This window comes from Salmo trutta, chromosome 21 (genome assembly GCF_901001165.1).
Source record: "Salmo trutta chromosome 21, fSalTru1.1, whole genome shotgun sequence".
NCBI lineage: Eukaryota > Metazoa > Chordata > Actinopteri > Salmoniformes > Salmonidae > Salmo > Salmo trutta.
The window spans coordinates 42,034,332-42,106,420 of record NC_042977.1 but is presented as its reverse complement, the minus strand read 5'-3'; the positions used below and the strand labels follow the sequence as shown (position 1 = coordinate 42,106,420).

The 72,089-nt window shown below is 43.9% G+C and overlaps 2 protein-coding genes across 7 annotated transcripts in view; both read right to left on the bottom strand.

Moving 5' to 3' along the window:
• The window catches only part of LOC115157477 (rho GTPase-activating protein 12), a 156,419-nt gene extending 145,850 nt beyond the window's left edge, over positions 1–10,569 (bottom strand). For all 5 annotated transcript variants that reach the window (XM_029705750.1, XM_029705752.1, XM_029705751.1 and 2 more), the window contains exon 1: positions 10,329–10,569. The gene's annotated coding sequence lies outside the window, so the exon portion shown is untranslated. The remainder of the gene's footprint in view (positions 1–10,328) is intronic.
• An 868-nt stretch (positions 10,570–11,437) lies between these two features.
• Positions 11,438–64,638, bottom strand: LOC115157476 (kinesin-1 heavy chain). Of its 2 annotated transcripts, none has more exons than XM_029705747.1 (25): positions 64,260–64,638; positions 51,104–51,191; positions 49,252–49,430; positions 47,957–48,005; positions 47,138–47,193; positions 46,795–46,882; positions 46,487–46,611; positions 39,126–39,230; positions 38,687–38,832; positions 38,366–38,514; positions 37,817–38,004; positions 33,772–33,840; positions 33,518–33,604; positions 30,650–30,769; positions 30,349–30,492; positions 29,978–30,166; positions 26,201–26,318; positions 25,751–25,806; positions 25,432–25,541; positions 24,937–25,038; positions 19,923–19,983; positions 19,467–19,643; positions 16,132–16,348; positions 15,879–16,011; positions 11,438–15,133 (listed from the first exon to the last, which is right to left on the bottom strand). In XM_029705747.1, exons 1-25 carry the CDS (start codon positions 64,386–64,388, stop codon positions 15,127–15,129), a joined length of 2,892 nt encoding a protein of 963 aa, XP_029561607.1. In that variant the 5' UTR covers positions 64,389–64,638; the 3' UTR covers positions 11,438–15,126. The 2 variants fall into 2 exon arrangements, with proteins under 2 accessions (XP_029561607.1, XP_029561609.1); XM_029705749.1 differs by having other exon boundaries at positions 11,438–15,130.
• Positions 64,639–72,089: the final 7,451 nt, after the last annotated feature.

The window sequence follows — 72,089 nt, the reverse complement described above, 5'->3', positions numbered from 1 at the left end:
TACACTGCTCGCGAGCGTCTGCGTTGCCAAGGGCTAAAATAGAAGTCAGTTCTATTTGTGACGCAGATCACGTTGCAATTCCTGCCTCTCCCATCTCCTCATTGGTTATACCCACGTGGGTGATTGAAAGACGAACTGTGTTGTCGGTCGTCGTGGTAATACTATGAAAGATTAGATGCCAATCACCAAGTTCAAAGAAGAAAAAGCCAGGAAAGAGGAGAGATGACTAGAAACGATTCGGTTGGCCGTTTTATGTGTGGATTAATTGTCGGAGTAGAGGACCTTGTGCATTTCAGGTAAAATAACAATTCAATGTTTATATCCCAGGACAAATTAGCTAGCAACAGCAAGCTAGCTAAATAGGACAAATTAGCTAGCAAGTGCAAGCTAGCTAGCTAAATTGGCATAAATGTTTAATGCTTTTCGACCTTTCCCCAAATTAATGTAATTGGTTCAGAGTTTGCTTTGATATTTTAACCTGCGTGTCGTGATTGCGTTTGGTGTGGGGGGAAAACATAAATGTATGCACGATGGCGCACGCGCGCAGCCAGTTTAGGTTCCGTGTAAGTATTCAACCCCTTTGTTATGGCAAGCCTAAATAAGTTCAGGAGTAAACATTTGCTTAACAACTCACAAAATAAGTTGCATCGACTCACACTGTGTGCAATAATAGTCTTTAACATGATTTTTGAATGACTATCTCACCTCTGTACCTCACACATACAATTATCTGTCAGGTCCCTCATTCTACCACAGACCAGGGAGTTTTACCAACGCCTCACAAAGGGCACCTATTGGTAGATGGGTTTTTAAAAAAGCAGACATTGAGTATCCCTTTGAGCATGGTAAAGTTATTCATTACACTTCAGATGGTGTATCAATACACCCAGTCACTACAAACATACAGGCGTCCTGCCTAACTCAGTTGCCGGAGAGGAAGGAAACCACTCAGGGATTTCACCATGAAGCCAATGGTGATTTTAAAACTGTTACAGAGTTTAATGGCTGTTATAGGAGAAAACTGAGGATGGATCAACAACACTGTAGGTTCTCCACAATACTAACCTAAATGACAGAGTGAAAAGAAGGAAGCCTGTACACAGGGATGCAAACTGCTGAGGGCCCAAAAAGGTGGTACTTTGTTTAGTGTTGCACTGAAACATGCAAAAAAAATCCCTGCTAGGGGAAATGCAGGTTTTAACTAATTAAATAACAACATGATCTACATGATCAGTCTCTGTGTGTAAAATTAAAAGTGGTTAATGTGAACCGAACTCACAGCTAAAAAATGTAAAGAAAGCAATCCAATGTTATTTGTTGCCTAGACTTTACTGCAAAATGACAAGTCTTGAGAAAAAACAATATTGCAGTTAGCCACGACAGCCTTTATAATAGAACGCTTGTTACCACGACAGCCTTTATAATAGAACGCTTGTGACCACGACAGCCTTTATAATAGAACGCTTGTTACCACGACAGCCTTTATAATAGAACGCTTGTTACCACGACAGCCTTTATAATAGAACGCTTGTTACCACGACAGCCTTTATAATAGAACGCTTGTTACCACGACAGCCTTTATAATAGAACGCTTGTGACCACGACAGCCTTTATAATAGAACGCTTGTTACCACGACAGCCTTTATAATAGAACGCTTGTTACCACGACAGCCTTTATAATAGAACGCTTGTTACCACGACAGCCTTTATAATAGAACGCTTGTGACCACGACAGCCTTTATAATAGAACGCTTGTTACCACGACAGCCTTTATAATAGAACGCTTGTGACCACGACAGCCTTTATAATAGAACGCTTGTTACCACGACAGCCTTTATAATAGAACGCTTGTTACCACGACAGCCTTTATAATAGAACGCTTGTTACCACGACAGCCTTTATAATAGAACGCTTGTTACCACGACAGCCTTTATAATAGAACGCTTGTTACCACGACAGCCTTTATAATAGAACGCTTGTGACCACGACAGCCTTTATAATAGAACGCTTGTGACCACGACAGCCTTTATAATAGAACGCTTGTTACCACGACAGCCTTTATAATAGAACGCTTGTTACCACGAAAGCCTTCATAATAGAACGCTTGTTACCACGACAGCCTTCATAATAGAACGCTTGTTACCACGACAGCCTTTATAATAGAACGCTTGTTACCACGACAGCCTTTATAATAGAACGCTTGTTACCCCGACAGCCTTTATAATAGAATGCTTGTTACCACGACAGCCTTCATAATAGAACGCTTGTTACCACGACAGCCTTTATAATAGAACGCTTGTGACCACGACAGCCTTTATAATAGAACGCTTGTTACCACGACAGCCTTCATAATAGAACGCTTGTTACCACGACAGCCTTCATAATAGAACGCTTGTTACCACGACAGCCTTCATAATAGAACGCTTGTTACCACGACAGTCTTCATAATAGAACGCTTGTTACCACGACAGCCTTTATAATAGAACGCTTGTTACCACGACAGCCTTTATAATAGAACGCTTGTTACCACGACAGCCTTTATAATAGAACGCTTGTTACCACGACAGCCTTTATAATAGAACGCTTGTTACCACGACAGCCTTTATAATAGAACGCTTGTGACCACGACAGCCTTTATAATAGAACGCTTGTGACCACCACAGCCTTTATAATAGAACGCTTGTTACCACGACAGCCTTTATAATAGAACGCTTGTTACCACGACAGCCTTTATAATAGAACGCTTGTTACCACGACAGCCTTATAATAGAACGCTTGTTACCACGACAGCCTTTATAATAGAACGCTTGTTACCACGACAGCCTTTATAATAGAACGCTTGTTACCACGACAGCCTTTATAATAGAACGCTTGTTACCACGACAGCCTTTATAATAGAACGCTTGTTACCACGACAGCCTTTATAATAGAACGCTTGTTACCACGACAGCCTTATAATAGAACGCTTGTTACCACGACAGCCTTCATAATAGAACGCTTGTTACCACGACAGCCTTTATAATAGAACGCTTGTTACCACGACAGCCTTTATAATAGAACGCTTGTGACCACGACAGCCTTTATAATAGAACGCTTGTTACCACGACAGCCTTTATAATAGAAAGCTTGTGACCACGACAGCCTTTATAATAGAACGCTTGTTACCACGACAGCCTTTATAATAGAACGCTTGTTACCACGACAGCCTTCATAATAGAACGCTTGTTACCACGACAGCCTTTATAATAGAACGCTTGTTACCACGACAGCCTTTATAATAGAACGCTTGTGACCACGACAGCCTTTATAATAGAACACTTGTTACCACGACAGCCTTTATAATAGAACGCTTGTGACCACGACAGCCTTTATAATAGAACGCTTGTGACCACGACAGCCTTTATAATAGAACGCTTGTGACCACGACAGCCTTTATAATAGAACGCTCGTTACCACGACAGCCTTTATAATAGAACGCTCGTTACCACGACAGCCTTTATAATAGAACGCTTGTTACCACGACAGCCTTTATAATAGAACGCTTGTGACCACGACAGCCTTTATAATAGAACGCTTGTTACCACGACAGCCTTTATAATAGAACGCTTGTTACCACGACAGCCTTTATAATAGAACGCTTGTGACCATGACAGCCTTTATAATAGAACGCTTGTTACCACGACAGCCTTTATAATAGAACGCTTGTTACCACGACAGCCTTTATAATAGAACGCTTATGACCACCACAGCCTTTATAATAGAACGCTTGTGACCACGACAGCCTTTATAATAGAACGCTTGTGACCACGACAGCCTTCATAATAGAACGCTTGTGACCACGACAGCCTTCATAATAGAACGCTTGTTACCACGACAGCCTTCATAATAGAACGCTTGTTACCACGACAGCCTTCATAATAGAACGCTTGTTACCACGACAGCCTTTATAATAGAACGCTTGTGACCACACATCTAAATATTGCACTTGGGGGAAAAAAACCATCTTAAAGTAGAAATAGAATGAGACAAACAGGCATTCTATTTTTGATGTATTATAGTGGCCACTATAGACATCGATCAAGTGGTCGAGCAAGGCTACATGTGTGCAAAAATAACGTACACTGAGTATAAAAAATTATAATCCTCACTCACACACACACACGTTACTGTCAAGACAACAAAAACTATATCTTTGGCACATTGTTACATTGTACACTTTCTGCCTCTGGACATGTGTTCTACAATGTGCCAGCAAAAGTGAGAAAGAGGGGAAGTGTTTTGTGGTCCTTTCACCTCTATAGTGGCATCCAGTTTAAACCAGGTCCAGCTACACCTGTTTAACCAGCAACGCCTCATTTTCACCTTATTCTCTCATTCTGAAAATTAACCACATCCTGTAGAGGGAAAACATTAGTGGCTAGTTCGTTAGCTAGTTAACGTTTCTCACAGATTGCCGAGGTCCAGTAAGCAACTAACGCGTTATAACTTGAAGAACGGCAAGGAGTTGTATAGTGGTTAGGTTACTAATGTTAGCTCATCTGATGTTGTAACGTTAGCTAGCTAACATTAGCTGTTTGACTTTATTAGCCAGCTAATTCTCACACCATAAACTCAATTATTTGATCAGGTGAGTTGGCTAATGTTGCTCAACATTTCTCTGGCTAGCTAACGGACAATTCGATACAGTTAGCAAGATACTTAACAATGCTAATACTTGTTCCACCAGTTTCTCCCTCACCTCAAACTTTCCAAGTGTTTTTTGGTTACAGTGATTAGTTTGGTGGCTAGTTTGTGTACAGAATAAGAAATATTCCAAAACATGCATCCTGTTTGCAACAAGGAACTAAAGTAATACTGCAACAACAATATGGCAAAGAAATTCACTTTTGTCCAGAATACAAAGTGTTACATTTGGGGCAAATCCAATAAAACACATTACTGAGTACCACTGTTCATATTTTCTAGAATAGTGGTGGCTGCATCATGTTATTTGTATTTATTATAGATCCCCATTAGTTCCTACCAAGGCAGCAGCTACTCTTCCTGGGGTTCATTATGGATCCCCATTAGTTCCTACCAAGGCAGCAGCTACTCTTCCTGGGGTTCATTATGGATCCCCATTAGTTCCTACCAAGGCAGCAGCTACTCTTCCTGGGGTTTATTATAGATCCCCATTAGTTCCTACCAAGGCAGCAGCTACTCTTCCTGGGGTTTATTATGGATCCCAATTAGTTCCTGCCAAGGCAGCAGCTACTCTTCCTGGGGTTTATTATGGATCCCAATTAGTTCCTGTCAAGGCAGCAGCTACTCTTCCTGGGGTTTATTATGGATCCCCATTAGTTCCTACCAAGGCAGCAGCTACTCTTCCTGGGGTTTATTATAGATCCCCCATTAGTTCCTACCAAGGCAGCAGCTACTCTTCCTGGGGTTTATTATGGATCCCCATTAGTTCCTGCCAAGGCAGCAGCTACTCTTCCTGGGGTTTATTATAGATCCCCCATTAGTTCCTACCAAGGCAGCAGCTACTCTTCCTGGGGTTTATTATAGATCCCCATTAGTTCCTGCCAAGGCAGCAGCTACTCTTCCTGGGGTTTATTATAGATCCCCCATTAGTTCCTACCAAGGCAGCAGCTACTCTTCCTGGGGTTTATTATAGATCCCCATTAGTTCCTGCCAAGGCAGCAGCTACTCTTCCTGGGGTTTATTATAGATCCCCATTAGTTCCTGCCAAGGCAGCAGCTACTCTTCCTGGGGTTTATTATGGATCCCCATTAGTTCCTGCCAAGGCAGCAGCTACTCTTCCAGGGGTTTATTATGGATCCCCATTAGTTCCTGCCAAGGCAGCAGCTACTCTTCCTGGGGTTTATTATAGATCCCCATTAGTTCCTGCCAAGGCAGCAGCTACTCTTCCTGGGGTTTATTATGGATCCCCATTAGTTCCTGCCAAGGCAGCAGCTACTCTTCCTGGGGTTTATTATAGATCCCCCATTAGTTCCTACCAAGGCAGCAGCTACTCTTCCTGGGGTTTATTATAGATCCCCATTAGTTCCTGCCAAGGCAGCAGCTACTCTTCCTGGGGTTTATTATAGATCCCCATTAGTTCCTGCCAAGGCAGCAGCTACTCTTCCTGGGGTTTATTATAGATCCCCATTAGTTCCTGCCAAGGCAGCAGCTACTCTTCCTGGGGTTTATTATAGATCCCCATTAGTTCCTACCAAGGCAGCAGCTACTCTTCCTGGGGTTTATTATAGATCCCCCATTAGTTCCTACCAAGGCAGCAGCTACTCTTCCTGGGGTTTATTATAGATCCCCATTAGTTCCTGCCAAGGCAGCAGCTACTCTTCCTGGGGTTTATTATAGATCCCCCATTAGTTCCTACCAAGGCAGCAGCTACTCTTCCTGGGGTTTATTATGATCCCCATTAGTTCCTGCCAAGGCAGCAGCTACTCTTCCTGGGGTTTATTATAGATCCCCATTAGTTCCTGCCAAGGCAGCAGCTACTCTTCCTGGGGTTTATTATAGATCCCCATTAGTTCCTGCCAAGGCAGCAGCTACTCTTCCTGGGGTTTATTATAGATCCCCATTAGTTCCTGCCAAGGCAGCAGCTACTCTTCCTGGGGTTTATTATAGATCCCCATTAGTTCCTGCCAAGGCAGCAGCTACTCTTCCTGGGGTTTATTATAGATCCCCATTAGTTCCTGCCAAGGCAGCAGCTACTCTTCCTGGGGTTTATTATAGATCCCCATTAGTTCCTGCCAAGGCAGCAGCTACTCTTCCTGGGGTTTATTATAGATCCCCATTAGTTCCTGCCAAGGCAGCAGCTACTCTTCCTGGGGTTTATTATAGATCCCCATTAGTTCCTGCCAAGGCAGCAGCTACTCTTCCTGGGGTTTATTATGGATCCCCATTAGTTCCTGCCAAGGCAGCAGCTACTCTTCCTGGGGTTTATTATAGATCCCCATTAGTTCCTGCCAAGGCAGCAGCTACTCTTCCTGGGGTTTATTATAGATCCCCATTAGTTCCTGCCAAGGCAGCAGCTACTCTTCCTGGGGTTTATTATAGATCCCCATTAGTTCCTACCAAGGCAGCAGCTACTCTTCCTGGGGTTTATTATGGATCCCCATTAGTTCCTGCCAAGGCAGCAGCTACTCTTCCTGGGGTTTATTATAGATCCCCATTAGTTCCTGCCAAGGCAGCAGCTACTCTTCCTGGGGTTTATTATAGATCCCCATTAGTTCCTACCAAGGCAGCAGCTACTCTTCCTGGGGTTTATTATAGATCCCCATTAGTTCCTACCAAGGCAGCAGCTACTCTTCCTGGGGTTTATTATAGATCCCCATTAGTTCCTGCCAAGGCAGCAGCTACTCTTCCTGGGGTTTATTATAGATCCCCCATTAGTTCCTGCCAAGGCAGCAGCTACTCTTCCTGGGGTCCAAACACACCAAAGCGTCCACATTACATATAAAACAACAGATAAAACAGTGAACTGTGTTTGTGTAACAGTGTAGGTTCCGTCCCTCTCTTCGCCCCAACCCGGGCTCGAACCAGGGACCCTCTGCACACATCAACAACTGACACCCACGAAGCATCGTTACCCATCGCGCCACAAAACCCGCGGCCCTTGCAACGCAAGGGGAAACCCTACTTCAAGTCTCAGAGCGAGTGACGTCACTGATTGAAATGCTATTAGCGCGCACCACCGCTAACTAACTAGCCATTTCACATCGGTTACATTTGTACTGAATGTGCTGAAGATAAAACAGTACATCATATAACATCCCTACACCACCACATGTTCAATACCACCATACAACAATATCACAATGTGTGTGTATGCATGTGTCTGTACCTTTGTGTGTCTCTTCACAGTCCCCGTTGTTCCATAAGGTGTATTTTTACCTGCTTTTTAAATCTGATTCTAATGCTTGAATCAGTTACCTGATGTGGAATAGAGTTCCATGTAGTCATGGCTCTATGTAGTACTGTGCACCTCCCATAGTCTGCCTCCCTCCCTCCCTGTCTGACTAGTGTGGGGTGTCCGAGCTGTCTGTCTGTCTGTCTGTCTGTCTGTCCGAGCTGTCTGTCCGAGCTGTCTGTTTAAACTACTAGCACACAGCTCGGGACATTCAGCTTGTCAACACATCTTACAAAAACAAGTAATGATGAAGTCAATCTCTCTTCCTCTTTGAGCCATGAGAGATTGACATGCATGTCATTAACGTTAGCTCTCCGTGTACTTTTAAGGGCCAGCCGTGCTGCCCTGTTCTGAGCCAACTGCAATTTTCCCAAATCCTTCTTTGTTGTACCTGACCACATGACTGAACAGTAGTCCAGGTGCACCAAAACTAGAGCCTGTAGGACCTGCCTTGTTGATAGTGTTAGGAAGGCAGAGCAGTGCTTTATTATGGACAGACTTCTCCCCATCCTACCTACTGTTGTATCAATATGTTTTGACCATGACAGTTTACAATCCAGGGTTACTCCAAGCAGTTTAGTCACATCATCTTGCTCAATTTCTACGTTATTCATTACAAGATTTAGTTGAGGTTTAATGTTCAGTGAATGATTTGTCCCAAATACAATGCTTTCAGTTTTAGAAGTATTTAGGACTAACTCATTGGTATGCTTGTAATTGGACTAGGTGTTTTTCAGGACAAAACAAGAAACGGAATAGAGCTAAGCAATCCTAGAGGAAAACCTGGTTCAGTCTGCTTTTCACCAGACACTGGGATATGAATTCCCCTTTCAGTTGAACAATAACCTAGAACACAATGTCAAATCTACACTGGAGTTGCTTACCAAGAAGACAGTGAATGTTCTGAGTGGCCGAGTTACAGTTTTGACTTAAATCTAATAGAAAATCTATGGCAAGACTTTTAAAATGGTTGTCTAGCAATGATCAACAACCAATTTGACAGAGCTTGAAGAATTTAGAAAATAATAAATGGGCAAATATTGTACAATCCAGGTGTGCAAAGCTCTTAGAGACTTACCCAGAAAGACTCCCAGCTGTAATCGCTGCCAAAAGTGATTCTAACATGTATTAACACAGGGCCAGGGGTGTGAATACTTACAGAAATTAGATGCTTTTAATTTTCAATAATAAAAAAATTACATAAAAAAAACATGTTTCCAGTTTGTCATTATGGGGTATTTTGTGTAGAAAGGTGAGAACAAAATGGTTTTAATCCATTTTGAATTCAGGCTTTAACACAAAATGTGGAATAAGTCAAGTGGTATGAATACTTTCTGAAGGCAATGTAACCCGATTCGATTGTGTATAACACCAAATAAACTGTTTTGTTAGCAAGCTGCAGTTGGTTTAGTAGTTATGGGTCCTTCTTCATGTAGGAACATGTCAAGAAGATGCCTGGACACCTGATTTTCAATTGCATTTAATTCAACATCGAGCAGAAATGAGCATTTGAATCAGGATGAATAAAATGATGAATAAAATTATATTTTAATGTACTTTGCCAGTTTTCTGTGCTGTTTTGTCGGTTGGAATGTGACAATAGATCCACAGAAAAGTAGAATTCCATAAAACATTTCAAAGGGGAAGTGGGTTCACCTTTCTATCACCTGAAACACGCAGAACGAGGTAAACAAGTGCACTAGGTCCGCAAGTAGCCATGCATCTCCCGCATGTACTTTTACATTGTGTGCATGCTTCCTGTAACATACATCTGAAAGCACTACCAATGGTTTGAAAAGTTTTCTGTGGGTATACTGTCTCACATTCCTTCCGCCTAAAGGACAACCGGTAATGTATGATAAAATATCATTTTAATTCACCATTATGGTTTGTAGAGGTCGTGTGAGGTAACTTTCCCGATTCAAAAGCTCATTTGTGCCCGACGTAGAATTCAATGCAATTCACCGTCATGTTTCCAGCCAAGAGGCCAGAGAGCAGCTTCCTGGAATAGGTATGCTCCTCTCCCCCCAGGTTAGTTAAGTCGCTAGTGGGGGGTTATTAGGGCTAAAAATGTACTATATTTCTCTATTTCACATTCTAAACGCACGAAATAAGGAACTGGAGCTGGTTTGGTGTTTCCTCTTGAATCAACGATCCCAACCTGTCATCTAACCAGTAACCTGCTAGTCGACCACCACCAGAATCTACCGTGGTTCGGCTGGGTCGGCTGGGTCGCCAGGGGCTCGTTCTGCTCGCTGGAAACAAAACTACATTTGTGGGAAGACGCGCTAGTTAGCTAGTTAGTTAGTTAGGTAGTTAGTTAGTTAGCAGGATTAACTAGCTAGCAAACTAGAACAGTAAATAAGACATGTTTCATTCTCCTAGGTAAGACAACCAGTCAGACTCGACATACCTTGTCTTCTGCCTGTAATAATCCTTGTTTTTATCAAAGTAAGCAATTGTAGAGAGGGTATAATTCCATAAACTTTTCGTCTTATCTTTTCTCCTCGACTTCCCTGTCGACACTACACCGTCATCGGTTACAACACTTGTAGCAAGGTAACCGCACTGACTACACACTTTCTCCGCCTTGTTCCACTTTTCCCTGACGCTCCCGTCTGTGCTCGCTCCCGCCTGTCTCCATTTGGTCCGCTCCCGCCTGTGCTCGCTCCCGCCTGTCTCCATTTGGTCCGCTCCCGCCTGTGCTCGCTCCCGCCTGTCTCCATTTGGTCCGCTCCCGACCGCTCAACAGTCCGCAACTATTTCTAGGGAGAGAGGAGTGTTGGTGAACTGGTTCCACCTTGTGGCGCAAGGGAAAAGGGCTCCAAACAGGTCTCCAAAGTGCTTCTACCAAGGTTACATACACCCCATGACAACGGAAATGTATGTTGCCCTACAAATGCAAAAACGCAGTAACTTCGAATGTGGTCACATGTCTTTGGTCTGTTGTAATGGCCAGGTATTTTATCTGATTCATGTGGTATTTAGTTTCCTGACACAAGAACAAGCCAGTTGATCAGAATATATCATGGAGTATCAGAAATTGCTCTGTCTATAGAGTCTAGATTGAAGTCAGATTTTGCAGTAAAAAGAAAATGTAATTGCTGCGTTTTGCGTTTGTAGGGCAGTATGGAGGCATTCAAAATGGTTGGTAGGAAATGGTATACACATCAAGAAGTGATTTCAATAATCACTAAGAATTCTCAGTGGCATGAAAAATATAACAAATATGGTGTAATGCAAAATTGGCAAAGGTTTTATGCTGGTAAGGTTAATTTGTATCACTTCTGAACACTAGTTAATATCAGCCTCAATAGATCTCTTCAACATCTATGGGGGTGCAGGGTAGGGCATTGCCCTCACAAACTTTCATGTTGCCCACCCAAATGATTATGCTTGAGCCATATTAAAATGTAAAAATTGCAGGATATTGGCTCAGAAACAGCCAACAAATATCTGTACAATAAGAACGCTTGAAGGAGACTGAATGGATTGAGCACAGAATGAGAATGACACCAGATATGTTTTTCTCATAATGATTTAATCACACATACATTTACATCATGCAGTCAATCCAAAAAGGTGATATCATCATTAACCTTTAACCTCCCCTCCTCCTCCAATCAGAGCGATTGTGGCCCAGTTCTCTATGGTCCCGTCCCAAATGGAACCCTATTCCCTATGTACCAGAGCCCTACAGGCCCTGGTCAAAAGTACTGCCCTACATAGGAAATAGCATTTGGGACAGACCCTAGGAATGATCCAGTACCTTTGTCCTTATCTGTAAATTATGAAATTGTTGAGTAACTATTACACAGTAATAAAAAAAGTGACTACGCTTTTCTTTAGAATCAATGCAAACAAATTAATTTGGTTGGTAAACACCATGGATAAATGGCTGTTACTGTGCTTCTTGTTCTAGACTTTTCTATTTAATATCCATTACAGTAGAACCCTGGGCAGGTAAGGATAAGGTACTAAGCACTTCGAAGACCATGTTGCAAAGCGTTTACTGTTCTAAAAGTTACAAAGAGGAAACCTTGATAGATGCAAAGCATTGTCCTGTCATAGGTAGAGGCTACCTACCTCTCCCAAACTAGCCTCTAATAACAGAGCATTGTCCTGTCATAGGTATAGGCTACCTACCTCTCCCAAACTAGCCTCTAATAACAGCAAATAGACCACTATGCCAATCATGTAAACAAAGTTACATACATTTAAGTTACATTTATCAGACTTTTGAAAATGCTTTACACTTACCCCCTCATAAGTTAGCACAGGTATGAAGTGTTTTAAAAACGAACCTCATTTTAGGTTTACATTAAAGCGCAGGTGTATCTGGGGAAGAATTTCCAAGTGCTATCAATTTTTATGTATAATCCTTCCAAGACAACTAAAGTTAATTTCATAAACACCATCACCTTGTCCTGGCTAAAGACTATTAAAAAGATTCAACCCTGGTCACACCTAACAATATATTGTTGATATACAGTATAATCGTGTTGGACTCACAAGATGTCAGTGGTTTGATTCATGCTGAGCTACAATCACAGCAATGTTTTTTCAAATGTTTCAGAATTTACACCAGGACATAAAATCTGAATTTACACCAGGACATAAAATCTGAATTTACACCAGGGCATAAAATCTGAATTTACACCAGGACATAAAATCAAGGGGAAACATTTTACTCTCATATATAAGGGGATTCGGGAAGACATTTAAAAAATGCAAGAAGAGAAGTGTAAAATATGTGTATAGTCCTTGGCTCCTGACTAGATATTTGATGAATAAACCATTCCAAAAGACTGACTTCTTTAGGATAGGCTGAGTATGAAATGGCACTGTGTTCACTAGGCCAGAGCCCACTATATAGGGAATAGACTTCTATTTCACACGAAGCCCAAGTTTACCAGCAGACTAAACCAAACTATGTTCCCCACCCGCTCCGTGGTGACGTTTCCCTAGGTACAGATCTAGGATCAGCTTCCCCTCCCCCGATCCTAACCTTTACCATCAGTGGGGGAAATATAAAACTGGATCAGCGGCACTTTCACCCTATTCTCCTTCCTAACCCAAGGCCCCGCTCATCTGACTGGCTGATCAGTGGCAAGGGTGGGCCAATCAAACACTGCCATCCCAACCAATCCAGATACAATTTACTTGTCTAACTAGGGAACAGTGAGACAGACACAGTACAGCAATCCACAGTAAGGTTACATGTGCACTTAGCCTTAGAGCTGACTCTATGGGTAGTTATTATTAGCCTTAGAGCTGACTCTATGGGTAGTAACTGTTAGCCTTAGAGCTGACTCTATGGGTAGTAACTGTTAGTCTTAGAGCTGACTCTATGGGTAGTTATTATTAGCCTTAGAGCTGACTCTATGGGTAGTAACTGTTAGCCTTAGAGCTGACTCTATGGGTAGTTATTATTAGCCTTAGAGCTGACTCTATGGGTAGTAACTGTTAGCCTTAGAGCTGACTCTATGGGTAGTTATTATTAGCCTTAGAGCTGACTCTATGGGTAGTTATTATTAGCCTTAGAGCTGACTCTATGGGTAGTAACTGTTAGTCTTAGAGCTGACTCTATGGGTAGTAACTGTTAGCCTTAGAGCTGACTCTATGGGTAGTAACTGTTAGCCTTAGAGCTGACTCTATGGGTAGTTATTATTAGCCTTAGAGCTGACTCTATGGGTAGTAACTGTTAGCCTTAGAGCTGACTCTATGGGTAGTTATTATTAGCCTTAGAGCTGACTCTATGGGTAGTTATTGTTAGCCTTAGAGCTGACTCTATGGGTAGTAACTGTTAGCCTTAGAGCTGACTCTATGGGTAGTAACTGTTAGCCTTAGAGATACAGATAATTAAAAATATATATTTTTGGAAAAGTCTAATTCTCAATATAAGGCTCTGGGAAAAGTATTGATTCAAACAAAATAGATGGATTGATAAAATATAGCAGTATCCAATAGCATCATTTATTAACGTTGTTTAATCCACTTCACATGACAGGGAGGGCACCACATGGGAGCCCCTTGATAACAATAAGATACTATAAACAGTTCAAATGTACAAAGAAAATGTAAAACAGCAACCAGCCAATATCCTTGGTTTGTTTAGAGAGGAGGTCAGGACAAAGGTGGTGAATGGATGAGAAGACCTAGCTAGGACAGGACGAGCGTGTGTGGGCCATCTAGCTCAGTGGACCGGTAGTCTATGCATGTGCTCCTATGTGCAGATAGATAAATAACAACCGGCATTTAAAACCGTTAAAAACAGCACATTAAATTGACTGAATAGGCTGTGATAAGGTATAGGTAGTGTCCCAAATATAACCATATTCCTTATATAGTGCACTACTTTTGACCAGAGCCCTATTGGTCCTGTTCAAAAGAAGAGCACTATATAAGGGAAAGGGTGTCATTTGGGACGCAGGCATGACAGCTCGCTCCTGATCGGACTCCTCTTTCCTTCTCACATACGTTTAATGTAGCCACCTCACCAGCATGTGGCTTTCTTTCCCTTACACTAAAAACAATGGCTACCACAGGTATTCTGTCATGAAATAAATCCACACTGTAGTCCCACCGCTTGGCATTTCAAATCCAAACACCTCATACGGAAGCAGGTACAGTGCCATATTACACCTGTACAATAGGACAGGAGTGCTCAATCGCCATCTATTCGGTTCAGACCTTTCAACAAGCTTGTAAAATCTATTCAGAGAAAGAAGTGTTGTACAACCAGGAGGATAATAAGGAAATGTGCTGTACAAGAGATTAGTGAAATAACATCTGTGTTATCAATCATCGTTTTCCTCTCATCTGTTTTGAAAACCTGGTTACAGAACATTCAACTTGGCACAGTGCAGACTAAACCTTAAGACAACAAACTGTGCAACGGAACAAAGCTACACATTCAAGTCACGTGTCGTTCATAACACCAAGACTGCCCTCTGTGTCTGTGGTTGGTGGATGTTGTGTTGTTTTCCATATTCAATTCATTTCTTTGTTGTTGTTGTTCATGTTTGTTTCAGAGAGAAGAAACATGAGGGTAGGTGGATCTGTACAGGCAAGGAATATTTCTATATTTCTATTAAAACTCCTCCCTCACTCTAATATATACCCTGCAAGGAGCCAATGGCTGTAATGGGATGACAGGTTGTCAGGGTGATATCCTTCTGCTTCTTCTGTGGTCACGCCCCATCCTGTCCTCAGCTGCTTCAGAGGCGAGAGGAGGAGAGGAACACGTTGTGGGGAGAAGAGAGGGGGAGAGAGGAAGAGAGGAGAAGTGGGGGAGAGATAGAGGGGGGAGGTGAGAACATAAGATGGGAAGAGGGAATATGGGGAAGAGAGGGAAGGTAGGAGAGGGAGAGAGGGATCGTTAGTGGACTTCACCCAGAGATTATTAACACACAATCTTACTGGCATCTTCCTAGAGTGATGTACATGTGGTAATGTGATCGGCACGGGTTAGCAAGAAACAAACATGACTCATATCACTACAGGATCCTTGCTAGCTTTGTCCTCCAGAAAGGTCAAGGCCTTTCAACTACACAGCAGTGTTCTTCAAAGCTTTACTATTTCTAATCTGTTCATTTATGGTAGGAAATCCTTTCAGAAGACTTCTACACTCACAGGCTCTGTGCAGCAGGTTAGCTGTCACTCACACAAGCCTCAACCATTAAAAGGGTAGTTCACCCAAATTGCAAACTGACATATGTTTCCTCACCCTGTAAGCAGTCTGTGGATAAGGTAAGACAGAAACCCATGCATTGCTTTTGTTATGTGTTATGGCTATCATGCCGGCAGTGACCCGTCTGTCTCATCTTTGTATCAGTTCCTGTCTCTACTCTAGCCTCCTGACCTCTGACCTGACCTCAGCGGTCTGAGACCAGGCTCTCCCTCTGTTCCTCATATTCTGCAGTATATTATCCTCATTGAGGCAGTAGTCTCAGTCACCCACTTCTGGTCTGGCTTCACGCCTCCTCCCCTGATGGCCACGGTCTGGCTGTTCTGGTAGAAACCCCCTCCGCTGCGGTTCACATTGGGGTGGGTGGGGGATGCCACTGGGGGCTGGCCAGGACGAATGGGTTTGGCTGTAGAGGGGGCAGAGGGAAGAACACAAGAGTTTAGGAACGGCATCCATTCATATACTGAACAACAATTTGTTTTAAAAGATGCACTGCATTATGGGAGGTGTGTGTGTCTCTCCTCACCGATCTGAGCGGAGTGGCCCCTCCTGGCCATGTTCTTGGCCCTGACGGCCTCTTTGATGCGGTCCACCTCCTGCTGGTAACGTTTGCGGTCGCGTGCCGCGTTCTCTTTGGCCTCCTTCAGGGCTGACTCCAGGGCCTTGACCCGCTCAGCTGTAGCACGCAGACGCTTCTCCAGTTTAGGAAGCTCACAGCGCAGGTCTGCATTATCACGCACCAGCTGAGAAAAAGAAGGAGGGAGAACACAACAAGTTAGTGATCTCCAAAAGCACTAGAAGTGTAGCCTGGTAGGGGAGGGGTTAGCCTGAGTGCCAGTCTGTTAGTGCTAGCTTGTCAACTCCTCCTCACTCACTGTCATGTTTGGCTTGACAAGGACAGCAATGGAATTGGCAACAGCACAAACAGATCTGGGACCAGGCTATGGAGGGTAGGGTGGGGGGGTGGTGATCTGGGACCAGGCTATGGAGGGTAGGGTGGGGGGGGTGATCTGGGACCAGGCTATGGAGGGTAGGGTGGGGGGGTGGTGATCTGGGACCAGGCTATGGAGGGTAGGGTGGGGGGGTGGTGATCTGGGACCAGGCTATGGAGGGTAGGGTGGGGGGGGGGTGATCTGGGACCAGGCTATGGAGGGTAGGGGGGGGGGGGTGGTGATCTGGGACCAGGCTATGGAGGGTAGGGTGGGGGGGGGTGGTGATCTGGGACCAGGCTATGGAGGGTAGGGTGGGGGGGTGGTGATCTGGGACCAGGCTATGGAGGGTAGGGTGGGGGGTGGTGATCTGGGACCAGGCTATGGAGGGTAGGGTGGGGGGGTGGTGATCTGGGACCAGGCTATGGAGGGTAGGGTGGGGGGGGTGGTGATCTGGGACCAGGCTATGGAGGGTAGGGTGGGGGGGTGGTGATCTGAGACCAGGCTATGGAGGGTAGGGTGGGGGGGTGGTGATCTGGGACCAGGCTATGGAGGGTAGGGTGGGGGGGTGGTGATCTGGGACCAGGCTATGGAGGGTAGGGTGGGGGGGTGGTGATCTGGGACCAGGCTATGGAGGGTAGGGTGGGGGGGGTGGTGATCTGGGACCAGGCTATGGAGGGTAGGGTGGGGGGGTGGTGATCTGGGACCAGGCTATGGGGGGTAGGGTGGGGGGGTGGTGATCTGGGACCAGGCTATGGAGAGGGGGGGTGGGGGGGTGGTGATCTGGGACCAGGCTATGGGGGGGTGGGGGGGGTGGTGATCTGGGACCAGGCTATGGAGGGTAGGGTGGGGGGGGGGTGATCTGGGACCAGGCTATGGAGGGAAGGGTGGGGGGGTGGTGATCTGGGACCAGGCTATGGAGGGTAGGGTGGGGGGGTGGTGATCTGGGACCAGGCTATGGGGGGGTGGGGATCTGGGACCAGGCTATGGAGAGGGGGGTGGGGGGGTGTTGATCTGGGACCAGGCTATGGGGGGGGGGGGGGGGGGGGGGTGGTGATCTGGGACCAGGCTATGGGGGGGTAGGGTGGGGGGGTGGTGATCTGGGACCAGGCTATGGAGGGTAGGGTGGGGGGGTGGTGATCTGGGACCAGGCTATGGAGGGTAGGGTGGGGGGTGTTGATCTGGGACCAGGCTATGGGGGGTAGGGTGGGGGGGTGGTGATCTGGGACCAGGCTATGGGGGGGTGGGGGGGGGGGGGGGTGGTGATCTGGGACAAGGCTATGGGGGGGGGGGGGGGGGTGGTGATCTGGGACCAGGCTATGGAGGGTAGGGTGGGGGGGTGGTGATCTGGGACCAGGCTATGGAGGGTAGGGTGGGGGGGTGGTGATCTGGGACCAGGCTATGGAGGGTAGGGTGGGGGGGGTGGTGATCTGGGACCAGGCTATGGAGGGTAGGGTGGGGGGGGTGGTGATCTGGGACCAGGCTATGGGGGGTAGGGTGGGGGGGTGGTGATCTGGGACCAGGCTATGGAGAGGGGGGTGGGGGGGTGGTGATCTGGGACCAGGCTATGGAGAGGGGGGTGGGGGGGTGGTGATCTGGGACCAGGCTATGGAGAAGGGGGTGGGGGGGTGGTGATCTGGGACCAGGCTATGGAGAGGGGGGTGGGGGGGGTGTTGATCTGGGACCAGGCTATGGAGGGTAGGGTGGGGGGGTGATGTGAGACCAGGCTATGGAGGGTGGGGGGGGGGGGGGGGGGGGTGATCTGGGACCAGGCTATGGAGAGGGGGGTGGGAGGGTGGTGATCTGGGACCAGGCTATGGAGAGGGGGGTGGGGGGGGGTGTTGATCTGGGACCAGGCTATGGAGAGGGGGGTGGGGGGGTGGTGATCTGGGACCAGGCTATGGAGAGGGGGGTGGGGGGGGTGTTGATCTGGGACCAGGCTATGGAGAGGGGGGTGGGGGGGGTGGTGATCTGGGACCAGGCTATGGAGAGGGGGGTGGGGGGGGGGGTGATCTGGGACCAGGCTAAGGAGAGGGGGGGTGGGGGGGTGGTGATCTGGGACCAGGCTATGGAGGGGGGGGTGGGGGGGTGGTGATCTGGGACCAGGCTATGGAGAGGGGGGTGGGAGGGTGATCTGGGACCAGGCTATGGGGGGGGGTGGGGGGGTGTTGATCTGGGACCAGGCTATGGAGGGGGGGGGGGGGGGGGGGTGTTGAACAGGGACCAGGCTATGGAGGGAGGGGGGGGGTGGGGGGGTGTTGAACAGGGACCAGGCTATGGAGGGAGGGGGGGGGGGGGTGTTGATCTGGGACCAGGCTATGGAGGGGGGGGTGGGGGGAAAGGGGAAACCCGACTTCAAGTCTCAGAGCGAGTGACGTCACTGATTGAAATGCTATTAGCGCGCACCACCGCTAACTAACTAGCCATTTCACATCGGTTACATTGGGTTCATAGGCGAATTGAGTACATACTTGTTTGTACAGTACAGTACAGAGTACATACCTGTTTGTACAGTACAGTACAGAGTACATACCTGTTTGTATAGTACAGTACAGAGTACATACCTGTTTGTGCAGTACAGTACAGAGTACATACCTGTTTGTATAGTACAGTACAGAGTACATGCCTGTTTGTACAGTACAGTACAGAGTACATACCGGTTTGTACAGTACAGTACAGAGTACATACCTGTTTGTACAGTACAGAGTACATGCCTGTTTGTACAGTACAGAGTACATACCTGTTTGTACAGTACAGTACAGAGTACATGCCTGTTTGTACAGCACAGAGTACATACCTGTTTGTACAGTACAGAGTACATACCTGTTTGAACAGTACAGTACAGAGTACATGCTTTTTTGTACAGTACAGAGTACATACCTGTTTGTACAGTACAGAGTACATACCTGTTTGTACAGTACAGAGTACATACCTGTTTGTGAACCTTGGTAAGCTGCTCCAGGTTGTTCTCCAGAAAGGAGATCTTCTGTTTCTGAGCTGCGCTGCCTCCTGTATCATCAGAGTCCATCTCAGCACTCTTCTTCACTCGGGTAGCCAGGTCCTGGACAAACAGCTTCCTCAGGTTGTGCAGGGTCTGCAGCTCCTTGGCCTGGGAAGGGGGACAAAGAGAGAAGAGGTTAAGGCTATTTCTATGGGAGCGATCCGTTTCTGGATATATCAACGGAGGTGATTGTCCATTAAAAACACACAAACAGTCTTGTCTTTTTACGTATGCAACTGGTCCGAAAATAGTTGATTTGAGTTGTACTTTTGATGGACAAAAACGGACAATGTACAGTAGGTCATTTGGGATTTCATCCGTGTTCATGTGCCTGAGTGTGGCTGCAGTGGAAGGAGAAAGCAGGTGCAGTTATAGACGTCTACTCACCACAGTCTCCTCCAGTCCCTTCAGGTCCTGTCTGGCCTGCTCTCTCCTGTCCTGCATCACCCTGCACAGCACAGCACACACAGCCATTAGCCACAGTTTGACTGTAGTAATATTGGACAGGTCATAGTGCTAAACAAAGCTAACCAGAAGTGACACTTCTATAGTAAGCATGTTAGGTGGGCCCTAGTGAACAACATCATTGTATATGGTGTGGTAGGTAGCCTAGTGGTTAGAGTGTAGGGGCGGTAGGTAGCCTAGTGGTTAGAGTGTAGGGGCGGTAGGTAGCCTAGTGGTTAGAGTGTAGGGGCGGTAGGTAGCCTAGTGGTTAGAGTGTAGGGGCGGCAGGTAGCCTAGTGGTTAGAGTGTAGGGGCGGCAGGTAGCCTAGTGGTTAGAGTGTAGGGGTGATAGGTAGCCTAGTGGTTAGAGTGTAGGGACGGCAGGTAGCCTAGTGGTTAGAGTGTAGGGGTGGTAGGTAGCCTAGTGGTTAGAGTGTAGGGGCGGTAGGTAGCCTAGTGGTTAGAGTGTAGGGGTGGTAGGTAGACTAGTGGTTAGAGGGTAGGGGCGGCAGGTAGCCTAGTGGTTAGAGTGTAGGGGCGGTAGGTAGCCTAGTGGTTAGAGTGTAGAGGGGGTAGGTAGCCTAGTGGTTAGAGTGTAGGGGCGGTAGGTAGCCTAGTGGTTAGAGTGTAGGGGCGGTAGGTAACCTAGTGGTTAGAGTGTAGGGGTGGTAGGTAGCCTAGTGGTTAGAGTGTAGGGGCGGTAGGTAGCCTAGTGGTTAGAGTGTAGGGGTGGTAGGTAGCCTAGTGGTTAGAGTGTAGGGGCGGTAGGTAGCCTAGTGGTTAGAGTGTAGGGGCGGCAGGTAGCCTAGTGGTTAGAGTGTAGGGGTGGTAGGTAGCCTAGTGGTTAGAGTGTTGGGGCGGCAGGTAGCCTAGTGGTTAGAGTGTAGGGGCGGCAGGTAGCCTAGTGGTTAGAGTGTAGGGGCGGCAGGTAGCCTAGTGGTTAGAGTGTAGGGGTGATAGGTAGCCTAGTGGTTAGAGTGTAGGGACGGCAGGTAGCCTAGTGGTTAGAGTGTAGGGGTGGTAGGTAGCCTAGTGGTTAGAGTGTAGGGGCGGTAGGTAGCCTAGTGGTTAGAGTGTAGGGGTGGTAGGTAGACTAGTGGTTAGAGGGTAGGGGCGGCAGGTAGCCTAGTGGTTAGAGTGTAGGGGCGGTAGGTAGCCTAGTGGTTAGAGTGTAGAGGGGGTAGGTAGCCTAGTGGTTAGAGTGTAGGGGCGGTAGGTAGCCTAGTGGTTAGAGTGTAGGGGCGGTAGGTAACCTAGTGGTTAGAGTGTAGGGGTGGTAGGTAGCCTAGTGGTTAGAGTGTAGGGGCGGTAGGTAGCCTAGTGGTTAGAGTGTAGGGGTGGTAGGTAGCCTAGTGGTTAGAGTGTAGGGGCGGGTAGGTAGCCTAGTGGTTAGAGTGTAGGGGCGGCAGGTAGCCTAGTGGTTAGAGTGTAGGGGTGGTAGGTAGCCTAGTGGTTAGAGTGTTGGGCCGGTAACCAAAAGGTTGCTACATCGAATCCCTGAGCTGACAAGGTAACAATCTGTTGTTCTGCCCCTGAACAAGGCAGTTAACCCACTGTTCCTAGGCCGTCATTGAAAATAAGAATGTAACTGACTTGACTAGTTAAATAAAGGTTCAATAATCCAGAATAAAGTATTCACACACCACAGGACCTTAGCTATCACATGCTGTCTGTAGGTGTATGTAACATACGTGAGCTAGTTAAATAAAGGTTCAATAATCCAGAATAAAGTATTCACACACCACAGGACCTTAGCTATCACATGTTGTCTGTAGGTGTATGTAACATACGTGAGCTAGTTAAATAAAGGTTCAATAATCCAGAATAAAGTATTCACACACCACAGGACCTTAGCTATCACATGTTGTCTGTAGGTGTATGTAACGTACGTGAGCTAGTTAAATAAAGGTTCAATAATCCAGAATAAAGTATTCACACACCACAGGACCTTAGCTATCACATGCTGTCTGTAGGTGTATGTAACGTACGTGAGCTAGTTAAATAAAGGTTCAATAATCCAGAATAAAGTATTCACACACCACAGGACCTTAAGCTATCACATGCTGTCTGTAGGTGTATGTAACGTACGTGAGCTAGTTAAATAAAGGTTCAATAATCCAGAATAAAGTATTCACACACCACAGGACCTTAGCTATCACATGCTGTCTGTAGGTGTATGTAACGTACGTGAGCTAGTTAAATAAAGGTTCAATAATCCAGAATAAAGTATTCACACACCACAGGACCTTAGCTATCACATGCTGTCTGTAGGTGTATGTAACGTACGTGAGCTAGTTAAATAAAGGTTCAATAATCCAGAATAAAGTATTCACACACCACAGGACCTTAGCTATCACATGCTGTCTGTAGGTGTATGTAACGTACGTGAGCTAGTTAAATAAAGGTTCAATAATCCAGAATAAAGTATTCACACACCACAGGACCTTAGCTATCACATGCTGTCTGTAAGTGTATGTAACATACGTGAGCTAGTTAAATAAAGGTTCAATAATCCAGAATAAAGTATTCACACACCACAGGACCTTAGCTATCACATGCTGTTTGTAGGTGTATGTAACGTACGTGAGCTAGTTAAATAAAGGTTCAATAATCCAGAATAAAGTATTCACACACCACAGGACCTTAGCTATCACATGCTGTCTGTAGGTGTATGTAACATACGTGAGCTAGTTAAATAAAGGTTCAATAATCCAGAATAAAGTATTCACACACCACAGGACCTTAGCTATCCATGCTGTCTGTAGGTGTATGTAACATACGTGAGCTAGTTAAATAAAGGTTCAATAATCCAGAATAAAGTATTCACACACCACAGGACCTTAGCTATCACATGCTGTCTGTAGGTGTATGTAACGTACGTGAGCTAGTTAAATAAAGGTTCAATAATCCAGAATAAAGTATTCACACACCACAGGACCTTAGCTATCACATGCTGTCTGTAGGTGTATGTAACGTACGTGAGCTAGTTAAATAAAGGTTCAATAATCCAGAATAAAGTATTCACACACCACAGGACCTTAGCTATCACATGCTGTCTGTAGGTGTATGTAACGTACGTGAGCTAGTTAAATAAAGGTTCAATAATCCAGAATAAAGTATTCACACACCACAGGACCTTAGCTATCACATGCTGTCTGTAGGTGTATGTAACGTACGTGAGCTAGTTAAATAAAGGTTCAATAATCCAGAATAAAGTATTCACACACCACAGGACCTTAGCTATCACATGCTGTCTGTAGGTGTATGTAACGTACGTGAGCTAGTTAAATAAAGGTTCAATAATCCAGAATAAAGTATTCACACACCACAGGACCTTAGCTATCACATGCTGTCTGTAGGTGTATTTAACATACGTGAGCTAGTTAAATAAAGGTTAAATAATCCAGAATAAAGTATTCACACACCACAGGACCTTAGCTATCACATGTTGTCTGTAGGTGTATGTAACGTACGTGAGCTAGTTAAATAAAGGTTCAATAATCCAGAATAAAGTATTCACACACCACAGGACCTTAGCTATCACATGCTGTCTGTAGGTGTATGTAACATACGTGAGCTAGTTAAATAAAGGTTCAATAATCCAGAATAAAGTATTCACACACCACAGGACCTTAGCTATCACATGCTGTCTGTAGGTGTATGTAACGTACGTGAGCTAGTTAAATAAAGGTTCAATAATCCAGAATAAAGTATTCACACACCACAGGACCTTAGCTATCACATGCTGTCTGTAGGTGTATTTAACATACGTGAGCTAGTTAAATAAAGGTTAAATAATCCAGAATAAAGTATTCACACACCACAGGACCTTAGCTATCACATGCTGTCTGTAGGTGTATGTAACGTACGTGAGCTAGTTAAATAAAGGTTCAATAATCCAGAATAAAGTATTCACACACCACAGGACCTTAGCTATCACATGCTGTCTGTAGGTGTATGTAACGTACGTGAGCTAGTTAAATAAAGGTTCAATAATCCAGAATAAAGTATTCACACACCACAGGACCTTAGCTATCACATGCTGTCTGTAGGTGTATGTAACGTACGTGAGCTAGTTAAATAAAGGTTCAATAATCCAGAATAAAGTATTCACACACCACAGGACCTTAGCTATCACATGCTGTCTGTAGGTGTATGTAACGTACGTGAGCTAGTTAAATAAAGGTTCAATAATCCAGAATAAAGTATTCACACACCACAGGACCTTAGCTATCACATGCTGTCTGTAGGTGTATGTAACATACGTGAGCTAGTTAAATAAAGGTTCAATAATCCAGAATAAAGTATTCACACACCACAGGACCTTAGCTATCACATGCTGTCTGTAGGTGTATGTAACGTACGTGAGCTAGTTAAATAAAGGTTCAATAATCCAGAATAAAGTATTCACACACCACAGGACCTTAGCTATCACATGCTGTCTGTAGGTGTATTTAACATACGTGAGCTAGTTAAATAAAGGTTAAATAATCCAGAATAAGTATTCACACACCACAGGACCTTAGCTATCACATGCTGTCTGTAGGTGTATGTAACATACGTGAGCTAGTTAAATAAAGGTTCAATAATCCAGAATAAAGTATTCACACACCACAGGACCTTAGCTATCACATGCTGTCTGTAGGTGTATGTAACGTACGTGAGCTAGTTAAATAAAGGTTCAATAATCCAGAATAAAGTATTCACACACCACAGGACCTTAGCTATCACATGCTGTCTGTAGGTGTATGTAACGTACGTGAGCTAGTTAAATAAAGGTTCAATAATCCAGAATAAAGTATTCACACACCACAGGACCTTAGCTATCACATGCTGTCTGTAGGTGTATGTAACATACGTGAGCTAGTTAAATAAAGGTTCAATAATCCAGAATAAAGTATTCACACACCACAGGACCTTAGCTATCACATGCTGTCTGTAGGTGTATGTAACGTACGTGAGCTCGTGAAGCTTCCGGCTCTTCTCCTGGTCAGTGGACTTGAGTTTGTCGTGTTCCACCCTGAGGCGCTCCTGTTCGAGCATGATCTTCTGGTTCAGACTGGAGGAGAACAACAACACGGTGAGCCCAGCGTAGTTATCTCCTATTCCCTTTATAGTGCACTACTACCCTCACTATGGGCCCTGGTCAAATGTAATACACTGTAATGGGAATACGGTGACATTTACTACGTGACCACAACAGTTAACAGTAGACAGTGTGTGTGTGTGTGTGTGTGTGTCTGTGTGTGTGTGTGTCTGTGTGTGTGTGTCTGTGTGTGTGTGTGTGTGTCTGTGTGTGTGTCTGTGTGTGTGTGTGTGTGTCTGTGTGTGTGTGTGTGTGTGTGTGTCTGTGTGTGTGTGTCTGTGTGTGGTGTGTGTGTGTCTGTGTGTGTGTGTGTGTCTGTGTGTCTCTGTGTGTGTGTCTGTGTGTCTGTGTGTGTGTGTGTCTTACTCCTGCAGTTCAGTCATGAGGTGTTCCTTCCTGTCCAGTTCATCTCTCAGACTGCTGATCTGTTTGTGATGGACCTCACGGTGACCAGCGATCTGCTGCTCCACAGCCTCCTGGGGACGCAACACACAGGTCAATAGGTCAACTGAAACAACAGCTCCAGCTCCTGACGCCACGAAGGCGGAAAGGAAAGTCAGACTGCTCCAAACTGTACATACAATCGATAATACTTAGACATCCCGCGTCTCCCCAATATATAGAAATATATATGAACCATAACATATGATCATTGTGGTTCTATAGTACGAACAGGGTGACATACCTTGACCTCATTAGCAGATTGGATCTCGTTCTCCTTCTCCATGGCTGTGACTTTCTCTGCAAAAACAAAAACATTTGACCTTTGTCACTAGATGGAACTATATGTTCTAAATCCGTTTAGAGAAGTTTATAAGGAATGTAATCTATTATGTGTCATCGATGCATACAGAGCAGCTGGGTGTGTCTGCTACAGCGACTGGGTGTGTGTTACAGCGGCTGGGTGTGTGTTACAGAGGCTGGGTGTTTGTTACAGAGGCTGGGTGTGTGTTACAGAGGCTGGGTGTTTGTTACAGAGGCTGGGTGTTTGTTACAGCGGCTGGGTGTTTGTTACAGAGGCTGGGTGTGTGTTACAGCGGCTGGGTGTTTGTTACAGTGGCTGGGTGTTTGTTACAGAGGCTGGGTGTGTGTTACAGCGGCTGGGTGTTTGTTACAGTGGCTGGGTGTTTGTTACCCTGGGCACTGATCTTGACCAGTTCCTCGTTCAGAGAGTCAACGTTCTCCTCCAGCTGTCTCTTCTTCTGCTCCACGTTCTGAAGGTACTCTGTCAGGGACTTGATCTTAGCCTCATGCTGCAGGGGGAGATGGACATTACTACAACATTACTACATTTCATTATTATGTTACTACATTACTATATTATTACATTACTATATATTATTACTATATTATATTACTACATTATTATATTACTACATGACTATTATATTACTACATTACTATATATTATTATATTACTATATATTATTACTATATTATATTACTACATTATTATATTACTACATGACTATTAATATATTACTATATATTATCACTACATTATTATATTACTACATGACTATTAATATATTACTACATTACTACATTATATTACTACATTTCATTATTATATTATATCTTTATAAATATATTATATTACTTCATTACTATATTATATTACTATATTATATTACATTACTACATTATATTAGTATATTATATTACTACATTACTACATTACTATATTATATGATATTACTACATGACTATATTACATTACTACATGACTACGGCAGGTAGCCTTGTGGTTAGAGCATTGGGCCAGTAACCGAAAGGTTGCTGGATTGAATCCTCGAGCTGACTAGGTAAAAATCTGCCGTTCTGCTCCTGAGCAAAGCAGTTAACCCACTGTTCCCCGGGCGCCGAAGACGTGGATGTCGATTAAGGCAGACCCCCGCACCTCTCTGATTCAGATGCATTCAGTTGTACAACTGACTAGGTATCCCCCTTTCCCGTTACTATATTACCACTATACAGGGTCTTTATAGAGAAGGGGTTCAAGCGGATGCAGATAAATCTGTTGGATTCTTTTGGAGGTCTAACTGTCAATTTGTGAAACTAGCACCATTTTGTTGGATTTCAAGAGGCAGTGGGTGAGAAGTAACAGGATAATGATGGCGAGTAGCCACTGCTGTACCTGTTGTGCCTGAGAGTTGTTACACGACTCAACCTGCAACGGAATTGCTTCTTGATTGCTTTGTGAAACCACCCCCCGCAACTAATCTTTTCAACTTGGTGCAACTAGTTGCAAGCAACAGCAAATCAAAATGAATGCTTTGTCACATGATCCATTCGAAGGTACGGACACAGATAGAACAAAGAGCCAGATAAACTCAGCAAAAAAAGAAACGGCCCTTTTTCAGGACCCTGTCTTTCAAAGATAATTCGTAAAAATCCAAATAACTTCACAGATCTTGATTGTAAAGGGTTTAAACACTGTTTCCCATGCTTGTTCAATGAACCATAAACAATTAATAAACATGCACCTGTGGAACGGTCGTTAAGACACTAACAGCTTACAGACGGTAGGCAATTAAGATCAGTTATGAAAGCTTAGGACACTAAAGAGGCCTTTCTACTGACTGAAAAACACCAAAAGAAAGATCCCCAGGGTCCCTGCTCATCTGCGTGAACGTCCCTTAGGCATGCTGCAAGGAGGCATGAGGACTGCAAATGTGGCCAGGGCAATACATTGCAATGTCCGTACTGTGAGACGCCTAAGACAGCGCTACAGGGAGACAGGACGGACAGCTGATCGTCCTCGCAGTGGCAGACCACATGTAACAACACCTGCACAGGATCAGTACATCCGAACATCACACCTGCAGGACAGGTACAGGATGGCAACAACAACTGCCCAAGTTACGCACAATCTCTCCATCAGTGCTCAGACTGTCCGCAATAGGCTGAGAGAGGCTGGACTGAGGGCTTGTAGGCCTGTTGTAAGGCAGGTCCTCACCAGACATCACCGGCAACAACGTCTCCTATGGGCACAAACCCATCGTCGCTGGACCAGACAGGACTGGCAAAAAGGGCTCTTCACTGACGAGTCGTGGTTTTGTCTCACCAGGGGTGATGGTCGGATTCACGTTTATCGTCGAAGGAATGAGCGTTACACCGAGGCCTGTACTCAGGAGCGGGATCCATTTGGAGGTGGAGGGTCCGTCATGGTCTGGGGCGGTGTGTCACAGCATCATCGGACTGAGCTTGTTGTCATTGCAGGCAATCTCAACACTGTGCGTTACAGGGAAGACATCCTCCTCCCTCATGTGGTACCCTTCCTGCAGGCTCATCCTGACATGACCCTCCAGCATGACAATGCCACCAGCCATACTGCTCGTTCTGTGTGTGATTTCCTGCAAGACAGGAATGCCAGTGTTCTGCCATGGCCAGCGAAGAGCCCGGATCTCAATCCCATTGAGCATGTCTGGGACCTTTTGGATTTGAGGGTGAGGGCTAGGGCCATTCCCCCCAGAAATGTCTGGGAACTTGCAGGTGCCTTGGTGGAAGAGTGGGGTAACATCTCACAGCAAGAACTGGCAAATCTGGTGCAGTCCATGAGGAGGAGATGCACTGCCGTTCTTAATGCAGCTGGTGGCCACACCAGATACTGACTGTTACTTTTGATTTTGACCCCCCCCCTTTGTTCAGGGACACATTGTTCAATTTCTGTTAGTCACATGTCTGTGGAACTTGTTCAGTTTATGTCTGTTGTTGAATCTTGTTACGTTCATACAAATATTTGCACATGTTAAGTTTGCTGAAAATAAACACAGTTGACAGTGAGAGGACGTTTCTTTTTATGCTGAGTTATTTCACCGCATGTATAATCTGAAGCATCCGGTTAGAATTTCCGCTACCCACCAAATATGGTGATGAGAGGAAGCCCCAAGGCCGGCAGTGGGAGAAGATGGAGCTAGATAAAACTGAGCCGACATTCTGCTGATTTTCTCATGGAAGAAAAGCCCGATCTCAATCCAGTTTTCTGTTCCCAAAGCTAGAATCTGTTATGAACAGAGTGCACTAAGTTTTGTAGACGTGACCCTTTGCCAAAGTCACATTTTTTTGTGTTGTTTACAAGGAGTGCAAGGTCGAATTGAGTTGTTGCGCACTCACACTTGACAGAGGTGTTCTGTAACGGAAATATACAACTACATGCTAGAACTCTCTAGCTCATGCCTGGCTCTGCCCACCTCCTTCATTTGCTTCCACTGAAAACAACACAGACTAACTATCTTGGGTTAGTTATAAATATCTTTGGGTCAGAACTCCTGCCCAGTTGCCATGTCAACAACACAGCTGCCAGTGCTGTGGGAGCCTTGATGAAGGTGGACAGAAGAGAGATTTGCTAAACGGGAGCTGTATAAATAAATATTGGCATCAAAGCAAGTAAAGGTTTATGTACATGGTTTGGCAGCCAATAAATGTCATTTCGGAAGTGAACTCAGGCCTCTCTAAACAGTTTCAACTGAACTTGTTCAACATGAACTGCGCCACTAGCTAGCTAGCTTAGTTTGTTGCTAGCTCGGTTAGATGGTTGCTAGCTAGCTAGCTTGATAAAACAGTGCCGCCGATTTCATTTTGGCTCGCTAGCAAAATTGTACAGCCAGAATGTTGTCTAAATCAATCCTTATACAATAACTAAACGGTTGGATAAACAATTACATTTGTGAAAATCCCGATTTCATGCAGCAGATGACATTGGGTGGGTTTAGAATTCCCAAACCATGTGGAATGATATGACAAAACAAAAGCAGCTTCAATTTGATTGGCTGTTGCATGCAATTTCAGTTGCGTTTGAGTTGCTTCGTGTATCAGCAAAGTTGCTTGAAATTATGTCACTTACAACGGCAACAGAAACTCAGCCTGAGAATGCAGTGTGTTGGATGTTAGTCTATGATAAGTAGCAGACCTGTTGGATCCTCAGCTGACAGGCGGCCAGCTCCTGCTCGTTCTCGTCCATCTTCTGGTTGCTCTCTGACTGGGTGCTCTCCAGCTGTCTACAGCGTTTCACCATGGTCTTCACCTCCGACTTCATCTTACTGATGTAGAGACGAGCCACCGTGAACTCCTCGTCTATCAGACCACTGCCCTCGTGTTGCTGGGGGAGGGGGAGGGAGGGAGACGAGAGAGAGAGAGAGACAGCGGTAGAAAGAAAGAAGGGCAAGGTTATCATTTTATTCAGGTTTAGGGGAAACAGATATTACATATATCCTTTAGATGCTTATAACATAATAACCATCTTTTGGAATGTCATGTGGTGACGTGTCATTTCCTGTTTACCTTGATGTCGTTGCTGCCCACGGCGATGCCAATCTCTGCCAGGTCTTTGAGTAGTGATGACATCATCTCACTGGTCCTCTTCTTCTGGTGGTTGGTCAGGTCCTTCACTTTCTGCAGCTCAGAGTCAATGGACGTCAGGACAGTCTGGAAACAGACAAAACACATTCTTATTTTAACATAACATGGACAAAAATAGAGGTATGACTGACTTATACAGATACCAAAAAACAACACGCAGGTCTTAAAACGTATTACAATATGAATAGACAGCTTTCTTCATGAGGAGTGGACATTGTCTCACTGATTTCTGGTTGAGCTCTTCGCTGAGCATCTCAAACTCCGTGGTCTTCAGCTCCACTTCCTGACTCTTCTGGTCGTAGTTAACAGCCAGCTCCTCCAGGGCCTGCAGCACCTCCTTCACCTACAACACCACAATAACAATATGATGATCCTTCACCTACAACACCACAATAACAATATGATGATCCTTCACCTACAACACCACAATAACAATATGATGATCCTTCACCTACAACACCACAATAACAATATGATGATCCTTCACCTACAACACCACAATAACAATATGATGATCCTTCACCTACAACACCACAATAACAATATGATTATCCTTCACCTACAACACCACAATAACAATATGATGATCCTTCACCTACAACACCACAATAACAATATGATGATCCTTCACCTACAACACCACAATAACAATATGATGATCCTTCACCTACAACACCACAATAACAATATGATGATCCTTCACCTACAACACCACAATAACAATATGATGATCCTTCACCTACAACACCACAATAACAATATGATGATCCTTCACCTACAACACCACAATAACAATATGATGATCCTTCACCTACAACACCACAATAACAATATGATGATCCTTCACCTACAACACCACAATAACAATATGATTATCCTTCACCTACAACACCACAATAACAATATGATGATCCTTCACCTACAACACCACAATAACAATATGATTATCCTTCACCTACAACACCACAATAACAATATGATGATCCTTCACCTACAACACCACAATAACAATATGATTATCCTTCACCTACAACACCACAGCAGCATTAACAGCACCATTAATAATAACAATATTATTATCCTTCACCTACAACACCACAGCAGCATTAACAGTACCATTAATAATAACAATATGATTATCCTTCACCTACAACACCACAGCAGCATTAACAGTACCATTAATAATAACAATATGATTATCCTTCACCTACAACACCACAGCAGCATTAACAGCACCATTAATAATAACAATATGATAATCCTTCACCTACAACACCACCGCAGCATTAACAGTACCATTAATAATAACAATATGATAATCCTTCACCTACAACACCACAGCAGCATTAACAGTACCATGAATAATAACAATATGATTATCCTTCACCTACAACACCACAGCAGCATTAACAGTACCATTAATAATAACAATATTATTATCCTTCACCTACAACACCACAGCAGCATTAACAGCACCATTAATAATAACAATATGATTATCCTTCACCTACAACACCACAGCAGCATTAACAGCACCATTAATAATAACAATATGATTATCCTTCACCTACAACACCACAGCAGCATTAACAGTACCATTAATAATAACAATATTATTATCCTTCACCTACAACACCACAGCAGCATTAACAGCACCATTAATAATAACAATATGATTATCCTTCACCTACAACACCACAGCAGCATTAACAGTACCATTAATAATAACAATATGATTATCCTTCACCTACAACACCACAATAACAATATTATTATCCTTCACCTACAACACCACAGCAGCATTAACAGCACCATTAATAATAACAATATTATAATCCTTCACCTACAACACCACAATAACAATATTATTATCCTTCACCTACAACACCACAGCAGCATTAACAGCACCATTAATAATAACAATATTATAATCCTTCACCTACAACACCACAGCAGCATTAACAGCACCATTAATAATAACAATATGATTATCCTTCACCTACAACACCACAGCAGCATTAACAGCACCATTAATAATAACAATATGATTATCCTTCACCTACAACACCACAGCAGCATTAACAGCACCATTAATAATAACAATATTATAATCCTTCACCTACAACACCACAATAACAATATTATTATCCTTCACCTACAACACCACAGCAGCATTAACAGCACCATTAATAATAACAATATTATAATCCTTCACCTACAACACCACAGCAGCATTAACAGCACCATTAATAATAACAATATGATTATCCTTCACCTACAACACCACAGCAGCATTAACAGCACCATTAATAATAACAATATGATTATCCTTCACCTACAACACCACAGCAGCATTAACAGCACCATTAATAATAACAATATTATTATCCTTCACCTACAACACCACAGCAGCATTAACAGCACCATTAATAATAACAATATGATTATCCTTCACCTACAACACCACAGCAGCATTAACAGCACCATTAATAATAACAATATGATTATCCTTCACCTACAACACCACAGCAGCATTAACAGCACCATTAATAATAACAATATTATAATCCTTCACCTACAACACCACAGCAGCATTAACAGCACCATTAATAATAACAATATTATAATCCTTCACCTACAACACCACAGCAGCATTAACAGCACCATTAATAATAACAATATGATTATCCTTCACCTACAACACCACAGCAGCATTAACAGCACCATTAATAATAACAATATTATAATCCTTCACCTACAACACCACAATAACAATATTATTATCCTTCACCTACAACACCACAGCAGCATTAACAGCACCATTAATAATAACAATATTATAATCCTTCACCTACAACACCACAGCAGCATTAACAGCACCATTAATAATAACAATATGATTATCCTTCACCTACAACACCACAGCAGCATTAACAGTACCATTAATAATAACAATATGATTATCCTTCACCTACAACACCACAGCAGCATTAACAGTACCATTAATAATAACAATATGATTATCCTTCACCTACAACACCACAGCAGCATTAACAGCACCATTAATAATAACAATATGATTATCCTTCACCTCATCCTTGGAAGCCTCGTTCTCAGCCTGCAGGCGGTTCAGCTCCGACTGCAGGTTGTCATGGTCGCGTCGCGATGACACCAGCAGCTACACACACACACACACACACACACACAGAAGTGAAAAGTCAGACCATGACATAGATAGAAAGGTCATTTAGCTAACATACAGTTTGATTACTTTGATTGAGGTTCAATAATCTTTAACCAGAATTACAGTAACAATAAGATGACAACAGCCCAGCCAACACTCACCTCCTCCTGGTCCAACATCTGATGCTTCAGCTTCTCAGCCAGCTGGCTCTGCTGGTTTATCTCATCATCCTGGACACACAGAGAGAGGACAGCAGAGAGAGAGGACAGCAGGGAGAGGACAGCAGAGAGAGGACAGCAGAGAGAGGACAGCAGAGAGAGGACAGCAAAGAGAGAGGACAGCAGAGAGAGAGGACAGTAGAAGGAGGACAGCAGAGAGAGAGGACAGCAGAAGGAGGACAGCAGAGAGAGAGGACAGCAGAGAGAGAGGACAGCAGAGAGAGAGGACAGCAGAGAGAGAGGACAGCAGAGAGGACAGCAGAGAGAGGACAGCAGAGAGAGGACAGCAGAGAGAGAGGACAGCAGAGAGAGAGGACAGCAGAGAGAGAGGACAGTAGAAGGAGGACAGCAGAGAGAGATGACAGCAGAGAGAGGACAGCAGAGAGAGAGGACAGCAGAGAGAGAGGACAGCAGAGAGAGAGGACAGTAGAAGGAGGACAGCAGAGAGAGAGGACAGCAGAGAGAGAGGACAGTAGGAGGACAGCAGAGAGAGAGGACAGCAGAGAGAGAGGACAGCAGAGAGAGAGGACAGTAGAGAGAGAGAGGACAGTAGAAGGAGGACAGCAGAGAGAGATGACAGCAGAGAGAGGACAGCAGAGAGAGAGGACAGCAGAGAGAGAGGACAGTAGAAGGAGGACAGTAGAAGGAGGACAGCAGAGAGAGAGGACAGCAGAGAGAGATGACAGCAGAGAGAGAGGACAGCAGAGAGAGAGGACAGCAGAGAGAGAGGACAGGGTTAGCATCATCATCCTTCAAACACATGCTCCAACTTGGGGCAAACTGGACAGTAAACTACACTACATGACCAAAAGTATGTGGACACCTGCTCGGAACATCTCATTCTGAAATCATGGGCATTAATATGGAGTTGGCCCCCCCTTTTCTGCTATAACAGCCTCCACTCTTCAGGGAAGGCTTTCCACTAGATGTTGGAACATTACTGCTATAACAGCCTCCACTCTTCTGGGAAGGCGTTCCACTAGATGTTGGAACATTGCTGCCATAACAGCCTCCACTCTTCAGGGAAGGCTTTCCACTAGATGTTGGAACATTACTGCTATAACAGCCTCCACTCTTCTGGGAAGGCTTTCCACTAGATGTTGGAACATTGCTGCTATAACAGCCTCCACTCTTCTGGGAAGGCTTTCCACTAGATGTTGGAACATTACTGCTATAACAGCCTCCCCTCTTCTGGGAAGGCTTTCCACTAGATGTTGGAACATTACTGCTATAACAGCCTTCACTCTTCAGGGAAGGCTTTCCACTAGATGTTGGAACATTACTGCTATAACAGCCTCCACTCTTCTGGGAAGGCTTTCCACTAGATGTTGGAACATTACTGCTATAACAGCCTTCACTCTTCAGGGAAGGCTTTCCACTAGATGTTGGAACATTACTGCTATAACAGCCTCCACTCTTCTGGGAAGGCGTTCCACTAGATGTTGGAACATTACTGCTATAACAGCCTCCTCTCTTCTGGGAAGGCTTTCCACTAGATGTTGGAACATTACTGCTATAACAGCCTCCACTCTTCTGGGAAGGCTTTCCACTAGATGTTGGAACATTACTGCTATAACAGCCTCCACTCTTCTGGGAAGGCGTTCCACTAGATGTTGGAACATTACTGCTATAACAGCCTCCTCTCTTCTGGGAAGGCTTTCCACTAGATGTTGGAACATTACTGCTATAACAGCCTCCGCTCTTCTGGGAAGGCTTTCCACTAGATGTTGGAACATTACTGCTATAACAGCCTCCCCTCTTCTGGGAAGGCTTTCCACTAGATGTTGGAACATTACTGCTATAACAGCCTCCACTCTTCTGGGAAGGCTTTCCACTAGATGTTGGAACATTGCTGCTATAACAGCCTCCACTCTTCTAGGAAGGCGTTCAACTAGATGTTGGAACATTACTGCTATAACAGCCTCCACTCTTCTGGGAAGGCTTTCCACTAGATGTTGGAACATTGCTGCTATATCAGCCTCCACTCTTCTGGGAAGGCTTTCCACTAGATGTTGGAACATTGCTGCTATAACAGCCTCCACTCTTCTGGGAAGGCTTTCCACTAGATGTTGGAACATTACTGCTATAACAGCCTCCACTCTTCTGGGAAGGCTTTCCACTAGATGTTGGAACATTGCTGCTATAACAGCCTCCACTCTTCTGGGAAGGCTTTCCACTAGTTGTTGGAACATTACTGCTATAATAGCCTCCACTCTTCTGGGAAGGCTTTCCACTAGATGTTGGAACATTACTGCTATAACAGCCTCCACTCTTCTGGGAAGGCTTTCCACTAGATGTTGGAACATTACTGCTATAACAGCCTCCACTCTTCTGGGAAGGCTTTCCACTAGATGTTGGAACATTACTGCTATAACAGCCTCCACTCTTCTGGGAAGGCTTTCCACTAGATGTTGGAACATTACTGCTATAACAGCCTCCACTCTTCTGGGAAGGCTTTCCACTAGATGTTGGAACATTACTGCTATAACAGCCTCCACTCTTCTGGGAAGGCGTTCCACTAGATGTTGGAACATTACTGCTATAACAGCCTCCCCTCTTCTGGGAAGGCTTTCCACTAGATGTTGGAACATTACTGCTATAACAGCCTCCACTCTTCTGGGAAGGCTTTCCACTAGATGTTGGAACATTGCTGCTATAACAGCCTCCACTCTTCTGGGAAGGCGTTCAACTAGATGTTGGAACATTACTGCTATAACAGCCTCCACTCTTCTGGGAAGGCTTTCCACTAGATGTTGGAACATTGCTGCGGGGACTTGCTTCCATTCAGCCACAAGAGCATTAGTGAGGTCAGGCAGTGATGTTGGGCGATTAGGTCCTGGCTCGCAGTCGCCGTTCCAATTCATCCCAAAGGTGTTTGACAGGGTTGAGGTCAGGGTTCTGTGCAGGCAAGTTCTTCCACACCGAACTCGGCAATCAATTTCTGTATGGATCTCGCTTTGTGCACGGAGGCATTGTCATGCTGAAGCAGGAAAGGGCCTTCCCCAAACTGTTGGAAAGTTGGAGGTCCTAAATCCTCCATCGGACTGCCAGATGGTGAAGCGTGATTCATCACTACAGAGAACGTGTTTCCACTGCTCCATAGTCCAGTGGCGGCGAGCTTCACACCACTCCAGCCGGCGCTTGGCATTGCACATGGTGATCTTAGGTTTGTGTGCGGCTGCTCGGCCATGGAAACACATTTCATGAAGCTCCTGACTAACAGATCTTGTACTGACGTTGCTTCCAGAGGCAGTTTGGAACTCGGTAGTGAGCGTTGCAACCGAGGACAGACGATTTTTACGTGATTCAGCACTCGGCAGTCCCGTTCTGTGAGCTTGTGTGGCCTAACACTTACAGTTGACCAGGGCAGCTCTAACAGGGCAGATAGTTGATGAACTGAGTTGTTGGAAAGGTGGTATCCTATGACAGTGCCACGTTGAAAGTCACTGAGCTCTTCAATAAGACCATTCTACTGCCAATGTTTGTCTATGGAGACTGCATGGCTGTGTGCTCGATTTTATACACCTGTCAGCAACGGGTGTGGCTGAAATAGCCTCATCCACCAATTTGAAGGGTGTAAAAATAGTGTATCTTGATGGATTGTTGCTCAACAACACACCTGCATCATGTCCAGTTGGCTCGTCCTAATATTTATATATTTCATAATTCCATTCTTTACTTTTAGATGTGTGTTTTGTTGTGAAATGTTAGATACTACTTCACTGTTGGAGCTACGAACACAAGCATTTCACTACACCCACAATAACATCTGTTAAATATGTGTATGTGACCAATAGTATGTGATTTGATTTGACCCGTGTGAGTGTCTTACTCAACTCTTTCCCTTCAGCTCATTAGTTACGTCCTGAATGGCACCCTATTCCCTATTGGGTCCTGTTTAAAAGTTACACAATATAGGGAATAGGGTGCAATTTATGACGTAAACATTGGCTGTTGCTACTCCTGCTCTGTGGCCAGCCTCTCTCACCTTATCATCCAGCTGCTTGTAAAGCTTGGCCAGCTCTCCCTCACACTTGTCCTTCTCTGCGTCGGTCAGACGGAGCTGGGGCATGTTGGGGGTGGAGGCAGGCTTGTCGTTGGGCACATTGTCCAGGGCCAGCACCTCAGCCTGGGCCTTCTCCTTGTCAAACTGCTCATCCACCGGTACACTCTCACCTGCAGGGGGCAGCGTGGCGGTCACACAGAGAGGTCACAAACCCTGCAGGACCATCTTCTCATCACATAATGCTCTCATCTGAGCTGAGTGTCTGGCTTCAATCACCCCCCCCCCCCTCCCCCCCTCCAACAAATTCATTCATCACATAGATTACTCAAATGTCCCCCTCTCGAGAAAATGACATAAACACAAATCAGGGAGTTAGTAGTATCTGTTCTTCTTCGATAACAAACACTTGTTTTTGTTTTCTATTGCAAACCATTTGAAATGTTTTGCTACGTTGTGCCTTGCTGTTCTACTACGTCGTGCGGTACAGTAAAGATGAGGGCCAGCTGATCACTTTGGGCCTCTCCTCCTCACCGTTCCTCCAGCGGTTCAGCTCATTCTCCAGCCAGGTGATGGTGTTCCTCAGGGCCTTGCCCTTCTCCTTCTCCCTCTCGTACTTCTTCTTCCACTGTTCTGCCGTCAGCTCCACGTTCACACACACTGTGTTCTTAATGGTCTTGGCTCTGGAAACAGCACAAACAGGACCAGACCGTTACAGCCTATTTTAAATCAACAGCCCTGAATAGCTCACTAAACGGTGATTGTAGTAAGTCATTGTGAATTGTTGATGTTGCCATGCATACTTGGGGGATTATATTAACAGTGAACTATGCCTTTAGGAGCTAGTGAGCCCACCTCTGTCCAAACATGAGGGTGGACTTGGTCTCTGACTCGTTGTAGGCAGAGGGAGAGGCACAGATAACTATGGTGGTCCTACAGTTCCCCCCCAGAGAGTCCTGAAGGATTCTGGTCATTTTACTGTCTCTGTACGGGATATAACCCTGAAACATAACAAAACAACATTCACTAAGAGAAACAACAATACAATTCCCATTCAAGTTGTTACATTCTGAACAAAGAAGAAACTAAACAAACTAATCTATGATTGAAACAAAAGGAGTGGAATTATACAACTGTGAATCAGCTAGAACCAAAAGCTGGCCTTGAGGAATATCTATTTAGATCTGTAAAATAATGACTGTTGATGTGAGGTTTTGGGCTTTCGTGGGTCAGCTCATCTTTACACCAACCAAACCACCAGTCATAGTATCTGAGGTAGTAGAGGGATACTCACAGAACCTTCTGCCAGGGCTGAGATGACGTTGCCCAGTGAAGACAGAGACTTATTAATGTTCTTGGCCTCGTCCAGCACAGCTCCCTCCGCCCCCGTCTTACTGACCTGGGAACAAAGAGACAGGCAGGGACCGTCTGGTAAGATAGATCACATGTACAGTCAAACACTTGCTGTGCACCAGAGGCCTTAATAATATATTGGGATGGGTCAAACATGTGGTCTGAGTGACATAACCTAACCATGTTCATCAGTCTTGATAATACCAACAGATTAGACAACTGGGAAAAGAGACTGTGGGCTATGTACATTTACTCAGAGATAAATCTAGAGAGAGAGAGAGGGGGGGGGTATAAAAGAGATATTGTGGGCTATGTACATTTACTCAGAGATAAATCTAGAGAGAGAGGGGGGGGGGTATAAAAGAGATATTGTGGGCTATGTACATTTACTCAGAGATAAATCTAGAGAGAGGGGGGGGGTATAAAAGAGATATTGTGGGCTATGTACATTTACTCAGAGATAAATCTAGAGAGAGGGGGGGGTATAAAAGAGATATTGTGGGCTATGTACATTTACTCAGAGATAAATCTAGAGAGAGAGGGGGGGGGTATAAAATAGATATTGTGGGCTATGTACATTTACTCAGAGATAAATCTAGAGAGAGAGAGGAGGGGGGGTATAAAAGAGATATTGTGGGCTATGTACATTTACTCAGAGATAAATCTAGAGAGAGGGGGGGGGGTATAAAAGAGATATTGTGGGCTATGTACATTTACTCAGAGATAAATCTAGAGAGAGGGGGGGGGGTATAAAAGAGATATTGTGGGCTATGTACATTTATAAAAGAGATATTGTGGGCTATGTACATTTACTCAGAGATAAATCTAGAGAGAGAGAGGGGGGGGTATAAAAGAGATATTGTGGGCTATGTACATTTACTCAGAGATAAATCTAGAGAGAGGGGGGGTATAAAAGAGATATTGTGGGCTATGTACATTTACTCAGAGATAAATCTAGAGAGAGCGGGGGGGGGTATAAAAGAGATATTGTGGGCTATGTACATTTACTCAGAGATAAATCTAGAGAGAGAGGGGGGGTATAAAAGAGACTGTGGGCTATGTACATTTACTCAGAGATAAATCTAGAGAGAGAGGGGGGGTTATAAAAGAGTGCAGCAGAAGAGAACGAGAGAGAGAGAGGGTAAAAGAGAGATAGACAGCAGAAGAGGGAGAGAAAGAAAGAAAGAGAGAGAGAAGAGAGAGAGACCAACAGAGAGAGAGAGCGACAGAGAGAGAGAAGAGGGAGAGACCAGCAGAGAGAGAAGAAAGAGAGACCAACAGAGAGAGAGAGAGAGGGGTGGTATAAAAGAGATATTGTGGGCTATGTACATTTACTCAGAGATAAATCTAGAGACAGAGAGGGGGGGTATAAAAGAGTGCAGCAGAAGAGAACGAGAGAGAGAGAGGGTAAAAGAGAGATAGACAGCAGAAGAGGGAGAGAAAGAAAGAAAGAGAGAGAAGAGAGAGAGACCAACAGAGAGAGAGAGCGACAGAGAGAGAGAAGAGGGAGAGACCAGCAGAGAGAGAAGAAAGAGAGACCAACAGAGAGAGAGAGAGAGAGGGGTGGTATAAAAGAGATATTGTGGGCTATGTACATTTACTCAGAGATAAATCTAGAGACAGAGAGGGGGGGTATAAAAGAGTGCAGCAGAAGAGAACGAGAGAGAGAGAGGGTAAAAGAGAGATAGACAGCAGAAGAGGGAGAGAAAGAAAGAAAGAGAGAGAAGAGAGAGAGACCAACAGAGAGAGCGACAGAGAGAGAGAAGAGGGAGAGACCAGCAGAGAAGGAGAGAGAGAAAGCAGGAGAGAGAGCAGAATATAGAGAAAGCAGGAGAGCAGAAGATAGAGAAAGCAGGAGAGAGAGAGAGCAGATGAGAGAGAGAGAAAGAAAGAGAGAGAGCAGGAGAGAGAGAAAGAGAGAGTCTGTGGCGACCTAAATGCCAGAACCGGACAAGAACCTGACACCCTCAGCACACAGGGGGACAAACACCTGCCTGTAGGTGACAGCATTCCCTCCCCCATATGCCCCCCTAGGCACAACTACGACAACATAACCAACAAAAACGGGTCACAACTACTGCAGCTCTGTCGCACGCTGGGTATTTACATAGTCAATGGTAGGCTTCGAGGGGACTCCTACGGTAGGTACACCTATAGCTCATCTCTTGGCAGTAGTACTGTAGACTACTTTATCACTGACCTCAACCCTCAATCATGAGGCATCAAAGCCAAAGGAACTGAATAATATTAAGAAATGCTATTGATGGAAGGAAATTAGTGTGGAAACCTACCAAAAAACTATTTTCTTAGGTTGTCTGCTTGAAATGTTTAGATTTGATAAGGAAGCTGAGAGGTCAAATATACTGTTTAGGGTTTCTACTGCCAAGTTTACACCTTCACTATTACAATGAAATGTTTTGTCCAGGAAATTGTCTAGAAGGGATTGAATTTGTTGTTGCCAAATTGATAGAATTTGTTGTTGCCTAATGAACAACAATGACAAATGGTTTGATGAAGAATGCAAAAACCTAAGAAAGAAATTGAGAAATCTATCCAACCAAAAACATAGAGACCCAGAAAACCTGAGCATACGCCTTCACTATGGTGAATCACTAAAATAATAGGGAAAGGGAGGTACTGTACAACTGAATGCATTCAACTGAAATGTGTCTTCCGCATTTAACCCAACCCTTCTGAATCAGAGAGGTGCAGGAGGCTGCAATAATCCACATCCACGTCTTCAGCGCCCGAGGAACAGTGGGTTAACTGCCTTGTTCAGGGGCAGAACAACAGATTTTTACCTTGTCAACTCAGGGATTCGATCTAGCAACCTTTCGGTTACTGGCCCAACGCTCTAACCACTAGGCTACCTGCCGCCCCAATACAGAAATACACTACGGAAAAAGAAGGAACAGCACGTCAGAAATCAGCTCAATGTAATTGAAGAATCCATAGACTCTAACCACTTCTGGGAAAACAAACAACAACACAAAGAATTATCTATCCAAAACGGAGATGTGTGGGTAAACCACTCCTCCAATCTGTTTGGCTCTATAACAAAGAACAAAACATATACATGATCAAATACAAATCTTAGAATCAACTATTAAAGACAACCAGAACCCACTGGATTCTCCAATTACATTGAATGAACTACAGGACAAAATACAAACCCTCCAACCAAAAAAGGCCTGTGGCATTGATGGTATCCTAAATGAAATGATAAAATATACAGACAACAAATTCAACAGACCACGTATTCACCCTGCACACCCTAATTGACAAAAAAAACCCAGATCAAAACAAAGGCAAAGTTTTATCATGCTTTGTTGATTTAAAAAAAGCTATTGACTCAATTTGGCAAGAGGGCCTGCTATACAAATTGATGGAAATTGATGTTGGAGGAAAAACATACGAAATTATAAAATCCATGTACACAAACTACAAGTTTAAGGTTAAAATGGGCAAAAAACACACACATTTCTTTCCACAGGGCCGGGGGTTGAGACAGGGATGCAGCTTAAGCCCCACCCTCTTCAACATATATATCAACAAATTGGCAAGGGCACTAGAACAGTCTGCAGCACCCGGCCTCACCCTACAAAAATCATCTGGTGCTTCTGTCCCCAATCAAGGAGGGCCTACAGCAGCACCTAGATCTTCGGCACAGATTCTGTCAGACCTGGGCCCTGACAGTAAATCTCATTAACCTTTTGAGGATAGGGGGCAGTATTGAGAATTTTGGAAAAAATATGTTCCCATTTTTAACTGCCTCCTACACCAACTCAGAAGCTAGAATATGCATATTATTGTTCAGGTTTGGATAGAAAACACTCTGAATTTTCTAAAACTGTTTGAATGGTGTCTGTGAGTATAACAGAACTCCTATGGCAGGCAAAAACCTGACAAGGTTTCAAGCAGGAAGTACCCTGTCTGACAAGGAGTCGTGCGTCTTGCATCTTTTTATTGAAAAGTAAGGATCTTAGCTGTAACGTGACAATTCCCAGGGCTCCAATAGGCTCTCAGAGCCCGGGAAATAACTGAAGGTTTACGAGGGAGCCTCAGGCTGAAACACATTATCACCTTTTGTAAGTGGCTGCTCAGAGGACCTTTGAATGAGGCGCGTGCACGATTCGCTCCTGAGGAGAAATTTTATTCGGCTGTTTAGGCTCAATGCATATTCCCGGTCGGAATATTATCACTTATCTACGAGATAAATGGCATAAAAATTGGTTTTAAACAGCGGTTGACATGCTTCGAAGTACGGTAATGGAATATTTAGACATTTTTGACACGCCAATGCGCCATGCGCGACACTGTGATGAAGCATTCTGATAGTGTCTAGAACTCACGAACAAAACGTCGCTGTTTGGATATAACAATGGATTATTTGGGACCAAACCAACATTTGTTATTGAAGTAGAAGTCCTGGCAGTGTATTCTGACGAAGAACAAGCAAGGTAAGAACATTTTTCTTATAGGAAATGTGATTTTGGTGGAGGCTGACCTGGGTGGGTATCTAAATAGCTAGCCCTGTGATGCCGGGCTATGTACTTAGATTATTGCAAAATGTGCTTCATCCGAAAAGCTATTTTAAAATCGGACATATTGAGTGCATAGAGGAGTAATGTATCTATAATTCTTAAAATAATTGTTATGCTTTTTGTGAACGTTTATCGTGAGTAATTTAGCAAACTGTTAGTAAATTCCCCGGAAGTTTGCGGGGGTTATGCTTTTTCTGAACGTCACATGCTAATGTAAAAAGCTGTTTTTTGATATAAATATGAACTTGATTGAACAGACATGCATGTAGTGTATAACACAATGTCCTAGGTGTGTCATCTGATGAAGATCATAAAAGGTTAGTGCTGCATTTAGCTGTGGTTTGGGTTTATGTGACATGATATGCTAGCTTGAAAAATGGGTGTCTGATTTTTTCTGGCTGGGCACTCTGCTGACATAATCTAATGTTTTGCTTTCGTTGTAAAGCCTTTTTGAAATCGGACAGTGGGGTTAGATTAACGAGATTCTTGTCTTTAAATAGCTGTAAAATAGTCATATGTTTGAGAAATTGAAGTAATAGTATTTCTAACGATTCAAAAATCCAGTGGCTGTTACGTAGGTGGGACGAGTTCGTCCCACATACCCTAGAGAGGTTTTAAGACCAAAATAATGGTGTTCCAAAAAAGGTCTAGTTGCCAGGACCATGAATACAAATTCCATCTAGACACCGTTGCCCTAGACCACAAAAAAGAATATATACCTTGGCCTAAACATCAGCACCACAGGTAACTTCCACAAAGCTGTGAACGATCTGAGAGACAAGTCAAGAAGGGCCTTCTATTCCATCAAAAGGAACATAAACCAAGAATTCAGAAAATGGGACAAACACCAAATTGAGACTCTGCACGCAGAATTCTGCAAAAATATCCTCAATGTACAATGTAATACACCAAATAATGCATGCAAAGCACAATTAGGCCGATACCCGCTAATTATCAAAATCCAGAAAAAAGCCGTTAAATTCTACAACCACCTAAAAGGAAGTGATTCCCAAACCTTCCATAACAAAGCCATCACCTACAGAGAGATGAACCTGGAGAAGAGTCCCCTTAGCAAGCTGGTCCTGGGGCTCTGTTCACAAACACAAACACACCCCACAGAGCCCCAGGACAGCAACACAACTAGACCCAACCAAATTATGAGAAAACAAAAAGATAATTACTTGACACATTGGAAAGAATTTACTAAACAAAACAGAGCAAACTAGAATGCTATTTGGCCCTAAACAGAGAGTACACAGTGGCAGAATACCTGACCACTGTGACTGACCCAAACTTAAGGAAAGCTTTGACTATGTACAGACTCAGTGAGCATAGCCTTGCTATTGAGAAAGGCCGCCGTAGGCAGACCAGGCTATCAATAGAAGACAGGCTATGTGCACACTGCCCACAAAATGAGGTGGAAACTGAGCTGCACTTCCTAACCTGCCAAATGTATGACCACATTAGAGACACATATTTCCCTCAGATTACATAAAGAATTCGAAAACAAATCCAATTTTGATAAACTCCCATATCTACTGGGTGAAATACCACAGTGTACAATCACAGCAGCCAGATTTGTGGCCTGTTGCCACAAGAAAAGTGAAGAACAAACACCATTGTAAATACAACCTATATTTATGTTTATTTATTTTCCCTTTTGTGCGGCAGGTAGCCTAGTGGTTTGGGCGTGGGGCCGGGCCAGTAACCGAAAGGTTGCTGGATCGAATCCCCGAGTTGACAAGGTAAAAATCTGTCGTTCTGCCCCTGAACAAGGCAGTTAACCCATTATTCCCCGGTAGGCAGTCATTGTAAATAAGAATTTGTTCTTAACTGACTTGCCTAGTTAAATAAAGGTTAAATAAATATATATATATATTACAACACTGTATATAAACATAATATGACATTTGAAATGTCTTTATTCTTTTGGAACTATTGTGAATGTTAAGTTTTCATTGTTTATTTCACTTTTGTTTATTTCACTTGCTTTGGCAATGTTAACATATGTTTCCCATGCCAATAAAGCCCCTTACATTGAAATTTAATTGAAAGAGAGAGCAGTAGAGAGAGAGAGAGAGCAGGAGAGAGAGAGAGACCAGCAAAGAGAGAGAGAGAGAGAGAGAACAGGAGAGAGAGAGAGAGAGAGAGAGAGAGAGAGAGAGAGAGAGAGAGAGAGAGAGAAAGAGAGAAAGAACAGGATAGAGAGAGAGACCAGCAAAGAGAGAGAGAGAGAGAACAGGAGAGAAAGAGAGAGAGAGAGAGAAAGAGCAGGATAGAGAGAGAGAGCAGGAGAGCAGCAGAGAGAGAGAGCAGCAGAGAGAGAGAGCAGCAGAGAGAGAGAGCAGAAGAGAGAGGAAGAGAGAGAGAGAGAGAGAAAGAGCAGGATAGAGAGAGAGAGCAGGAGAGCAGCAGAGAGAGAGAGCAACAGAGAGAGGAAGTGAGAAGGAGGGTGAAAGAGAGAGAGCAGCAGAGAGAGAATTTATGTGAGGGAGCTCTCTTTCCCTCAGACAGCAGGCAGTTAGTAGAGTCATGAGGGGCCAGATCAGGATGTTTTGACTCATACATGTTGTGTTGTTGTACATTTTATCTAAAAAAAGAAAGCCTGCACACTACTCTTGCCAGTATCCCTTCACAAAAATGACATATCGGAATCAGTTGTCTGTCTTCATCAGAACAGGACCAGTGTGCAGGATTCTCTTTTCATTGTTTTATTCCTGAACCAGCAATAAGCTAACCTCAGATAGTCTTTTCCTACCTTTTCACTTCCAGCCAGGTCGACGAGGTAGAGCTTCCCGCTGAGTTTCTGCTCTGTAGCAGTGTTCTCCTGCTTCACGTTGATCTGGAAGATACTGTGACTTCTGGAGCTGTGCTCATTCATGTCTGAGACAAGACAACACATCTGAGATCAGCGCTGATCAGGCAGGTAGAATAATAATACACAAATAGAGACTGGTTGTGTCTGAAAAGGCACCCTATTCCCTTCATCGACCAGAGCCCTCAAAAGCAGTGCACTATAAAGAGAATAGGGTGCCACATGGGATGCACATTAGGGCGGACTCTTACTTGTAACTGCTACATGTCTGTTAGATTTTCCTTCATCAATGGTGTCCATGACTTCCTCTGGGCTGCAGACAAATCTCTCAGTGCATCCCTGTGGACAAAGAAAACCCATGATGTGACACTGGACCATCTTATCAACTCGTAATGTAATAAGAAAAAGAAATGGCTTTAAGCAGTCACTTCTTTCCAAAGAGAGTTAGAGTGGTGCATGTACAGTTGAGTAGCTTCAGAGCCTGTCTTTTCATAGGGAGGTGACACCATGTTTTATGTTATTAGGTGGCTGCAGTCTAAACTCAGACAGTGTACTGGATTAAAGACTGGATTCATTCCTGGATTAAAGACTCACCTTGACATAGGGAACTCTGTTTTTGTCTTCATGCACTGACAGGTTGGTCTTTGACACTGGAGAGAAGGAAACATGCAACATAGTCAAGACTCTAGACCAGGGGTGTCTAACTCATTCCACGACGGGCCGAGTGTCTGCAGGTTTTCGTTCCTCTCTTGTACTTGATTGATGAATTAAGGTCACTAATTAGTAATGAACTCCCCTCACATGGTTGTCCAGGGCTTAACTGCAGGGAATAAACCAAAACCTGCAGACACTAGGCCCTCAATGGAATGAGTTGACACTCCTACTGTAGACTATTCTGGATAGTTCTGGAGCCACAGCAGAAAGCCCGTCTTCTGCTTATAAACGGAGATTGAACTTGCCATTTAAGAATCATTGCGTGTGTGTGAAGAAACCTCAAACTGGGTGAGGAAAATGTATTTAACAACCGTTACAAATACAGTATGTTTACAGAGCACAATGCAGACATTCTTTCTCTTCAGTCCAAACATGAACAGACTGTTCATTCTAATGTCAGTAACATTTCCAGCTGATGTCCTGAACATCCACCCTTTTCCTGTTTCAACATGCAACATTTCATTAATCAGCTCCTTTTAACAGACAGCGATGTAAACTAGCCAATTATCCACACCAGCATGGCCACAAGCCAGGAGGAGAGGCACGCTATACATGATGTGTCCTAAATGGCACCTTATTCACTATGTAGTGCACTAGTTTTAACCAGGGCCCATAGGGCTATGGTCTAAAGTAGTGCACTACGTAGGTAATAGGCCGCCATTTAGGACATATACTGTGTTCACTCTGCCTAAGACTTACTATCCAAGAGGTCCCGAATCTTGTCCAAGTAAATTTCATAATATGAAACCTGGAAAATAAGAGGAGTCTCATTAGAAAGTATCCACAGAGAGAAATCAACAGGTTTTAAAACCCGGTCAACTAAAGTGATTCTACTGAATGTCTTTCAACTAGCTACTGTAAAGCAATTCAACTCTGACGTAGTAGAGCTCCAACCAGTAGCTACCTTGATGTAGAACTCTATGTTCTGACGTAGTAGAGCTCTAGCCAGTAGCTACCTTGATGTAGAACTCTATGTTCTGACGTAGTAGAGCTCTAGCCAGTAGCTACCTTGATGTAGAACTCTATGTTCTGACGTAGTAGAGCTCTAGCCAGTAGCTACCTTGATGTAGAACTCTATGTTCTGACGTAGTAGAGCTCTAGCCAGTAGCTACCTTGATGTAGAACTCTATGTTCTGACGTAGTAGAGCTCTAGCCAGTAGCTACCTTGATGTAGAACTCTATGTTCTGACGTAGAAGAGCTCTAGCCAGTAGCTACCTTGATGTAGAACTCTATGTTCTGACGTAGTAGAGCTCTAGCCAGTAGCTACCTTGATGTAGAACTCTATGTTCTGACGTAGTAGAGCTCCAGCCAGTAGCTACCTTGATGTAGAACTCTATGTTCTGATGTAGTAGAGCTCTAGCCAGTAGCTACCTTGATGTAGAACTCTATGTTCTGACGTAGTAGAGCTCTAGCCAGTAGCTACCTTGATGTAGAACTCTATGTTCTGACGTAGTAGAGCTCTAGCCAGTAGCTACCTTGATGTAGAACTCTATGTTCTGACGTAGTAGAGCTCTAGCCAGTAGCTACCTTGATGTAGAACTATGTTCTGACGTAGTAGAGCTCTAGCCAGTAGCTACCTTGATGTAGAACTCTATGTTCTGACGTAGAAGAGCTCTAGCCAGTAGCTACCTTGATGTAGAACTCTATGTTCTGACGTAGTAGAGCTCTAGCCAGTAGCTACCTTGATGTAGAACTCTATGTTCTGACGTAGTAGAGCTCCAGCCAGTAGCTACCTTGATGTAGAACTCTATGTTCTGATGTAGTAGAGCTCTAGCCAGTAGCTACCTTGATGTAGAACTCTATGTTCTGACGTAGTAGAGCTCTAGCCAATAGCTACCTTGATGTAGAACTCTATGTTCTGACGTAGTAGAGCTCTAGCCAGTAGCTACCTTGATGTAGAACTCTATGTTCTGACGTAGTAGAGCTCTAGCCAGTAGCTACCTTGATGTAGAACTCTATGTTCTGATGTAGTAGAGCTCTAGCCAGTAGCTACCTTGATGTGGAACTCCAGGTTCTCGTCCATTGAGTAGATGTAGTTAAAGATGTCCTGCACTATCCTGGGGATGATCCCCATCCCATCTGTGTCATGGAGGTTTCCCTCCATCGTGTGGGTTTTGCCGGATGACGTCTGTCCATATGCAAATATTGTCCCGTTGTACCCCTCCAGAACATCTGGAAGAAGAGGAATCGATATTAATCCATACAAGATGGAAATGTACCCAACTCCTCCGAAACGCACACACACACGCACGCACACGCACACACACACACACACACACACACACACAGAAATGCACAAACACACATAAAAACACAGAAACACACACACAAAGAAATACGCACACACACACAAAGAAATACACACACACACACACACAAATGTCCCTGTTTTTGAAAGAAAAGCTAATTTTTTGTCCATTAGAATAACATCAAATTGATCAGAAATACAGTGTAGACATTGTTAATGTTGTAAATGACTATTGTTGCTGGAAACGGCTGATTTTTAATAGAATATCTACATAGGCGTACAGAGGCCCATTATCAGCAACCATCACTCCTGTGTTCCAATGACACGTTGTGTTAGCTAATCCAAGTTTATAATTTTAAAAGGCTAATTGATCATTAGAAAACCCTTTTGCAATTATTTTAGCACAGCTGAAAACTGTTGTTCTGATTAAAGAAGCAATAAAACTGGCTTTCTTTAGACTAGTTGAGTATCTGGAGCATCAGCATTTGTGGGTTCGATTACAGGCTCAAAATGTCCAGAAACAAATACTTTCTTCTGCAACTGGTCAGTCTATTCTTGTTCTGAGAAATGAAGGCGTCCTCAGAAACTGCCAAGAAACTGAAGATCTCGTACAACGTTGTGTACTACTCCCTTCACAGAACAGCGCAAACTGGCTCTAACCAGAATAGAAAGAGGAGTGGGAGGCCCAGGTGCACAACTGAGCAAGAGGACAAGTACATTAGAGTGTCTAGTTTGAGAAACAAACGCCTCACAAGTCCTCAACTGGCAGCTTCATTAAATAGTACCCTCAAAACACCAGTCTCAACGTTAACAGTGAAGAGGCGACTCCGGGATGCTGGCCTTCTAGGCAGAGTTGCAAAGAAAAAGCCATATCTCAGACTGGCCAATAAAAGAAAAGATTAAGATGTGCAAAAGAACACAGACACTAGATTAAGGAACTTTGCGGGTACTATTTACATGTATTTAACCCAATATTTCGGTCTCCATATACAGTATACTTCCACACATTTTGTCAACTGGTACCGGGGGACCTTCAGATGAGTCTTGTGAGGCCTGTGGGCGTCCTAGAGCAAAACAACCGACATGTACGTGTTCGTGATAGTCCCACCTTTGCACAGATTAATCATATTAGTGTGTAGCCCAAAAAGTTCGGATGCTACAGACAGAAGTTGGCAGATCGACTGTACCGACTTCAGACGAGTCCCAAGATGCTTGTGGGTGTCGTACAGCAAAACGGTGAACATCAGCATGTTTGTGAGACTCTCATATCTCATAATAGTTTGTAAGCTAAACTGTTCAGACGCTACAGACGATTTTGAGAGAAAACCATTTTTTGGGGATGTCTCATGGTCTGACAAACACCGCTATAGCTCTGCCAGCTTTCACTGAAGACACGGAAGTGCAACATAGGTGGATGCGGTGGATTGAGAAGCAATGCAAAAAAAAACATATCTCTGGCTTAAACTGACTCATTTTAATGGGGATTTTTGTATTATGCTAATTAGATTTCCACGGGGGCGCGGACATCGACCTTAGGGGTTAGCAAACATCTACAGTAGAACAGAGTGTTCATAAACAATGTCTGAGCAGAGCTCACCTTTGACGATCTTCTGGGCGCAGGCGTTGTATACTTGCTCCTGTGTCGTATTAGGCTGGAACACTCTGTCAAACTGGAACGGTTTGCTCTGCGAGGCAGAGAGAGACAGAGACAGAGAGACAGAGAGAGACAGAGAGACAGAGAGACAGAGAGACAGAGAGAGAGAGACAGAGGGACAGAGAGACAGAGAGAGACAGAGACAGAGAGAGCGAGACAGAGAGAGCGAGACAGAGAGAGAGAGACAGAGAGAGAGAGACAGAGAGAGAGAGAGAGAGAGATACAGAGAGTGAGAAAAAATTTTGAGAATGAGTTTCACAACTGTCTGCCTGACATTGAATTTAAATACTTCCTATTTCATCATAAGAGTCAACATAAAGTGTCCCACAGTAAGGGGTAATACCCTGCAGATGAGCTATCTAAAGGTACTGGTCTCACTAGAACGCACAAGATACCCAAGCTCTTTGACAGAGACAGATAATTATAACCACCAATACAACACTTCTTGTCATTTAACAGACACTCTTATCCAGAGCGACTTACAGTAGTGAGTGGATACATTTTCATACTGGTCTCCCGTGGGAATCGAACCCATAACCCTGGCTTTGCTCCCGAGTGGCGCAGAGGTCTAAGGCACTGCATCTCATTGCAAGAGGCGTCACTACAGTCCCTGGTTCAAATCCAGGCTGTATCACATCTGGCCGTGATTGGAAGTCCCATAGGGCGACGCACAATTGGCCCAGCGTCGTCTGGGTTGGGCCGGGGTAGACCGTCATTGTAAAGAAGAATGTGTTCTTAACTGACTTGCCTAGTTAAATAAAGGTTAAATAAAAATAAATGCCTATGAAGACCAGAGATGCAATAGGGCCCATGCAGCTAGTTGTTCAGGCTGAACCGCTAAAGTGGCTCGAACATTACTTTCATAACTTGTATGATTGACTTTGATCAGCTCAGTCCTCCTCTGTGGGTCCTCCCTGGTCCTGCTTGATCTCTCCCTCAGATCAGTCCTCCTCTGTGGGTCCTCCCTGGTCCTGCTTGATCTCTCCCTCAGATCAGTCCTCCTCTGTGGGTCCTCCCTGGTCCTGCTTGATCTCTCCCTCAGATCAGTCCTCCTCTGTGGGTCCTCCCTGGTCCTGCTTGATCTCTCCCTCAGCTCAGCCCTCCTCTGTGGGTCCTCCCTGGTCCTGCTTGATCTCTCCCTCAGATCAGTCCTCCTCTGTGGGTCCTCCCTGGTCCTGCTTGATCTCTCCCTCAGATCAGTCCTCCTCTGTGGGTCCTCCCTGGTCCTGCTTGATCTCTCCCTCAGATCAGTCCTCCTCTGTGGGTCCTCCCTGGTCCTGCTTGATCTCTCCCTCAGCTCAGCCCTCCTCTGTGGGTCCTCACTGGTCCTGGTTGATCTCTCCCTCAGCTCAGTCCTCCTCTGTGGGTCCTCCCTGGTCCTGCTTGATCTCTCCCTCAGATCAGTCCTCCTCTGTGGGTCCTCCCTGGTCCTGCTTGATCTCTCCCTCAGATCAGTCCTCCTCCCCCTCAGATCAGTCCTCCTCCTCCTCTGTCCTCCTGGTCCTGCCATGTGTGTGTCCCAAATGGCACCCTTTTCTTTACATGGTGCATTACTTTAGACCAGACCTGTATTGGCCAAAAGTAGTGCACTCTATAGGGAATAGGGTGCAATTTGGGATGTTACTTGGGTTGCTGTGGAGGCATGGAGGGTCACCAGGGGTTTATTAGTGTGTGTGTGTGTGTGTGTGCAGCTGATCACAGTGATGTTTTAACACTAATATGGTGTCCCATGAGGCTCAGTTGGTAGAGTATGGCACTTGCAACATATCTGAATATTTTATTTGTTATTATTTAACCTTTATTTAACCAGGAAGGGTTAAAACCAGAAGCCATATGTATCAAGCGTCTCATAGTAGGAGAGCTGATCTAAGATCAGTTTAGTCTTTTAGATCACAATGATTAAGATTACATGGACAGGGAGGACCTGATCCTAGGTCAGCACTCCTACTCTGAGACGCTTGATACATATGGCCCCATATACGTCTGTTTTAAAACCTTTCTCTCTCTCCCCTGCCTACCCAACAGATGGACATGGACCACTCACAGACACAGACACGTCAGACCAGACCATTGGTCTGAGCTGCCTGAATGACAACACCTATATGAATAAGTAGGCTGTGTAAGGGATATTTAAACGAGAAGGAGAGTGATGGAGTGATGCATCAGATGACCTGGCCTCCACAATCCCCCGACCTCAACCCAATTGAGATGGTTTGGAATGAGTTGGACCGTAGAGTGAAGGAAAAGCAGCCAAGAAGTGCTCAGCATATGTGGTAACTCCTTCAAGACTGTTGGAAAAGCATTCCAGGTGAAGCTGGTTGAGAGAATGCCAAGAGTGTGCAAAGCTGTCATCAAGACAAAGGGTGGCTACTTTGAAGAATGTCAAATATAAAATATATTTTGATTTGTTTAACAATTTTTTTGGTTACTATTAGAGGTCGACCGATTAATCGGAATGGCCGATTAATTAGGGCCGATTTCACGTTTTCATAACTATCGATAATCGGCCTTTTTGGATGCCAATTATGGCCAATTACATTGCAATCCACAAGGAAACTGCGCGAGTGCAGCGTCAAAAGGACCTTGTGGCTGCAAGGACCCAAGGTAAGTTGCTAGCTAGCATTAAACTTATAAAAAACAATCAATCTTCACATAATCACTAGTTAACTACACATGGTTGATGATATTACTAGGTTAACTAGCTTGTCCTGCATTGCATATAATCAATGTGGTGCCTGTTAATTTATCATCGAATCACAGCCTACTTCAACTTCGCCAAACGGGTGATGATTTAACAAAAGCGCATTCGCAAAAAAAGCACTCTCGTTGCACAAATGTACCTAACCATAAACATCAATGCCTTTCTTAAAATCAATACACAGAAGTATATTATTTTAAACCTGCATATTTAGTTAAAATAAATGCATGTTAGCAGGCAATATTAACTAGGGAAATTGTGTCACTTCTCTTGCGTTCAGTGCAATCAGAGTCAGGGTATATGCAACAGTTTGGGCCGCCTGGCTCGTTGCGAACTGTGTTTCTTCCTAACAAAGACCGTAATTAATTTGCCAGAATTTTACATAATTATGACATAAGATTGAAGTTTGTGCAATGTAACAGCAATATTTAGATTTAGGGTTGCCACCCGTTCGATAAAATACGGAACGGTTCCATATTTCACTGAAAGAATAAACGTTTTGTTTTCGAAATGATCGTTTCCGAATTTGACCATATTAATGACCAAAGGCTTGTATTTCTGTGTGTTTATTATAATTAAGTCTATGATTTGATAGAACAGTCTGACTGAGCGGTGGTAGGCAGCAGCAGGCTCGTAAGCATTCATTCAAACAGCACTTTACTGTGTTTGCCAGCAGCTCTTAGCAATGCTTGATACACAGTGCTGTTTATGACTTCAAGCCTATCGACTCCCAAGATTAGGCTGGCAATACTAAAGTGCCTATAAGAACATCCAATATTCAAAGGTATATGAAATACAAATGGTATAGAGAGAAATAGTCGACGCGTCATAATTCCTATAATAACCACAACCGAAAACCTCTTTACTGGGAATATTGAAGAACTGGGAATATTGAACCACCAGCTTTCATATGCTCTCATGTTCTGAGCAAGGAACTTAAACGTTAGCTTTTTTACATGGCACATATTGCACTTTTACATTCTTCTCCAACACTATGTTTTTGCATTATTTAAACCAAATTGAACATGTTTCATTATTTATTTGAGACTAAATAGATTTTATTTATGTATTATCTTAAGTTAAAAGAAAAGGGCTCATTGTTCATTCAGTATTGTTGTAATTGTCATTATTACAAATACAGTTGAAGTCGGAAGTTTACATACACTTAGGTTGGAGTCATTAAAACTCGTTTTTCAACCACTCCACACATTTCTTGTTAACAAACTATAGTTTTGGCAAGTCGGTTAGGACATCTACTTTGTGCATGACACAAGTCATTTTTCCAACAATGGTTTACAGACAGATTATTTCACTTATAATTCACTGTATCACAATTCCAGTGGGTCAGAAGTTTACATACACTAAGTTGACTGTGCCTTTAAACAGATTGGAAAATTCCAGAAAATGATGTCATGGCTTTAGAAGCTTCTGATAGGCTAATTGGCATCATTTCAGTCAATTGGAGGTGTACCTGTGGATGTATTTCAGGGCCTACCTTCAAACTCATTGCCTCTTTGCTTGACATCATGGGAAAATCAAAAGAAACCAGCCAAGACCTCAGAAAAGAAATTGTAGACCTCCACAAGTCTGGTTCATCCTTGGGAGCAATTTCCAAACACCTGAAGGTACCACGTTTATCTGTACAAACAATAGTATACAAGTATAAACAACATGGGACCACGCAAACGTCATACCGCTCAGGAAGGAGAAGCGTTCTGTCTCCTAGAGATGAACGTACTTTGGTGCGAAAAGTGCAAATCAATCCCAGAACAACCGCAAAGGACCTTGTGAAGATGCTGGAGGAAACAGGTACAAAAGTATCTATATCCACAGTCAAACCTGAAAGGCCGCTCAGCAAGGAAGAAGCCACTGCTCCAAAACCGCCATAAAAAAGCCAGACTACGATTTGCAACTGCACATGGGGACAAAGATCATACTTTTTGGAGAAATGTCCTCTGGTCTGATGAAACAAAAATAGAACTGTTTGGCCATAATGACCATCGTTATGTTTGGAGGAAAAAGGGGGAGGCTTGCAAGCCGAAGAACACCATCCCAACCGTGAAGCATGGGAGTAGCAGCATCATGTTCTGGGGGTGCTTTGCTGCAGGAGGGACTGGTGCACTTCACAAAATAGATGGCATCATGAGGCAGGAAAATATGTGGATATATTGAAGCAACATCTCAAGACATCAGTCAGGAAGTTAAAGGTTGGTCGCAAATGGATCTTCCAAATGGACAATGACCGCAAGCATACTTCCAAAGTTGTGGCAAAATGGCTTAAGGACAACAAAGTCAAGGCATTGGAGTGGCCATCACAAAGCCCTGACCTCAAACCTATAGATAATTTGTGAGCAGAACTGAAAAAGCGTGTGCGAGCAAGGAGGCCTACAAAGCTGACTCAGTTACACCAGCTCTGTCAGGAGGAATGGGCCAAAATTCACCCAACTTATTGTGGGAAGCTTGTGGAAGGCTACCCGAAACGTTTGACCCAAGTTAAGCAATTTAAAAGGCAATGCTACCAAATACTAATTGAGTGTATGTAAACTTCTGACCCACTGGGAATGTGATGAAAGAAATAAAAGCTGAAATAAATCATTCTCTCTACTATTAATCTGACATTTCACATTCTTAAAATAAAGTGGTGATCCTAAATGTCAGGAATTGTGAAAAACTGTGTTTAAATGTATTAGGCTAAGGTGTATGTAAACTTCCAACTTCAACTGTATATGTAAAAATCGGCCGATTAAATCGGTATCTGCTTTTCTAGTGTCACAGTATCTAACGAAGGTGGCGCCCCTCCTCGGTCGGGCGGCGCTCGCCGGTCGTCGTCGCCGGCCTATTAGCTGCCACCGATCGTTGTTTGGGATGGAAGTGCTTTAGCCAACTGGATTTCCCCCCCTATAGACTCTGTATTTACTAGGCAATAGAATGGTAATAACTGCCTGGAAAGTATATACCCAGTTTAAATTCAAATCATAGTGCTGCGCCGACGGAGATGGTCGCCTCGCTTCACGTCCTTAGGAAACTATGCAGTAATTCGTTTTTTTTATGTATTATTTCTTACATTTTTTACCCAGAAAATCTCAAGTGTTATTACATACAGCCGCGAAAAACTATTGGATATAAAAGCGACGTCAATTTACCAACATTACGACCAGGAATACGTCTTCCCAAAGCGGATCCTTTGTTCGGACCTCCACCCTGGACATGGGATCTAATCCCAGAGGCCGACCCAAAACAACGCGGTTGCCGTAGGAGAGGCATATGGAGCGGACTCCTGGTCAGAATTAGAAGGCGAGCACACTACCCACCGCTTCCGAGCATATTAGTCGCCAATGTCTCTAGACAACAAGGTGGACGAAATTAGGGCACGAGTCGCCTTCCAGAGAGACAACAGAGATTGTAACATTCTCTGTTTTACGGAAACATGGCTCACTCGGGATACGTTGTCAGAGTCGGTACAGCCACCGGGTTTCTCCATGCGTTGCGCCGACAGAAACAAACATCTCTCTGGTAAGAAAAAGGGTGGGGGGTGTATGCCTCATGATTAACGAGTCATGGTGTAATCATAACAACATACAGGAACTCAAGTCCCTTTGTTCACCTGACCTAGAATTCCTTACAGGTAAATGCCGACCGCATTATCTTCCAAGAGAATTCTCTTCGATTATAGTCACAGCCGTGTATATCCCCCCCAAGCAGACACCTCGACGGCCCTGAAAGAACTTCACTGGACTCTATGTAAACTGGAAACCATATATCCTGAGGCTGCATTTATTGTAGCTGGGGATTTAAACAAAGCTAATTTGAGAACAAGGCTGCCTAATTTCTACCAGCACATTGATAGTTGTGCCCGCATGAGCAAAACATTGGACCACTGCTACTCTAACTTCCGCAACGCATACAAGCCCTGCCCTCCCTTCGGCAAATCTGACCATGACTCCATCTTGTTGCTCCCCTCCTATAGGCAGAAACTAAAACAGGACGCGCCCGTTCTTAGGTCTATCCTACGCTGGTCTGACCAATCAGATTCCACACGTCAAGATTGCTTCGATCACACGGACTGGGATATGTTCTGGGTACCCTCAGACAATAACATTGATGTGTACACTGACTCGTTGAGTGAGTTTATTAGGAAGTGCATTGGAGATGTTGTACCCACTGTGACCATTAAAAGCTTCCCTTACCAGAAACCGTGGATTGATGGCAGCATTCGCGCAAAACTGAAAGCGCGAACCAACGCATTTAATCATGGCAAGGCGACTGGACTCATGACTGAATACAAACAGTGTAGCTATTCCCTACGCAAGGCAATCAAACAAGCAAAGCATCAGTACAGAGACAAAGTTCAAACACAAGACCTATGTGACAGGGTCTACAGACAATCACGGATTACAAAAAGAAAATCAGCACCGTCGCGGACATCGACGTCTCGCACCCAGACAAATTAAACAACTTCTTTGCCCGCTTTGAGGACAATACAGTGCCACCGACACGGCCTGCTACCAAAGACTGTGGGCTCTCTTTCAACGTGGCCGACATGAGTAAAATCTTTAAACGTGTTAACCCTCGCAAGGCTGCCGGCCCAGACGGCAACCCTAGCCACATCCTCAGAGCATGTGCAGACCAGCTGGCTGGTGTGTTTACGGACATATTCAATCAATCCCTATCCCAGTCTGCTGTCCCCACATGCTTCAAGATGGCCACCATTGTTCCTGTTCTCAAGAAAGCTAAGGTAACTGAACTAAATTACTATCGCCCCGTAGCACTCACTTCTGTCATCCTGAAGTGCTTTGAGAGACTAGCCAAGGATCATATCACCTCCACCCTACCTGATACCGTAGACCCACTGCAATTTGCTTACGCCCCAATAGGTCCACAGACGACGCAATCACAATCACACTGCACACTGCCCTATCCCATCTGGACAAGAGGAATACCTATGTAAGTATGCAGTTCATTGACTACAGCTCAGCATTCAACACCATAGTACCCTCCAAACTCATCATTAAGCTTGAGACCCTGGGTCTCGACCCCCACTTGTGCAACTGGGTCCTGGACTTTCTGACGGGCCACCCCCAGCTGGTGAAGGTAGGAAACAACATCTCCACCTCGCTGATCCTCAACACTGGGGCCCCACAAGGGTGTGTTCTCAGCCCTCTCCTGTACTCCCTGTTCACCCATGACTGCGTGCCCATGCATGCCTCCAACTGAATCATAAAGTTTGCAGACGACACTACAGTGGTAGGCTTGATTACCAACAACAACGAGACAGCCTACAGGAAGGAGGTGAGAGCCCTCGGAGTGTGGTGTCAGGAAAATAACCTCTCACTCAACGTCAACAAAACAAAGGAGATGATCGTGGACTTCAGGAAACATCAGAGGGAGCACCCCCCTATCCACATCAACGGGACAGTAGTGGAGAAGGTAGAAAGTTTTAAGTTCCTCTGCATACACATCACGGACAAACTGAAATGGTCCACCCACACAGATAGCGTGGTGAAGAAGGCGCAACAGCACCTCTTCAACCTCAGGAGGCTGAAGAAATGTGGCTTGTCACCTAAAACCCTCACAAACTTCTACAGATGCACAATCGAGAGCATCCTGTCGCCTGGTACAGCAACTGCACCGCCCTCAACCGCAAGGCACTCTAGAGGGTAGTGCGGTCTGCACAACGCATCACCGGGGGCAAACTACCTGCCCTCCATGACACCTACAGCACCCGATGTCACAGGAAGGCCAAAAAGATCCTCAAGGACAACAACCAACCGAGCCACTGCCTGTTCACCCCGCTATCATCCAGAAGGTGAGGTCAGTACAGGTGCATCAAAGCTGGGACCGAGAGACTGAAAAACAGCTTCTATCTCAAGGCCATCAGACTGTTAAACAACCATCACTAACATAGAGAGGCTGCTGCCAACGTACAGACTCAAATCACTGGCCACTTTAATAAATGGACTTAATAATGGTATCACTAGTCACTTTAAATAACGGCACTTTAATAATGTTTACATATCCTACATTACTCATCTCATATGTATATACTGTATTCTATACCATCTACTGCATCTTGCCTATGCCGCACGGCCATCATGCATCCATATCTTTATATGTACATATTCTTATTCCCTCCCCTTACATTGTGTGTATTAGGTAGTTGTTGGGGAATTGTTAGATTACTTGTTAGATATTACTGCATTGTCAGAACTAGAAGCACAAGCATTTCACTACACTTGCATTAACATCTGCTAACCATGTATATGTGACAAATAACATTTGATTTGATAGTGGAAGCCTCTCTCTCATCTCTTCTTCACTCCTCTTCCCTCCCTCCCCTCACTCCTCTTCCCTCCCTCCTCTCCTCTTCCATCCCTCCCTCCCTCACTTCTCTTCCCTCCCTCCCTCCTCTCCTCTTCCCTCCCTCCCTCACTCCTCTTCCCGCCCTCCCCTCCCTCCTCTCCTCTTCCCTCAGTCCTCTCTCCTCCACCTATCTTCTGTTAGTTTCCACTGCTGATTCTAAAAGTAGCACACTCTCATGGTGCTGTGTGTGTGTGTGTGTGTGTGTGTGTGTGTGTGTGTGTGTGTGTGTGTGTGTGTGTGTGTGTGTGTGTGTGTGTGTGTGTGTGTGTGTGTGTGTGTGTGTATAGCTGTATAGAGATGGTGGAATCATGTGACAGCATCCTACCCTGGGAGGCTGACGTGATCACTCTCTCTGCGTGAGCAGCACCAGCAGCAGGACTGACAGTCAGAGCATGTAATAGAAGCCTGAATAATTCACCTCTGCATTTGCTATTCTAGATCTAGTGAACTACTCTCTCTCTCTCTCTCTGTCTCATCGGAGACTGGATGGAAGACTGTTGGTTTAGTTTCTTCCATCTCCAGTGCTGTACCAAGCTGACTGAGATTGTCGAGGCTACACCCTGGTTCTGTATAGTTGACTGGTTAAGGTTCAGGGCTGCCTATCAGGACTGAGAGAAACATACAGTATGTTCAAGGTTCCAGGTGTAAGCATCATCTGTCTCTCCATCTCAGCTCCCCTGGTTTGCACTGTGCCAAGAACATCAGAGCAGAGATAACTGTACTTGTCTCAAGCCTAGGGAGTGGACAGATGTTGCCGTTGAGGTTTTATATTTATACAGTGGATTGTTTCAAATAGATACAAAATATCAGCTAAGTGAGTTAGAGTCAGTCACCCTGGATAAGTGCATCTGTGAAACAAACAGGCATTATAATAATAATAATCACTAGACAGCCCCACCAACCCAGAGGAAGCACACAGCCGCGCCCAACAGAACTCTTTCTGATTGGTGGAACAGCTGGTTGCCAGGAGAAAGACAAGGGGATTACCCAGGGGGCCAGCGGTGTGTGTGTGTGTGTGTGTGTGTGTGTGTGTGTGTGTGTGTGTGTGTGTGTGTGTGTGTGTGTGTGTGTGTGTGCGCAATTGGACAGAGACAGAGAGGCCTAAATTCTGATTGGACAGAGAGAGAGGCCTAAGCTCTGATTGGACAGAGAGAGAGGCCTAAGCTCTGATTGGACAGAGAGAGAGGCCTAAGCTCTGATTGGACAGAGAGAGAGGCCTAAGCTCTGATCCTACAACTATCTGATAATACGCTGGGAAAGTAATGACATCACAAGCCCTGAAAATGTCAACAAAACAAGCACTGGAGACAACCATCACTTTCTATCGCTATAATAGATTATTGTCTTCCAACTTTGTGGCTGAATGATATAGGCAAATGGTTCCATTATGCCAGCTCAGATCCACCCCTGGCCCAAATATATACTATATATCCCCACTGACCATCCCTTTCAGTGGCCAATGGCCATGATGTCATCATACTGTGTTTCCCATGAATGATGATGTAATTCTTTATTCAGTTTCCAAATCAAATAAAATTTCCTTTGTCACATGCGCCGAATACAACAGATGTAGACCTAACGGTGAAATGCTTACTTACAAGCCCTTAACCAACAATGCAGTTTTAAGAATAATATGTGTTAAGAAAGTATTTACTAAAATAAACTATAGTAAAAAATAAATAAATAAAACATTTAAATTGAAAATAGAATAATAACAAATAATTAAAGAGCAACAATAAAATAACAGTAGTGAGGCGATTCATACAGAGTCAAATGTAGGCCATGTCCTACAAGCATGATATTGTATAGTAGTGTTGTGTATAGTGGTGCTATGTACTACCCACATTTAAAATATACAAACTGACTGTGTTGGTTTTTACATTTTTTATTTAACTAGGCAAGTCAGTTAAGAACAAATTGTTATTTACAATGACGGCCTACACCGGCCAAATCCAGACGACGCCGGGCCAATTGTGCGCCGCCCTATGGGACTCACAATCACGGCCGGTTGTAATGCTGCCTGGTTTCGAACCAGGGTGTCTGTAGTGACGCCTCTAGAACTGAGATGCAGTGCCTTAGACCGCTGCGCCACTCGGGAGTGTTAAAAGGGAGGTTGAAGATGAAGACATGCAAGGACAAGCACTCAGTGCAAATAAGTTCCAGAACTACAACATCTTGCTATTTGTAGCCTACTATATAAACCTTTATAGACTTCATTATGTTGGCTTTGGTGAGGTGTGTCCAGACCAGGGAATCAAAGTCCATGGCTCTGTTTGAACACTGACAAAGGGTGGTCATACCTCATCTAGTGCTTATTCTCTTCTGGCCTACAGTGCAAAGATGAAAAGATGGCATGATATGACATGTACAGACAGTTCTTTTCAAACCAATTTCCCCACAGATCAAGGAAAGGGATTATGTCTACAGAGAACAATGTAAAACATTTTAAAAAGACTTCAAGCACCCCTTTGTGTGGAAGGGATTTCCTTCTTTTGTCATAACAGAGTGGCACCCATTTCATTATCCTTATCTGGTGTCAAGGGTGTGTCCCAAATGGCACCCCATAGGGCTCTGGTCAAAAGTAGTGCACTACATAGAGAATATAGTGATATTTGAGTGCAGACATGGGTCTACATTCCAAGATGACTAAAGAAAACAAACAAACTGCCATTTCCTGAATCCACTTAGTAATGGACCGGTGGTGTAACTCTAACCAGATATATTCAGAGATAATAACTAATGTAGCTACCTAAGTGCACTACACTAACTTGAAGAAATGTATGCGACTACCCGCCGTTATAACAGACCGTACAAACATCTACTAACGTAACGGTGGTTATGAATGAATTAAATGTGTTGTATCTGAATTGTAAATGCTGCTCCTCATACAGTACTGTACTTCGTTACTATAGTCTTGTAACGTACCGCACAACAGTCTTGGTTTGACTAGCTAAAATAAATCAACTGGGCCCAGGGGCAGTCCTCGTAGCTGGCTTGTCAGTCATCTAGTTGATGAAACACCTAGTTACACTAGCTACACCCAACCGTCTTTGCGGCTGGGTGTAGCTAACTTTAGGCCAGATAATCTGCCATCTCAGCTGGCCAAGCGTTAACTAGATAGTGAGTGTTAACTGAAAAATGATGAGCATTTATTTTGAACGCAACGTTAGCTCATGTTGTTGGTACTGCAGTTAGCTAGCTAAAGTTAGCTAGCACTTGCCTGTCATTGTTGTTGTTGTATGACAGCTGACTGACCAGCTACAGTAGCTAACGTTACCTGACACGGCAAGATTAGTTCATTGCAACGACAAAGTTGACTCGGCAAAGCAGAGAAATACAGCTAGCTAACGATACAAACTTGACTGGCTAGCAATCAATAGTGTCCTGTTCCAGTCGGTGATGGTGTGGTTGAACTAGCTTAGTGCTAACGTTAACGCTACACAGCTGGTGTGGCTGGACAGGTAGGTCAGTTAGCCAGCTAGCTAGCTACGTTAACGCTACACAGCTGGTGTGGCTGGTCAGTTAGCCAGCTAGCTAGCTACGCTAACGTTAAGGCTACACAGCTGGTGTGGCTGGACAGGTAGGTCAGTTAGCCAGCTAGCTAGCTACGCTAACGCTACACAGCTGGTGTGGCTGGACAGGTAGGTCAGTTAGCCAGCTAGCTAGCTACGCTAACGTTAAGGCTACACAGCTGGTGTGGCTGGACAGTTAGCCAGCTAGCTAGCTACGCTAACGTTAAGGCTACACAGCTGGTGTGGCTGGACAGGTAGGTCAGTTAGCCAGCTAGCTAGCTACGCTAACGCTACACAGCTGGTGTGGCTGGACAGGTAGGTCAGTTAGCCAGCTAGCTAGCTACGCTAACGTTAAGGCTACACAGCTGGTGTGGCTGGACAGGTAGGTCAGTTAGCCAGCTAGCTAGCTAGCTACGCTAACGTAACTAGTGACACCGCTGACCGAGCTGATCACCGTGTCAATGGCGCAGCGCAGACTGTCACAGAGGGCACTCGCTTGCAGACAAAGAAATATGGCAAACCAACTTACCCCGACGACCACATGGTCTTCCCCTTGAAACTTAGGTATGTATTTGTCCCCTCTGGCCACCTCTGAACTATTCAAGGGCCTGAAACGGCACATCACTTTGATGGTGCACTCCGCCGGTACGTCGGCCATCTTCCACGATTTATGGATGAAAACTCACAATAGAAACAGTGTAGATTCTGGTTCTAGAGGCGGTCGAGGGAGACTAGAGGGCGGCACGGCCCCTCAGTCCCAATATGAGACTAGAATGGGCTCAGATTATCAACAATGAATGGCTATTTTCTTCTAGGGTGTGCTAAAAACACTTCATATCCAATGTGGAAGCCATGATGCCGGTGGATCACTGGCTTGCTCACCCCCTCTGTCCGTGGGACCCATATACCAAATTACGTCACCCTAAATCGTCAACACTGCCTCTGATGTAGCTACTCTACACTATCCAATCTAGTCAGGTATGTTTCTGCAAGTTCATATCATTGACCTATATACATGAAAATACTATGGCAATAACCAATCAATAGACTAATTGTTGAGACCAGTTAATTACTTAGCTATTACTCATGCATGAAGAGATAATGTTGTCTTTTCTTGATGGCAATGCATGGTTATTGATTATCCAGTATTCCCTCAGATCATATGAATGATGCTAATGCATGAGTTTAGTTATCATTAAAACTATTCACACCCCTTGACTTTTTCCACATTTTGTTCTGTTACAGGCCTGAATTTGAAATGTATTAAATGTAGATTTTGTGTCATTGGCCTACACACAATACCTCATAATGTCAAAGTGGAATTATGTTTTTAGACATTTTTATAAATTAATTAAAAATGAAAAGCTGAAATGTCTTGAGTCAATAAGTATTCAACCCCTTTGTTATGGCAAGCCTAAATAAGTTCAGGAGTAAACATTTGCTTATCAAGTCACATAATAAGTTGCATCGACTCACACTGTGTGCAATAATAGTGTTTAACATGATTTTTGAATGACTACCTCACCTCTGTACCCAACACATTTATCTGTAAGGGCCCTCAGTTAAGCAGTGAATTACAAACACAGATTCAACCACAAAGACCAGGGAGGTTTTCCAATGCCTCACAAGGAAGGGCACCTATTGGTAGATGTATTTTTTTTTTTAAGCAGGCATTGAATATCCCTTTGAGATTGGTGAAGTTTTTAATTACACTTTGGATGTTGTATCAGTACACCCAGTCACTACAAAGATACAGACGTCCTTTCTAACTCAGTTGCAGGAGAGGAAGGAAACCGCTCAGGGATTTCAACATGAGGCCAATAGTGACATTAAAACAGTTATAGCGTTTTATGGCTGTGATAGGATAAAACTGAGGATGGATCAACAACATTGTAGTTACTCCACAATACTAACCTAAATGACAGAGTGAAAAGAAGAAAGCCTGTACAGAATAAAAATATTACAAAACATGCATCCTGTTTGCAGTAAGGCACTGAAGTAAAACTGCAAAAAAAATTGGCAAATAAATTAACTTTATGTCCTGAATACAAAGCGTTATGTTTGGGGCAAATCCAACACAACACATCACACCTAGTTACATTTTTTACTTAAATTGGCTTGAAATCTATGGCAAGACTTGAAAAGCAGTTGATCAACAACCAACTTCCACAGAGCTTGAGGAATTTTTTTTATAATAATGTGCAAATATTTTACAATCTGGGTGTGCAAAGCTCTTACATAATTACAGCTGTAATCGCTTCCAAAATTGAATCTAACATGTGAATCTAACATTGACACGGGGTGTGATACTTATGTAAATGAGATCATTCTGTTTCTGAAAACATGTTTTCCCTTTGTCATTATGGGGTATTGTGTGCAGATTTGATGAAAAAAATAAATATTTAATCAATTTTGAATTCAGGCTGTAACACATCAAAATGTGGAATAAGTCAATGGGGTATGAATACTTTCTGAAGGCACTGTGTGTAATATAGAAACATGAGATGACTTTCTACATCATTCCCTGTAGACTTATTTAGACTCTCTGTTATAGCCTCCTCTCTCACACAACATATGACTCAATGGAAAAATGCCAGGATAGTGTTTAAGCAGATTTCCTGACTGCTGCTACCTGTAATAGCGAAGGATGGTAGCTCTTTTAAATACTAGATCGAGTGGCTCTCTGTTTATTTTCTCAGAGTGAGTTAATAGGTGTGGTTATGATAGACTGGAGCGTAGTCATTATTGTCACTAGGAAACAGAGGAGTCCCCAGGCTTAAACAGCGTCTCAAATGTCCCTTATAGTAAGGCGTGCCATTTGGAACTCTACCCATTCTTTCCCACTTCACTGTCAACCTGCAAGAAAGGCTGAGCAGCCTATATCGATGATGTCATTACCATCATAATCACTGCAGTAGTTAATTAGTAGAATCATAATAATCACTTCACATAAGCAGCTTGACTGACACTATCAGAGTGGTGTTTTCATTCAGTACCAGAAGCAAGGTGTAATGACGTCCGGTAGAAAAAAAGCAGAGCTATTTCTAATGGCATTAGGTTTAGGCTACGTTGTCCAGAACTGATGTTGCTGGTCTTCATGGGAAAAACATGACCGAGAAGGATCTCTCTCAAACCAGGATTACACAGACTGCTTCCCAAATCGCACCTTTTTTGACCCTATGATAGTGTAGTACTTTTAACCAGAGCCGTATGGGCCCTGGTCAGAAGTAGTGCACTGAATAGGGTGCCTTTTGGAATGCTGGCCCAGAATCCTCAGTTTTATAAAATGATGATGATCTTTTGCAGTGCTTGGGAGGCTGTAAAGATGGTTCATGAGGCCTTATTACATGGGAAAAAAAGACTGTGTTGACATTAAGACAGCATGCATGCAGTCATTCAAGAGGTAAATCTAGTATCTGCAACAAAACTCCCCAAAATATATTGTGGTATGTCATTATTTACATAATAATCATAATTGGAAAAACACTGTTTGAGTTTGTGCTTGCATGAGTTGGTTTTAGGTTTGCATGTGACAACCAACATTTGATTGGATTTGAACAGTGACGTCAATTTAGTGGTGAATTTAGCTAATGAGAGGAAAGTACTAGAAAATTCTTTACAGAGAATGAATGCTTCACAATTTAATGTCACTGTAGTAGGCTACGTTTCAATTAATAAAACAGCAGAGGCAAGTCAGTAACCTACCAAAGACATTAAAGATAATATCAAATGAAAGCATCTATTGGAAAACGGCTAAAAGATTATCAGGACTCATATATGTCAAGAAATACATACAAAAAGAGCAACAATCCAAGAAGAGTCAATATATATACACACAAATATGTATATAATAGTTTTTCATGTAAATTACAAATATGCATACAGCTTTACAATGGAAGCATTTCTGCAGCCACATTCCAAAACCGCCACAAGATGGCAGACTTATGGCTCATTTGAGATTGTGTTCTGAGCAGCTTTTTCACATTGACTGAGAGACCTAACGTACCACATGGACGTCTCCAAGAGAACCAATGATAAAATACGAAGTACGGATTGAATGTGCAATATTTATAAAAAATACAAATTCTAAAACTAAACTATGTAAAGGAAAAATGCACAGACAGGGAGCTGCTCTGTTTCTTTCCAACTAAATGTACAAAGGAAACCTGAAGGAGAACAAATAGTCAGACCAACGGAAGGACAGGAAACATCGTTGTATAAGTAGTGGCATAGCCTCTTTATGGAGTCATAATAGTGCCGACATAAATTGAATCTGAATTCAATCATCTTGAATTCATTCAAATTTGTTGGCACTAATATGACTCCATACCTCTTTTTATGGATTGTGAAAGTTCTGTGCCAATTATTATATTGGGAACTCTGTAGTAAAGACCAATATTTTGGTCTTGTAAATGTTGTAAAAGACGAAGACAGTGGCAAAGACAGCACAGTATGAAAACTGCTTCCCCAATAGAAATCTCCGATCACACTTGTAGGCGATGTCATGGCGATGTTGACTAGCTCAGCTCATGCGTGGAAACATCACGCATTTGGTCTGTTTCGCAAGCTCTCCCAGAAGTCTCGCGATGTTGCGCCTTTGGGTTTAGAAACTCACTACAGGTGAACAGGAAGTTATTTGGGTCTCCAGGAAGTTATTTGGGTCACATGATTCAAAAATCGAATCCCCGATGAAAAGACTAAAAGCATATGTATAGGCCCCCATACACTCAGTGGCCAATTTATTAGGTACACCACCCCGTTCACGAAAATGGTTCGCTCCTACAGACATTGAGTCATGTGGCTGTGGCTTTCTATATAAAACAGGCAGACAGACATCGAGACATTCAGTACTGTTCGATTGAACGTTAGAAAGGCCAACACAAGTGACCTAAGCGACTGAGCGTGGTATGATCATCACTGCCAGGAGCGCCGGTTCCAGTATCTCAGTAACATCCGGCCTCCTGGGCTTTTTACGCACGACAGTGTCTAGGGTTTACCGAGAATGGTACGACAAACTAAAAAAATACAGTCAGCGGCAGTCCTGTGGGTGAAAACAGCTTGTTGATGAGAGGTCGAAGGAGAATGGCAAGAATCGTGCAAGCTAGCAGGTGGGCCACAAACAGGAAAATAACTTTGCAGTACAACATTGGTGTGCAGAACAGCATCTTGGATCACACATCTCGTCAGTCCTTGTCATAAATGGGCTCTTGCAGCAGATGAACACACCGAGTTCCACTCCTATCAGCTAAAAACAAGAAGAAGCTGCTCCAGTGGGCACGCCATCACCAACACTGGACAACTGAGGAGTGGAAAAGCATCGCCCGGTCTGATGAAACCCAGTTCCTGTTGCATCATGCTGATGGCAGAGTCAGGATTTAGTGAAAGCAGCACGAGTCCATGGCCCCATCTTGCCTGGTGTCAACTGTACAGGCTGGTGGTGTAATGGTGTGGAGTCCATGGCCCCATCCTGCCTGGTGTCAACGGTACAGGCTGGTGGTGTAATGGTGTGAAGTCCATGGACCCAACCTGCCTGGTGCCAACGGTACAGGCTGGTGGTGTAATGGTGTGAAGTCCATGGCCCCATCCTGCCTGGTGCCAACGGTACAGGCTGGTGGCGGAGGTGTAATGGTGTGGAGTCCATGGACCCATCCTGCCGGGTGCCAACGGTACAGGCTGGTGGTGTAATGGTGTGAAGTCCATGGCCCCATCCTGCCTGGTGCCAACGGTACAGGCTGGTGGCGGAGGTGTAATGGTGTGAAGTCCATGGCCCCATCCTGCCTGGTGCCAACGGTACAGGCTGGTGGCGGAGGTGTAATGGTGTGGGGAATGTTTTCCTGGCACACGTTAGGTCCCTTGATACCATTTGAGCAATGTTTTCATGCCACAAAGAATTCAAGCTGTTCTGGAGGCAAAGGGGCTCCGACCCAGTACTAGATTGGTGTACCTATTAAACTTTCCACTTAGTGTATATTCTATGTATTGCCTGCAAATTAATTGCTGTGTATGTGTATTTTTGCAATGTACAGTCTATAGAAGAGGAACAAGTTGGCTATTCTATATTTTGTCAACTGTCATACATTTTCACATGTATTGACTTAAATTTCTTGTATTCAGGATTGTAGGTGATTTTTATAAGGGTCAATAACCATAGTAGATAGCCTTAGTCCCATTGTTCAACTGGAGTCTTGATTTGTTCCATTGAAACATTTCATTACTTGACCAACTTTGGGCAGATATACTGTAAAGTCTAAAGCCAGTTTACATTGTTGTTAATTTGAATTATTTACACTCACCTTCTGTGAGAGCACAGCTCTGGTACACTGACAAATCCACTAATAGCATGAAGTATGAACTCTGTATGAAGCATAGTCTCTCTAGACAGACGGGTTGCCTCCCACAATGCACCAGTGTTCCAGCTCTAGGTCTATATGAAGGATGATGCAGTTAAGATGTCAAACTGATACTGTTACGAACAGGTAACCCAAGTTACCTGTTCGTAAGTTACCTGTTCGTACCTGCTAGTTCCCTTTCTTCTTACATTTCCTTGTCCTGATATTTTATTGTTATTTATATTTTAACTCCCAACCAATCTCTGTCCAGTCCAATGCTCTGCTTACCACATCAGGCTACCATCGGTAGGCTGCCTTGTTACACGGTTAAGAAAATTTCTACATGGTTCATAGGAATATACAAAGTGCTTTGTCCCGAGTGTTTGTCTCTGAGGAACACATACAAATGTTCTATCGTAATTTGATCACTCTGTTGTCGCAGGTAAATTTCCTGTACCACAGGAAATTTTAACTTGTAGTGTATTCGAGGCTTAAAAAGGCTTCTACAGTTTGTAATTTACACTTTCAAATTTTATACATGATTTACCCTAACAAAAAATGTATCAACCCCTACAAAAATGTATTATAATCCACATAATAATTCAAATTTCCTGTTGCTGCAGGATTATTTTCCTATTGTAAGAAACTGTTCAAATGAAGATCCTATATCTGTACATTTCTTCGTTGTGTTGTCATACACCTAAACTACTGATGTACCTAAGGACAAGAGACAGTGTGGTGTAAGGACTAATTTGACCACTCCAATTGTTGCTCAGGCTTAGCAATAGACTAGCGTCCTGTCCAAGTGGTGTACTTGTACAGTAAAGTGCCTCATGCTGCAGAAACAGGAGAGATAAGATGCCTCACGCTGCAGAAACAGGAGATACGTAGGCTCTTGCTCCAAAGAGCCGTTCTGGCTCAAGGCTACTTATTGTTTCTCATACTGTAACTATGTTGGGAGGGGAAGGGTTCATTTCATCAACGTTCAGGAAGATTTTTCCAGTTGTACAAATGTAATACCTCATTTAAACCCAATTCATTTAAACCTAATTCATTTAACCCTATTTTATTTAAACCTTTTTTATTTCAACTTAATTCATTTAAACCTATTTAATTTAAACCTAATTCATTTAAACCCTCTTTTATTTAAACTTAATTCATTTAAACCTATTTTATTTAAACCTAATTCATTTTAACCTATTTTATTTAAACGTAATTCATTTAAACCTATTTTATTTAAACGTAATTCATTTAAACCTATTTTATTTAAACCTATTTTATTTAAACCTATTATATATTTGTTATCAGCTTGTTTTTGGGGTCTTTTTCGTCATCAGCTACCTGTATGTGCAGGAGGCACTTTCCTTATTTCTTTGTAATTTGGCCTTGAGAAATTATATCATGAAAGTCAAACTTTGTGATTGATCCAAAAAAAAAATCCCATATTTGTATGTGTTCATTTCGTTTCATTCATAGTTGCTATAGGGTGTGGATTATTCAGATTCTTGTGAATATGGAAATGCATTTTGAATGAGAATGATTTTGAACTGTTTCTCTTTGTGTACAGTATGTTCAACACCTGCACTTTCAAACACAAAGAGTGGCTAACATCATGGCTTGATTAGAATCATGTCTCAAAGCCAGCGTTTCTATGGCAACGAAGGCCAGGAGAGGGTGTGTGTGTGTGTGTGTGTGTGTGTGTGTGTCTGTGGTTAGTGTCTTAAATGTGGAGATGACTGTGTGATGCCTGATGAATTGACGTGGACAGAACAAATCGTTCCAGATTTTCCTCATTACATATTCCGTCGACTCCACTGCAACCTCATATCACTCATAACACCCTCACAGTCATTCATATGAGCTATAGTAAACAAAAGCCTTCCACTCCAACGCACAGGAAGTCAGTTCCCATCATCCCTGGTAGACTAGTAACATTGTAGTTCATTTCTATCAAGGCCTGGATCAACCCTTCATGAATATCAGGATCATTCCAATACATAGGCTACATATACAAACACATGTACGGTGCC

Excerpts from the sequence above, each read along its gene's own strand:
- LOC115157476 (XM_029705747.1), bottom strand. The coding sequence starts at position 64,388 with ATGGCCGACGTACCGGCGGAGTGCACCATCAAAGTGATGTGCCGTTTC. Across the intron at positions 25,542-25,750 it reads AATCTGCTAATGAGGTCAAG|GAGGCTGTGGAGCAGCAGAT; the intron begins GTATGTCACCCT and ends TTGCGTCCCCAG. Across the intron at positions 16,012-16,131 it reads GGGCCACTCCGCTCAGATCG|CCAAACCCATTCGTCCTGGC; the intron begins GTGAGGAGAGAC and ends CCCCCTCTACAG.